A 70,443-nucleotide genomic window follows, 5' to 3' on the forward strand; every position below is an offset into this window, starting at 1 on the left:
GATCACAACACCTCTACTAAAATGCTCAAGGAAGTTATTTTCCCAAGGTTCAGAGTCCCTAGATATTTAATGAATGATAGTGGTTCACACTTTATTCATGGTTCTTTTTGTAAGATGCTTGCTAAGTATGATGTTAACCATAGAATTGCATCACCCTATCATCCTCATTCTAGTGGTCAAGTTGAGCTTAGCAATAGAGAAATAAAATTAATTTTGCAAAAGATTGTTAATAGGTCCAGGAAGAATTGGTCTAAGAAATTATATGATGCACTTTGGGCTAATAGAACAACATATAAAAATCATATGGGTATGTCTCCTTATAAAATGGTTTATGGAAAAGCTTGTCATTTGCCTCTTGAGTTAGAACATAAAGCATACTGGGCACTTAAAGAACTCAACTATGATTTCAAACTTGCTGGTGAAAAGAGGCTATTTGATATAAGCTCATTAGATGAATGGAGAACCCAAGCTTATGAAAATGCAAAGTTATTCAGATAAAAGGTTAAAAGGTGGCATGACAAAAGATTTCAAAAAAATGTGAGTTTAAAGTCGGAGAGTATGTTCTTTTGTACAACTCTCGTTTCATATTCTTTGCAGGCAAACTCCTCTCAAAATGGGAAGGCCCCTATGTCATCAAGGAGGTTTACCAGTCTGGAGCCATCAAAATAAATAATTTCGAAGGTTGTCAATGGGCAACGAATAAAACATTATATCTCATGTACGCCTATTAATGTTGAAAGCAATATTGTCCAAACTTTGACACCGGAAGAACACATAAAAGAGTCTTTCCAGAACACTCCAGAATCGTCAAAATAAGGAGGTACGTAGTACGGTAAGTAAACAGACTCCAAAAAATCTGCAATTTTTTTTCAGTTTTGGAATTTTTTTTGAATTTTGGGAATAAAGAAACTTCCAGGAAGCGTCCCCTGGTGGGCATAAGATACCAGGGCGCGCCAGGCATGCCTGGCGGGCCCAGGTGGGTTGTCCACCTGGGGCACCTTTCGGACTCCATTTTTCTTCTGTTTATTTGTCCTCCAAGATAAAAAAAAATCTATATATACTTCCCGAACATGTTAACCACCATATCACAGAGAAAATCCTCTGTTCTCTTTTCTTGATGTTTCCTGTCATATCCCATCTACCATGGCCTCTTCAGGTTCCTCCAAGGACAAGATTTCTTCTTCATCACCACCATCACCTACTTCACCACCAAAGGAGAATTGGGTATCGGGTATGGGCACTCCCCTTGGCTTCCGCCAAGCTTGGGGGAGGTGCCCCGATATCGTATCATCCCACTATCCTTTTGCTTTTACTTAGCTTGGTTCAATCTTTTGCTTAGATGAATAAAGTTTAGTTCGATCTTTTCTTCTTTGAGAGTTTGCTTAGTGATATGTCATTGTTATCGTGTGCAAGTTATATAATAAAGTTAGTTTGAGTTTTACTTTCTCTACTTCCATGTTGCAAATAAAGAAAAGAAAAAGAGAAATAAAGCAAAGAAAAGAAAGGAAATAAATCCATAAGATCATATACTAATCCTATGGTAGGTGAGAGCACCACATAAGGAAAAGTATAAGTAAGAAAATTTTATTAGAGATTGACAAACATAGCATTGGTCAGTGATGCAACTCATGAAAGAATTAATAAGGGAAGGGAAGATTCACATATAAATATATTATCCTAGAAATCTTTTGTGATTGTGAGCCCTCATCAAAATATTATATGCCAAAATTGTCGACATTGGACAAGGAAGACAACTTAATGGTTTATCTTTGTTTATATTCACATAGAAGTCATATTGTCATAGATCATTTAACATGCGGTGCTTGCCCCTATCTTTGCTAGCCAAAAGTTCTGCACTAAGTAGAGATACTACTTGTGCATCCAAAAACCATTAAACCCAAATCTTTTTCGAGTGTCCACCATACCTACCTAGGGATTGAACAAGATCCCTCAAGTAAGTTTTCATCGGTGAAAAAAGGCAATAAAAATTGCTTTTAAATATGTGAGATCATTTAGTGTAAGATAAAATTGAGCGTTGTACGAACTTGGATGACAAAGAATAAAAGCGACAGACTTCATAATAAAGGGTGTCATCTTAAGGGAAAATACAACATGACGTTCTCTTGCACTAAGGGATTGAGCATGCAAACAAATAAGCGCATGGCAACCTCTGCTTCCCTCTGTGAAGGGCTTATCTTTTACTTTTATGCAAAGAGTTAAAGTTTTCCTTCTATTCCTTTTATTTTTCTCTTTTGGCAAACATCATATGGTGAGGAAAGATCTAGGGACATATGTCCAGTTGAATATTGATAGCATGAGTTATTATTGTTGACATCACCCTTGAGGTGAGTATGTTGGGAGGCGAAACTATAAGCCCCTATCTTTCTACGTGTCTGGTTGAAACATTTTTCTCATGGGTATGAGGTGAGTGTTAGCAATCATAGAAGACTATATGATGGTTGAGTATGTGGACTTGCTTAAAAGGCTTTGACACGTGACCCTTCCTGAAAAGATCATGAATTGTAGTTGCAAAGTTGACTAAGAACATAGTTTGTTGTTCTCTAATAGAGTTTTTGCTTTATACTTTGATTGTGTGATGAACTATTACTTATTCATGAGAAGTGTATGATAAAATTTCTATAATAAAAGTTTTATGTTTAAAATTTTTTTGTTATAATAATCAACATGATGCTTATATGTCCGTATTTTGTTTTTATTGACACCTCTCTCTCAAAGCATGTGGACATGTTTTTCGATTTCGGTTTTCGCTTGAGGACGAGCGAGGTCTAATCTTGGGGGAGTTGATATGTCCCTTGCCCCACCCCCCCCACCCCGCGCCCTGCGCCTGCTGGTGGCGGCGGCCCCCGCCACCTTGCGGCTGTTGGGTGATACCTCCCTTTTGCATCATGTTTTCTTACTGTTATTTATAATGTTTTTATCCATAATAATGCTTTTTGGAGTAATTTAATGCCTTTTCTCTCATAATTTGCAAGGTACATACCAAGAGGGAGAATTCCGGCAGCTGGAAATCTGGACCTGAAAAAGCTACGTCAGGCCACCTATTCTGCACAACTCCAAATGAGCTGAAACTCCATGAGGATTTTTTGTGGAATATTTAAGAATGATTGGAGCCAATAAACACCATAAGGGGGCCACCAGGTGGGCACAACCCACCTGGGCGCCAGACCCCCCTAGCGCGCCCTGGTGGGTTGTGGCCTCCTCGGCCCACCTCCAGTGCCCATCTTCTGGTATATAAGTGATTTTGACCTAGAAAAAATAAAGAGAAGACTTTCGGGATGGAGCGCCGCCGTCTCGAGGCGGAACTTGGGCAGGAGCACTTTTGCCCTCTGGTGACGCAATTATGCTGAGGGAACTTCCCTCTCGGAGGGGGAAATCATCGTCATCATCATCACCAACAACTCTCCCATCTTGGGGAGGGCAATCTCCATCAACATCTTCACCAGCACCATCTCATCTCAAACCCTAGTTCATCTCTTGTATTCGATATCGTTACAGGAACTATAGATTGTTGCTAGGGGGTGACTAGTAGTGTTAATTACATCTTGTAGTTGATTACTATATGGTTTATTTGGTGGAAGATTATATGTTCAGATCCATTATGCATATTAATAACCCTCTGATCATGAGCATGTTTGTTGTTTGTGAGTAGTCACTTTCGTTCTTGAGGTCACGAGATAAATCATGTTGCAAGTAATCATGTGAATTTGATATGTGTTCGATATTTCGATGGTATGTATGTTGTGATTCCCTTAGTGATGTCATGTGAACATCGACTACATCACATTTCACCATATTTGGTCCTAAGGGAATGCTTTGTGGAGTAGTAAATAGATGGTGGGTTGCGAGAGTGACAGAAACTTAAACCCCAGTTTATGCACTATTTTGTAAGGGATTGATTGGATCCTGGAGTTTAATGCTATGGTAAGGATTTATCCTTAATACTTCTCTCGTAGTTGCGGATGCTTGCGGGAGGTTAATTATAAGTAGGAGGTTTGTTCAAGTAAGAACAACACCTAAGCACCGGTCCACCCACATATCAAATTATCAAAGTAGCGAACACAAATTAAACCAACATGATGAAAGTAACTAGATGAAATTCCCGTGTACCATCAAGAACACTCTGCTTATCATAAGAGACCATTTTGGCATGTCCTTTGCCTCAAAAAGATTGGGCTACCTTGCTGCGTACTTGTTACAATTATCGTTACTTGCTCGTTACAAACTATCTTTCTATCAAACTACTCGCTACTTACAATTTCAGCACTTGCAGACATTACCTTACTGAAAACTACTTGTCATTTGCTTCTGCTCCTCATTGGGTTCGACACTCTTACTTATCAAAAAGAGCTAAAATTGATCCCCTATATTAGTGGGTCATCACTGGGGAGGCATGGGGGGCGCGGGCGGCAGCGAGTAGTAGCCAGCTGGCGCGGGCGGCGCGGGCGGACGGGGCTTGGTCGGAGGAGCAGGGCCACCGCGGGTGGTGCCGGCAGCGAGGGCGGTGTGCTAAAACCGCTGCTTCAGCTTCGTCATCCGGTGCTCGTCAAGTTTGAGGTACGCGATGACGCGCTAGAAAGTGGGCTGCAGCAGTAGGGTGAGGTTGGACGCCGCGTTACCGAAGTCCTCGTTAAGGCCGGTGATGAGGGTGCTCAGCATGAGGTCATCAGAGACCTTAGCGCTGATGTCGCGAAGCTCGTCGGCGAGCATCTTGAGCCTCTTGCAGTACTCATCAATGGTGGAGTTGTCCTGGTGACAGCCGAAGAACTCCTGCTGCAAGAAAACAAGGCACTGAAGTTTGTTATCAGTGAAGAGCGCGTTGATCTTGGCCCACACGGCACAGGCGTCGTCGTCCTCGGCGACAACGGTGTGGAAGATGTCCTTCAAGACCGTCTGGTAGAACCATCGGATGACCGTGGCCTCAATGGCGGACCACTCTGGATCGTCCCGCATGTACTCGCTATCCACGGAACCATCGATGTGCTCGGTGAGGTAGTGCTCGTGGAAGATGAGGTTGAAGTAGGTCTTTCACGCGTAGTAGGATGTACTGGAGCTGTCGAGGAGGATAGGGACCCGGGCCTCTATGTTGAGGTCACGGATGGCAGCGGTGGAGGGCTCGGGGCCGGCGAACGGATTCGACGAGCGGGTCGTGGAGGAACCGGCGGAAGACATGGTGGCGCGGCTAGGGTTAGGGTTTCTTTGTGGAGAGAGGAGGAGGGGAACCGCGGTAGCAGGGGGTGTGGCGGCGGCTATAGCGGGAGGAGGGCGCGGCTGCGGGTCGGGGAGAAGCAGCGGCACGGCGCGGCAGGGAGCGGTGCGGGGTGGCGTGGGGCAGCGGTGGCGGCGTGAATGGAGAGGCGAGGCGGCTGCTGCGAGGAGCGCGTGAGGGGGCGGGCGGAAGCGTGTGCATGGGCGGCAGCGACGCGGGGTAGGAGAAGGAGGGGCGCGTCGGCGGCGGCCCGGTGTAGTGGTGGGGGTGTGGCGGCGGCGGCGGTGCGAGGAGGTGCGGCGGCGGCGATGGCGGCAAGCCCTAGGGGAGGACCGAACAAGATGATACCATGTAGACGGAGAGTTTGCAATACAATAGACGTTGTATTGATGGGGTGCTGATGCACGCATATATAAGTACAGGGTAGGCCTCAACCTCAATTATACATGACTAGAAGGTGGGCCATAACACATAATACATGCAACACAAAATATATACTCAACAGTTGCTCCTCCAAGTGGCTCATCCATGCTTCGTCTCCTATCGAGTTGGCCTGTTGCTGGTGGCGGCGGTTCTGGGCCTCCCCTAGCCTGTGGCAGATGGTGGCGGCTTGGGTGCCTGCAACATTCGCGATCATTCGGTCGCCTGGCGCCGCTGGAATCACCACCACCTACGACATACACTTTGATTTTCGGTTTGAGATTTTTTTCGCCCCAGGTCGAGATGACCGAATTTCGGCCATTTTCAAAAATTTCAGCCGAAATTTTCAAAAATCTCCTTCCTACGGTGGAGGTTTTTCCCAAGCGATGTGGTTTACTCGTCTTCAAATCCTGATCCGGCAGCATTCGGGATTGTTCGGTCAAAGGCCAAGGTAAAATCCCTCCTCAACTTTGCCGATACTAGTAGTGGCGACACCTGTGTGTGTCATCTCCTTGGAGGCACTACCATGGCCTTTTGTTCGTGTCTCTCTTCGAGCACTAGGGGAAACCCTAGGTCCGGTTCACCGGATCAGACGGCGGCGGCGTCCTAACATCGTACCCTTCATGAAGGTCTGGTCTTGGTTGCTCATGGTGTCTCTAGTGTTGGAATTGACGATGTTGGATGCCATGCTTGGTTTTTGGCTGGTTCTCAGGGAGTGGTCATTCAGGACACAATGTACTACCATCCCAATGTTTCCTCCATGGCTTCTTCCTCCCGCCCAGCCGGATCTTGCAACCCACTTGCCTACTCCCACTACTAGGAAAAGGGCTATAGCTGATATGGACATTAATGGCGCACCAGATACAGGTGCGCCATTAGTGTCCTCATTACTAATGGCGCACTAGACACACGGTGCGCCATTACTAGGAAATTTTATTTATTTATTTATTTTTCCAAAACTATTAATGGTGCACCAGGGCATAGTGCGCCATTACTAGTTTTAACTAGTAATGGCGCACCACACGCTCTGTGCGCCACTACTGACAATTTTTTTTACTTTTTTCGAAAGTAGTAATGGCGCACCTGGTTGAAGTGCGCCATTACTAGTTCAAACTAGTAATGGCGCACCACAACCACGGTGCCCCACTACTGACAATTATATTATTATTTTTTGCAAAACTAGTAATGGCGCACCCCTAACTGGTGCGCCATTAGTAACCAGGGTTACTAATGGCGCATGTTTAGGTGGTGCGCCATTAGTAACCTAAGACCAGCTAAATATTTTGGACAGCCACCTACCACACTCACTTTCCCCACTTCATTCTCTCCACCTCCTCCTCCAAGCTTGTCTCGGTTGCCTCCTCCTACTCACCTCATTTGCACCATAGATTCACCCAAATTAAGTGGTTAAATTACCTTTTTTAGATAGGTAAGTAAGGGGAAAGCTTTCTTTATGTTGTAGATCTACTTTTTTCTCCCTCCAACAACGTGCACATGCACTTATTATGGCCTAGCTAGATCTACGTATGTTTGTGGTGTTGCATATATGTCTGTGTTTGCAGGTACCGGTATTTGAAATGCGATAGTTGCCAATATTTTGCCGAAATGTTGATTCATTTCCGTTTCGGCGAGAATTTGGCACTATGCATTCTTTTTGGTCCTATTTTTAGGCAAAGTCATGCCAAATTTTTTCTTGGTTCTAAAATATCGTTTTGCTCTACCCCGCAGGCAACCATGGTCCGCACGATGACCGAAGGCATCGTGAATGGGTTTTTGAGCTCCACGAAGGCCGAGATGCTTCAAAAGAACGAGACGGAGATAAGATGTCTGTGTCGAAGATGCAAGCTGAAGAGCCTTATTGCGGACCTGGATTCCGGGCAGGTGCGGGACCACCTGCTCTTGCGTGGTTTCATGGATGGCTATCGGTGGCAAGGTAATGAAGATGATTATGAAGTCGTCCATGGGGCCGGGCAAGAAATGAGGAAGGGCAGCAAGACAACCACCACGGCGAGGGCGGGCGAGAAGACGAAGAATCTCCAGGACATGATCATGACGGTGATGCTGTACACAGTCATCATGTAGAAGATGCCGGACATGATGATGAGGAAGATCAAGATGAAGGGCATGATCATGAAGATGAAGACGTCGGAGCAGACGACGATGGACCATCGATGGGCTGGGTGCAGGACCCTCATATTCAAGAGCTGCTTCTCAAGAAGATGGATAACGCAAGAGCTGCCGCCCGAGAGAAAGCCAAGTTTGATCAACTGGAGATAGACGCGGTTACTCCATTGTATGAAGGATGCAGGCCCGAGGATACCCGCCTGAAAGTAACGCTCATGGCTCTGGAGATGAAGGTAAAACACAAAATGACCGACGCATGCTTCGACGAGAACATGTCATTCTGGCACGAACGTCTTCCCAAGGGGAACAAGTGCCCGACCAATTTCGAGGAGGCGAAGAAAATCGTGTGTCCTTTGGATTTACCGCACATGAAATACCATGTGTGCATGAACAATTGCATCATTTATCGGGACGAGCACGCGGAGTCTACCATATGTCCGATGTGAGGTGTCACTCGATACAAGAAGAGGAAGAAAGCTCCTCGAAAAGTGGTGTGGTACTTTCCGATCACTCCTCGTCTGCAGCGGTATTTCACGGACCCTAAGCTAGCAAAGCTCATGCGTTGGCACGCGGATAGGGAGGAGAAGAAGCGAGAAGATGACGGAAATGATCCGGAGATAAATAAAAAAGACAAGATGCTGAGTCACCCTAAGGATGCGAGCCAGTGGCAAGCGTTGAACATCGAACACCCAGAATTTGGGGACGATCCAAGGAACATCGTGCTGGGCGCGAGCACCGATGGAGTCAATCCGTTTGGTAGCTAGAGAAGCACACATAGCACCTGGCCTGTGTTTGTGTGGATGTACAACCTTTCCCCTGGTTGTGCATGAAGAGGAAGTACATTCACATGAGTATGCTAATTGAAGGGCCGAAACAACTAGGGAACGACATCAATCTGTATCTGGGGCTGCTGAAAGAGGAGCTAGACACGCTGTGGAAAACGCCAGCCAATACGTGGGAAGCCGCAGAGAAAGAATATTTCCCTATGAGAGCCGCACTGCTCACGATGGTGCACGAATATCTCGGTTACGGATATCTCGCGGGGCAGGTGGTCCACGGATTTTCTGGATGCGTCAGGTGCATGGATGACACAACGTATCGCCATCTAGATAGAGATCACGGGTCTTCGAAAATCGTGTTCATGGGACATCGAAGGTGGCTTCACGACGATGACCCATGGAGAAAACGCAAGGATCTGTTCGATGGTGAAACCGAACCCCGAAGACACCCACTTACAAGGAGCGGCGAGGAAATAGACGAGCTGTTGAAAAATTGGAAAGATTGCCACTGCCGGGAAAGAAGAGAAAGGCGCTAGAGCTGCTGCTGAAGGTATGGAAAACGAGGTCTATTTTCTGGGACTTGCCGTACTGGAAGATCCACCGTGTGCCTCACAGCCTTGATGACATGCATATCACGAAGAACGTGTGCGAGAGTCTGCTTGGTACCCTGCTCAACATGCCAGAGAGGACCAAAGATGGGCCGAAAGCAAGGGCGGACTTGAAATCAATGGGCATCAGGGAGGAGCTTCACGCTAATGATGATGATGATGATGATGATGATGATGATGATGATGATGATGATGATGATGATGATGAGGCGAAGCAGGACACGGAAAGCCGTCGCAAAGGCAAAAAGGCCAAGAAGACCGGAAATGACTACCCTCCCGCGTGCTTCACTCTAAGTCAGAAGGAGATCGAGCAGTTTTTTACCTGCCTCGTAGGAGTAAAACTTCCTTACGGTTATGCAGGGAAGATAAGCAGATACCTAGACTCAGCGAAGCAGAAGTTCAGCAGGATGAAGTCTCATGACTGTCACGTGCTGATGACGCAGATACTTCCAGTTGCAATCCGTGGGATCATGGACGCGCACGTCCATGAAACGCTATTTGGCCTATGCAACTTTTTCGATGTCATCTCTCGGAAGTCGGTTGGCGTGAGGCAACTCAGAAGGCTACAGGAAGAGATCGTGGTGATACTATGCGAGCTTGAGATGTACTTCCCGCCCGCATTCTTCGATGTTATGGTGCATCTGCTGGTCCATATCGTGGAGGATATCATCCAACTCGGGCCGACGTTCCTGCACAGCATGATGTCGTTCGAAAGGATGAATGGTGTCATCAAAGGATACGTTCACAACATGTCACGTCCAAAGGGAAGCATAGCCAGGGGCTTTTTGACCGAAGAGTGCATCTCCTACTGCACAAATTATCTAGGCATCGAGAACCCTGTTGGTCTTCCCGTCAACAGGCACCTCGGCAGGCTCGCTGGATGGGGTCACCGCGATGGTCGCCGCGAAATGCATGTCGACTTCGAGGGTCGACTCGCCGACTTTGAAAGAGAAAACCTAGTCGCGCTACAACACATAGACGTGGTCGATCCTTGGGTGGTAGAGCACAAACCCTTTATTGAGAAGACGTACAATGACCAAGGCCAACAGAGGACGGACGGAGATATAATCAAAGAGCACAACTCATGTTTCACGCGTTGGTTCAAGGAGAAGCTTCTGTCGTACCCTTTACATGAGGATTCTTCCGCGGAAGAAAAACTCATATTCGCCTTGTCACAGGGCACTGAGCACAACCTGATGACCTATGAGGCGTACGATATCAACGGCTACACATTCTACACCGAGGACAAGGACATGAAGACGATGGTTATCAGAACTCCAGGGTAACGATGGAGTCCTACACCAGTAACGACAAGGACAGATACTACGGAAGGATCGAGGAGATCTGGGAGCTGAGCTACACTGGAGAGAAGGTCCCGATGTTCCGTGTCAGATGGGCCAAGAGCGTCCTAAAAGAAGTCCGGTATCTCACCACCATGGTTATACCCGAAGCCAAATCCAAGACTGCGGGCGCAAACGTCACCGCGAAAAATGAGCCATGGTTACTGGCTTCTCATGTGGACCAATGCTTCTTCATTACCGACCTGTCAAAGCCCAGTCGTGTTGTTGTGAGGAGAGGCAAAAGGAAGATCATCGGAATGGATGGAGTCGCCAATGAGCAAGACTTCGACAAGTACGGCGACCCGAAGATGGAACATGACGACGACGATGAAGTGCCATACACCACAAGAAGCAGGATCACCCTACCTAAAGGACGTCTGTTCCACAGAAGAACTCCATTTGCGAAAAAGAAGGGCAAGAAGATTATGAAAAGATAGTTAGCTAAGATAGATTGTATTTAAATCGTAGTCTTCATTTCTCGATTGTATTTCGACATTTTGAAATGATATTTCTTCTGTTCTAGTCCTCATGAATATTTATTTATGTTCATTATGTTATTGAATTTCTAACTCATAAAAAGTATTGAATTTGTTAATATTTTTTGAACTCATGCATGAATATTTTTAAATTTCATGGGCACGTTTTGAATTCATGAATATTTTTTCAAATTTGATGATATTTTTTCATATTCATAAATGTTTTACCAATTCACAAATGAATGCAACTAAAAATCCAAAAAAACAAATTTGATGATATTTTCAAATAACAAATTTGATGATATTTTTTCATATTCATAAATATTTTCAAATAACAAATTTGATGATATTTTTTAAAAAATTATTACTATTTTTATAAAAAATTATTACTGTTTCATATTCATATTCATTTTCTAAAAACTTATTCGATGCAAAAAATAATAATAATAATAATAATAATAATAATTACTAATGGCGCACCGCTGGGTGGTGCGCCATTGATATACAAAAAAAAGTTACTTATGGCGCACCGCTGGGTGGTGCGCCATTGCTATCCAAAAAAATAGTTACTTATGGCGCACCGCTAGGTGGTGCGCCATTGCTATCCAAAAAAATAGTTACTTATGGCGCACCGCTAGGTGGTGCGCCATTGCTATCCAAAAAAAGTTACTTATGGTGCACCGCTAGGTGGTGCGCCATTGCTATCCCTCCCCCGACTAAAATCCCCAATCCCCATCACAGTAGCCCCTCCACCATCCTCTGCTGCCCCAACAACCACTCCACTACTCCCGGCCACCATCGTCGTCGCCCCACTCCAGAGCAGCGCCGTCGAGCACCCGTTTGACAGGGAGCACCACCGTCGTCATGGAGCCACTCCATCGGCAGCCACCATCCTCGCGCGCTTCCTCCTCGAGCAGGCTCCTCGCGATTTAGGGTTTGCTGGCGCCGCCGGCCACCGGCGCGGCCCCTCCTCAACCACCGCCACGGGAGCTCCCACCCATGCCCGCCTCCTCTTCCGTCTTCTCTGGCCGCCGCCCAGCTGCTCTCCACCGGCGCTGCCCCTCGTCAACCACCGCCAACGGCCAACGTAGGAGCCTCACCATCCTCGGGTCCACCTCGAGCAGCAGGAGCTCCACCTCTGCCCGCATCCGCCATCCCCGTCCACCTCGCACAGCAGGAGAACGCCTTGAGTCTCTGCTCTTCTCCTCCTCCCTGTAACCAGAGGTAAAGAAGCAAACTTACTTGCATATGCTGCTTCTATGTTTCTAATTCTTATGGATAAATCCCAGCATGAAAACATATGTGTAGATTCGTATGTTGTGTGTGTCCTCAACATGCATTATTTCCTAGTTATGTTGATACATAGCAGCTTGTGTGTGAAACATGTACTACTATTACTTCCTGGTTATGTTGATGTGAAGTGTGTGGCAGTTTACCTTTTATACATGCTTGATTGAAATTTGTGATGTGAAATGGATGAAAAAGAAAAAGGCAAATTGGGATATGCACACCACATAGCCATTTTATGCCAGTATATGCAAAGAAGAGGTTGAAAATCATAACAGGCCAGGGGGATGTTTGAACCGTAGAGGTTATGATAAAAATCTTGGAGAGAAGTTCTTGGCTAGGTTCTTTGGTTACTAGCAACTAGCATTGTTAGATGAGTTCTTATGCTATCTTGTGATAATTGTAGTAGATTATAGCTTGCTTCAGTTTGTCATCATAAGTTGGTTAATTAGATTTTAGATTTATAAGAAACAGGGTCACTAGGTGCACCCTATAGCTAGCAGCTCTTGATTGAGGAGATTATGTAGCCACCAACATCTGTGACTGAAGTTAGTCCATAGTTCACCTGGTCCTTAGTTGCCCATGAAAATGAAATTTTTTGCTTGCTATAACAAGGTGATTGGTGAATGTGGATGATTTTTTTATCCTATGAACTCATTGTACTGCTACAAGAATTTGGTATCATCATGGTGTAATTGACTGCTTGAGAAAACTGGGTAATTTGGCAGTAGAAACAACTATTTTTTACAGTCAAACAGTTCTTGATGCTTTGGTGCTCTTAGCTAGCTTAGTGGTGGGTCCCTTGGTGTCAGGCTGTGCTATCTATACATTCATGCCCTTTTTGTCACTGGTGATTGTTAGATTGGGTTCCTACTTTGGTGCAGATCATAACTAGAGATAATTTACCTCTTCTGCCCATTTAGGACGAGCTTTCTTGCCGGGTGAGGGTAGTTTGTCACTCAGGTGTAATTACAGAAGTAGTGGAGGGATGGATACTGTCCTTTTTTTGTTATGCCATTGTTTAGTTTGTGGTGGTAGCATAGCACAGCCTAGGACCATTGATTTTGTTTCATCATGTTCATCATACATACTCTACCTCTTAATTTTGTTTCATCATGTTCATCATACATATCCAACCTTTTAATTTTGCTGGGTGCATGTTTTTATGGTCCAGATAAGCTTCTTGTTTTGTTTGGCCGAAGAGCGCGTTACAAATTTGTTTGAGGCAAACAAAAATCTTAACATGATGCATACATCTGTAGACTGGTGATGTCGGATTTTGACTGCCAGACTCAGGGGCATATCAATCTGGAATGATCCTGCTGCTTTGTATATGGATGCATGACACTCCTAGTTCATGGGGTGGGTGGTCCATGGCTCATAGCTCAGAAGATGGATATATGGCTTTAATTTGTTATAAGTTTGTGTTGTTATAAGTTTGTTGCTGTCATGGGGTGGATGATCCTGCTGCTTTGTATATGGATATACTGCAATTTCATTTATGTTGTTATAAGTTTGTTGTTGTCAGCATGAGTTAACTTGCTGTCATTTATCGAAATTCAGAATGTGTTGGACTATATGTTCATTGGTACTACTTGTGATGCTGCTGCTGTACTACTTGGGAATTTTGTCAACTTGTGATGCTGCTGTTGTACCCCGAGAGGCCCTTGAGTTTGCCGGAATGTCGATTAACTTCCATTCCGGCAAATTCGGGTACTCCGTATGTCCTACTTTCAGCAAAGGTCATGCTGAAATTTTCCGTGAATTTTAGCATGACTTTGCTAAAAATAGGACATATGGGGTACTTGCGACTAATGCATGGGCCGGGGTATCTTAGTACTTAATTAAGTAGGATCAACTGCCCCTTTATTCTTGATGCATTAAACCATAGGTGGCAATAGAGCCAAGTGATTAGGCCCAACTTAGAATTCTCCTTCCCTTTTCTTGATAGGGTATATTATTAGAAGATACCCATATATATCAGTCAACCTAGGGTGCCTCGGCATCGATAAACCCTAAATGATGAAAACTTAACTTAGCATTTAGGGTGCCTCAGCGTCGACAAACCCTAAATGATAAAACCTTGGCTTTTAGGGTGCCTCGGTGTCGATAAAAACCTAAATGATGAAAGCTTAGGCTTTTAGGGTGCCTCGGCGTCGACAAACCCTAAATGATAAAAGCTTAGCTTTTAGGATGCCTCAGTGTCGACAAACCCTAAATGATGAGACCATGATCTTGTTCCTTGACAATAACCAACTTTTTGACCAAACTTTTTTCCTATTTAGAGCGAAACATGGCCCACAACGATGAGGCCGGCGGTTCGGGCAAGGCATTCTGGGAGCTGTCCTAGGAGATGGAGGAAGAACCTCACCGCTATGAGGACGCCGCGGAAGACACCAATCCCGACTACACAACCCCTAGTGGCGTCGGGGATGACACTGATGGTGCCGCCGAGGATGCCACCACTGATGATGGAGGCGCACGCACAGATGGCAGCCAACCGAAGAGGCAACGGAAGGACCGGTGCCCGAACGTGCTCGGCACCGTCAAGGAGGAATTTACTGAAGTGTCCTCCGAGGGGCATCCAACGGCGCCCAAAGAAATAGTCAAGGGGTACGCGGGACAGCTCGGGTGCATTCTCCGGAGCACCGTCTCGATCAACACCGAGAACCTAAGGCATCGTGACCGAGGGAATTTGCGCAACCTCCTCTTCACGAAGCTGCACGAACGATACAAGTTCCCCGATGACTTCGCAAACACAAGCCTCTCGGGGAATAAGTGAACAGTGCCGCCCTCATGAAGATGAGCAAGGCCCTGGCTACTTGGAGAGGCGCGGTGAAGAGCATGATTGAAAAAGGTGATATTTATGAGAAGATCAAGGAGAAAAATCCTTCGATCAGCGAAGATGACTACCGGGAGTTCAAGATCAAGTGCGAGAGCAACGCATCCGAGGAATCAAGTCAGTGGGGGAAAGATATGCGGGACTTCAACTTAGGGGTCCACAAACTCGGTCCCGGCGGTTACAAAGTGGAGAAACCTATATGGGACAAGGAGGACGCGGAGCGTGCCGAGCAAGGCCTACCGCCCCTCTTCGAGAAATACCGTGACAAGCAGACCAGGAACTATGTCAGGGCCCGGTACAAGATTGACCCGGTAACCAAGGAGCTCCACGGATCCGAACACCAAGGCGCTTGAGCGTGTTCTGGTAAGGAATACACCCCCGCGTAATTAGCTCCATATATGGTTGCATTCTAGTTAATGAAGCCAAACTTCTAAATGGTTCATGTTCCTTCCGCATGACACTGAAAGCAGTAGCGCGGGGTCGTCTCAGAGCTCCCCTTTCGACACCCCTTTAAATAGGGCGTTGAACATAATGAAAAACAAGGATAAGCTCAGTAAGCTGTCGTCAGCTGGTCGTGTGGCCGGCAAAGGATTGTCCATGAAATGGTCGGAATACTATACCGATGGGCGAAAGGAGAGAAAGACCAGCTCGGAAAGCCAGCAGCGCGAGGTTGAACAACTCAAGGCACAAGTGGCGCGGATTCCGGAGATGGTCGAAGAGCAAGTGCGAGACCAACTGGGAGCGACGATCACCGCCATTATACCTACCTTGGTTTCTGGCCTGCAGGCGTGGGTGGCGGGCGGCCAACAGGGGCCGCCCCCGATTCCCAGCTTCACGGGCAGCAACTTGCGCAACGCGTCGGTGGCGCCATTGGTGTCTTCAGCGGAGGCGGCATTGGTGTCTCCTGCGGCGGCGCCATTGATGTCTCTGGCGGAGGCGGCATTGGTGTCTCCCGCGGTGGCGCCGGCATTGCAGCTTAATGCACCCGGGTGTGGGAAGAATACACCGGCCGGCACCTCGGCAGCAAGCGGCCCCTCCGTCAATTGCACGCCCGCCGCTGGCGGTGCCTCGACATTAGCCTAGCTCGACGCCATCACGGTAACTAATTAAGCCTCTCGGCCGATGACTTCATCTCCTTGCCTTTGACTGGGCATCCCTGACGCCCTACATGTTTTCGAAGGGCGACGCTGACGTTCCATGCACTCTCCTGCACTTCGTGAACGACGAGTTAGTCGATGTCGCTAAGGGCAGAATCGTTCAACCGGGCAACCGCGTGTTCCACGGTAATCCGATGCCACCCACCGTTTATAGGGTTCAACTGGTTCGGGTGCTGCCGGGCTTCGACGACATGTTACCTCTGTATCGACCCCATGGGGCCGACGAAGATGATGTGATGACCCTCAGCGCCTGCATAAGCTGGCCCATGCTTTGGCCGAAGAGCCAGATTCGTTAGGGGGCGGGGGACACCACCCCATAGACAACACTGCCAGTCGTGCCGGCGCCAAGCCATGGCAAGACCCCCGCAACGCTACCGGACATGCATATGGCACAGGATCCGGACATGCATATGGCACAGGATCCGGACGACGACGACGGTACATTTACCAACGTCGATAAGTACTTCAACGAACATGGGTACGGTGACGAATTCTTGGGGCCTCCTTCTCAAGAACCCAACCCTGCAAAAGACGATCTAGCTGGTACCACGGAGAAACCCAATTGCAACAGGCGTCGTCTGGCGTTCAGTTCTCAGGAGACGCCTCCAATTGCTGCCTTCACCGAGCCTCAGATAGCCGAGGTGCGAAATATTATTAGCCCCAACACACTCAAGAAGGTGATCTCTGAGCAGAACTCGATCCCATTACAGCAGAAGAAGAAGGGACGGAAAAGAAAGACTAATAAGGGTGCGAGCCAACCGGCACCGAGTACGATCCGTGCTCAGGACGGTCCATCTTCACCTAAGGATATCTCGAGGAGGGTGCATGTGGCAGGTAGGCCGATGCTACCGACTAATCTGCTCAATGCTGCAACCGGTGCTATGCGGAGTCTGCATGGCAGTGTTCTTTCTTTGGAGAAGCGGCGTCTCTCCGAGAATGATGTGGCATACCCAGTTTTTGTGGCCAAGGTGCCAGAGGGCAAGGGCTTTGTGGATAACGCCATCGGGGGTACGATCGTCATGCGGTTTGATGACATCTTCGCTATGTTTAACCTTCATCCGCTGCACTGCACCTTTGTTCGGCTATCTTCGCTGAGTATGGAGATGTGGATCATTAGAGACAAGACCCCGGACATCGTGATAGTCGACCCCTTCTACATGCGTGCCAAGATCTTGGGCAACGCTGGGGACCGGCAAGTCGCGAGTTCATACCTCGAAGGCGTCATTCTGGCAAACCCAGATAAGGATAACTTCCTCGTGCCTTACTTTCCCCAGTAAGTCATCCCCTCACCGCCCCGTAACATATGATTTCTTAGATTTCGATCGTTCTTTTTTTTCTAACATTCCGTGTTTTGTGCAGTTACACACATTGCACACTCATCCTCTTAAGCCTGAAATATTCCATGGCCACGTATTTCGACTCGGACCGTCAGTCGAAGAAAGACTACACAATTATCAAGAAAGTTCTTGATGATGTTCTTCCCGGCTACGCCAGATCTGGAGGCACCTTCAGCAGGCTAGTTCGTAGGTACGGCAAGCACGTGTTCACCCACAATACGATGTTCCCCTGCGTCAAGCAGCCGCCTGGCGGTTAGAAGGATGCCTACTAGGCCCTCCATCACATGCGGGCGATCGTACGGGACCATAATCACCTGCCGCTACCAAATAATCTCAAAGATTGGGCCGCACGCTTGTCGGCAATCCACAACGCGGACATCAGACATGAATTCTTTCGCATACAATCAGAGTTTGCGGAAATCATCCATCAAGATGTCCTTCGTACCTCGGGGCAGTTCTACCTCAGATATCAACCGTCCAACAATGAGATAAAAACAACGCTATAAATGCAGGCTGACAACGCCTGCGATTTCATGACCATCACGACAGACGGCGGCTTCATCCACGCTCTGGTCCCTGAGTCGAGTCGAAAGTAGTGATGCTATGTAGTTCTGAAATATCGATTAGCTCATGTTGTAATTAAACTTTAATGAACTTGTATGTCTCTTTGGTTTGGACAGTCGCTCAACTTATATGTAATCGATGCTATTTATTAGTAGGACCATGAATCGTGCTATTAATGTCTTGCTTTTCTCTTCTGATCCTTTTGTTGCATACTTATATATTGCTTATGTATTGTCTGTGAATTGCTACTAATGTTTTGTTTGGCTAGTGCATAGAGATGCCGTCATATGTCGTGTACAAGGGTAAGGTTTCCGGAGTCTACGACGACTGGGAGGAGTGTCGGAGACAGGTTCACCGTTTCAGCGGTAACAATTACAAAGGGTACACCACTAGGGCGGAGGCGGAAGCTAGATACGCGCGCTATCTAGCGGGAGAGAGGAGGGGGCGAAGGAGGAACCAGATGAAGACCAGTTTCATCGCGATGATGCTCATCGTGATGACCGTAGCTCTCTTCTATGTGATGGTAGTTTAGATGATCGATATCGACTTGTAATGTGAAGACAAACTCGCTACTCGCGGTCTCGAGACTTGTAATGTTCTAACTTTGTTCTGTATTTTGAATTCGGAGACTAGCTAATATGATGAATTGTATTCGGAGACTAATCTTCTATTGTATTCAATGAATCTATTGTCTATATATTTTGCTGTCTATATTCTGTGCAGTAATATATTTTTGTAACCTGTGCAAATATCAGAAAAGAAAAAAATTCCTAATATTCATACTAGTGGCGCACCATACAACACACTAGTGATGCACTGCTGTAAAAAATACTAGTGGCGCATTATCTGTTAGTGCGTCATTAGTAACCCAGAGCACAAGGTAAATATGGCCCCCTAGGAGGCATACTAATGGCGCACCAGGGGACATACTAATGACGCACTGTCTGATGCGCCACTACTGTCTGGTATACTAATGGCGCACCAGGAGTGCGCCATTAGTATTAATTACTAATGGCGTGATGATAGTGACGCACTTGTAGTGCGGTATTAATGGCCAAAACAGGTGCGCCACTAACAGGCCTTTTCCTAGTAGTGTCCTCTAGGCGCTTAAGGCGAGGGGTACGTTTATTTGGTTTGTCATGGAGTTATGGCCGCACGACGAAGGTGCCTCGCATTGGTTATGACACGGTTTAGGTGCTTGGGCCTGGTCTCCTCGCTTTGAGGCTAGATGAGTTTATGGTGTGTTGTATCCCTTCTCGCTCACCCCCCCCCCCCCCCCCCCCCCCCCCCACACACACACACACCCAAAAAAATCTATATTATTGTTGTTCTCTCGTACCTATCAATGAAACATACACAAACTTTGCGTATTTGCGAAAAAAATCTATTCGCTCTTACTCATCCGACCAGCCTTAATTCCACGAATCCTCTAACCCTCGTTTATTAAAATGGCATGGACATATAATTCTTAATAGAAAAATGTAATGTACATATTGAAGGCGTGTCGTTAATATAATGTGTCTGTTTTTGGTATAGAGATAAATATTGGAGATACAGTATATTCTGTACATCCGTTGGCAAGATAATTAACGTTGGAACCAGAATTATGCAAAACGTGAAGAGAATAAGGCTCCCGGAGACGAGAGTGCTATAAGTACCTCGGCGCCCTACCCACACACCACAGAAATAGGTGAACTCAGAAGGGAAACCCGAGAGTTGACACTACCTGCTTCCTCCGGGGCTCTCTGTCTTCTTCCCACATGGCTGCCATGTGGTCAAAGGTCATCGCCATCCTTCTTCTGTTTCTCCGGCTCGCACGGTTGTCCTCCTCCAGTTCCATGGTGTTCGAGCTCCGGGGCAACGTCTATCCTATTCGGTACAGATTCCAACTCTTTTTTATGATGGAAGCTACTCTTGTATCTTTTCTCTACATAATAGAAGAAACTGTTGGTCCCTAATGTATTGACGTGCGGAAAATGCTGCGATTTTATCCTTGTAGATAACTTAGATGATTTTTCTTTCAGGTAGGGAGCTGCACTGAATTTCATTGCATGTTTCAAATTAATTTTCTAACTGGATTCGTATGCAAGGGTCTTGTCCTCTAACTCGATCCTGCTGTTCTATGTTCCTCTGATTATTTGTTCATTACACTGGAGTTCGGTAGTACTTCCTCCGTAAAGAAATATAAGAGCGTTTAGATCAGTAAACATGCAAACGCAGCGCAATCTGTGTGCATCAACTTGTATTAGTGCTGCATTTGACACGCCTTTTCTGCCTGTGTAACTACAGCCAGTTCTTCGTTACCATGAGCATCGGGGAGCCGGCGAAGCCCTACTTCCTCCATGTTGACACCGGTAGCGGCCTCACGTGGCTGGAGTGCGACGCCCCTCGCCAGAGCTTCCACAAGGTACACCCACGGCTACTTCATTTTTGCTTTAGAGTCTTAGCTATGAGGGCTTATCATCTGTTATGCATGCATGTGGCTCTTGCATATCTTTCGTGTGTCCCAACTCCCAAGTGGTAGTTTCATGCGGTTTTTACTATTAAGTCAATTACATCGGTGGTGCTAGAACTTGACGCAAGCGGTCACTTTGGTGCTAGAAGTTGTGGCATACATTAAAGTGGTGCAAAAACTTGGCTTTGACGTGCAAATACAGTGCTTATCTCATTTTTGCATACGAAACCAGCGCTGACTGCACGTGGGGCCTGCTGTCAGCCACTGAACCAGGAGAAAGGGGCGTGCGACTTTTTTTTGAGGGACAAAGGGGTGTGTGACTTGTTTTCTCTAGGAACACTCTCGAAATATAATTCTTTTTTTTCACAAAAAACCCTCTTGACGCGGGAGAGGTGCCATTTTCTTCACCTCTATGCCATACGATGCGGATTTGTGTGTTCGAGACCTAGAATCCGCATGTTTTATTATATTAAATACAATTCAAGATCCTGTGTACTCAATGGAAAACGAAGTTACATGTATTTAAATACAAACCATGTGGAATTTGGGCTGCAGATACTGCGAGCAATTTTACACCAGTTCCATTTTTTTCTATTCTATTTGTAGAAAGTATGTAAAATATAATCTCTTCCCTCAAAACAAAATGTAAATTATAATCTCAATACAAAAATAAAGTTTGAATACTTGTGTGCATAAATATACAAACTAATGAAATAACTAATTGTTCACGTATTATTTAGAAAATAGTCATATATTTAATATAATAATTTTGAGTTACAAAAAGATTGTATATTTTAAAATAATAACTAATATTATTAAAATTACAATTCAGAAAATTATTTTAGTTATACAAACATTTCAATCATTCTCATGTTTGTATAATTAAAGTTATTCATAATTTAAACTGTTGATATTAATATTAATTTTTAATAATTTAAATATAAGCCGCGAGTGTGTGATATTTTTTATTGGTTAATTCTGTGTAATACACGGATGTATTTTTTATTAGATAACCATTGTTTCTGCGTCTAATATTTATAACAAACAATTATTGAAAGTAATTTTTATTACTTAAGTTTTAGAAAAATAAATGAAAAACAAACCGGTGAAAATTGGGCCGCAGTATCAGCAACCCATTTAAGTTCCACATGCATACTGGTTAAACATATAACGTTCTTATCCAGGTTAAACAAGGTAGCGTGATGGGGATATGGACAACAAAACAAATTCCTCGCGGTATCTGCACATGTATTTAAACAAGGTAGCGTGATGGGAAGTTACATGTATTTAAACACAAAGCATGCCGGCTTGCATGCTTGGTGCTGATCGTTGGGTTCGACTCTGTGCAGCCAAACTTTTTAGTTTAATATTCACTCCCGCCCGACAGGCAGGACCCACTGGTCTTACATATAAAAAATCCCACATTAACAGGTTTTTTTTCTAAATATTTCGAGAGTGTTTCTGGAAAAAAAATAAGTCACACAACCCCTTCTACGGGTCCAGTGGCTGACAGCGGGCCCCACGTGCCTAGTCAACATTTATTCCGTATACAAGTGAGATAAGCACTGTATTTACACGTCGAAGCCAAGTTTTTATACCACTTTGATGTATGCCCCAACTTGTAACACTAAAGTGACCATTTACGCCAAGTTCTAGCACCATCACTGTAATTGACTCTTTACTATTGTATCAAATGCGTGGCGACGAATTGAGTCATGAAATCGACTCGATGGTGGGTAATTCTTGTTACAGGTGCCACATGAGGTGTACAGACCACGACCGAGCAACAGGGTGCCATGCGAGGACGAGCGTTGTGCCGTGATGCACAAGGACCTGGGCAGCGTACACGACTGCACCGAGCATCCAGACCAATGCGACTACGACATAAATTACAAGGACGGCTACTCATCCATGGGCGTGCTCTTAACCGACAAGTTCTCCCTCCCCATGCGCAACGACCGCCCCAACCTTGCCTTCGGGTACATACAAACTCGCCCAAACACATTGCATTGCATTGCATTGCATGGAACCGATGCAGTTCGTTGTTCATTTGCGTGTGCATGCATGCAGCTGCGGATATGACCAGCAAGGTGAAAAAGAAGAGCTGGAGGTGGACGGCATCCTCGGGATCGGTAGGGGAACGGGAGACCTCGTCTCGCAGCTCAAGCATCAAGGGTTGATCACCGAGAATGTGGTTGGCCATTGCCTCAGCAGCCATGGAGGGGGCTACCTCTTCTTTGGGGGCGACGTGCCCTCTACTGGTGTAACCTGGCTTCCCATGGCTCAAGAGTACACGTAAGATAGCATCATACATATCAATATATGTACAACGTGCATGTGAACTTAGAGTTGGGATGCCTCTTTCCTTCTCATTTGGTTGCACACATCACATGACATGATGGCAATCTTGCCCTTGTTTTTTTTTTGTCTTTCAGGATTTACTACTCACCTGGCAAAGTAACATGGAACCTCGACGTACTACTGAAATACGAGTTAAGCAAAACGCCGAGGGTTGCTGTCTTTGACAGTGGTAGCGCCTACTCATATGTGCACAAGGACACATACGAGCAGCTTATTCAGGCGGTAGGTTTCACATCACAGCGCATGTCGACTCCCATGCATACATCAGTTTGAACACAGTCACTGCCTAACTAGACATGTCACCAATTTTGGGTCTTGCAGGTGGATGTCACTCTCCAGGATTCAACACTTCAGAAGGTGTCTGACGATCCTGAACTGACTCAATGCTGGAGATACAACCAACCAATCCAATCTGTCGACGATGTCAAGCATGAATTCGAACCACTCGAATTGACCTTTACCCATGGCGCTAACCAGGTCACTCTGGACATCCCTCCCGAAAATTATATTGTTGTCACGGTAAACCTTGGCTTGGCTCGGTGACTCTAAGTGACTATGAGAAATGAATAGCAGAAGATCTTTAGCTAATATGTTTATTACTCTTTTTTATCAATCGCAGGAAAGAGGAAATGTGTGCTTGGGCATCCTCAATGGTTCAGAACACGGGATGGGGGAATTGAACATAATTGGAGGTTTGAAGTTCTATCAAGCATTTCTGCTTTCCCAAACTAGGATAGCGTTCATCGGTTTGTAATGGTTTTCCCATTGATATTCTGTTTTGCAGACATTACAATGCAGAATCATCTCGTGGTATATGACAATGAGAGAGCGCGAATCGGATGGGTTCGTGCATCGTGCGATATAATGCCGAGGTCTGCACCTATCATCGCTTCGCGTCTCTAAAGGGTGTGTTTGGTTTGCAGGATAAGTTTAAGTTGTAGTAGGTATCCTCAACCATCCGGCTAAGGATACTGACATTTTCTGTTTAGTTGGGAGAGATGTCAAGTGGTTAGAGATGGCCTTTATTTATTTTTTGGTTTGAGGGATGAGTGGCGAAAAAGGAGTCGTGGTGAACCTTTTTTATTGTGATGGTGAGATTACCCCATAACTTGCAAATTTTGCAACATAAAGCAATTGTGGCATGATCTTGTGATGGTACCAGTCGTCTACAAACAAAGATTTAACATATAGACCTTTATACAAAACTGAACATATAGACTACACATGCGTCCCATGTATTCAAATTCAGATTACAAACAACTTCCCTACATCTGGCTCGAGGCCTCGCCGCACTCTGACTTAGGCCTCATGTGCACACATATGATGCAAGGGAGCAGCTGGCAGCGGCAGCTGAAAAGGCCATATTCCTTCCTAAAAATCAGTCTTAACTCAAGGAATGAGTCCTGCTATATCCCCGAATAGTCGAAGGAGAATAGGGAGACTTACTTGGGCTTCCCCCCAAGATAACATCTTAGGTTATCAGTTAACACAACATAAGTCATCCTGCAAACTACACAGGAATAATTATGCGATCCAGCTACATCTAGGTAGTAATATCCAAACACATAGAAGGCAAACACTGCTACAAACTCAAGTCCAAGTGGAAGATTTCTCGGCGATCAAGAAGTAGTTGGTCCATCAGCAGCCCTGGTCTTGTTAACCTCGTCTCTCAAAACTGAAACCTGCCAAAAAAATACAAATATTATACTGTATAAGTTCAGTGTTCAAAAGGAATAGCATTGTGAAAAATGTGAAATTTCATTCCGCTGGTATCAAAACCAGGACAAATGAATGTAGCGTGTTAAGTCAAGTGAAATGGAACTTCAACCGGACTAATAAACAATCAACTTGAACTTGTATTGCACAGTTGGACTTGGACATGTATTAAACTGGTCTTTAATTATTAAAAAAAATGTCCCTGGTAAAGCAATCCTGCCTCTTATGCTGAACTGATTTTTTTTCTCTTATTACTAATATGGAGCTTCTAGAGATCCTCCAGTATGTTCTACACAACACAACATGCAGTACTATCGACTACCTACTACTAGCGTACAAAATAATGGAGGTAAATACACCCGCGGTCTTAGAACTTGCACTGGACGGTCACTTTGGTGCACAAACTTGCAAAATACGCATTTGTGGTCAATGAACTTGCAAAACAGTGCAAATACAGTCACTCTCTTCGTACGCAGCCGTATGTGGCGATGCCAGCGTGGCATGGGCCCGTTGTCAGTGACCATGGCCGTCCAGCGAGGCATGCACGCGGTCACTTTGCAGAAAACCCCGTGGGTTTATTATTTTTTGCGCTGAAGATAACTGAAGATAGCCACAGCTTAGTTACTGAACATAACTGAAGATAGCGGCTACTGAACTAAGCGGCTACACGATGACCCAGAGGCACGGGACGATGACCCGAACCCGCCGGACGCAGAACTGGATGCACGGCGCCTTGAGCCGGCACTGGAGCTGCCCGCGCCGGGCGCCGTCGCGGCTACGCCCTCCAATGGACATCCTCTATCGTACGGGCGGCGGAGGAGAGGAAAGAGACGATGCACACTATATGGTAGAAAAGGGAGAGATCGAGAGAATGTAACAGAATCCTCTCATTACCCAACTGGCTATATGGTGTCATCTATCACTAGCTGATCTCGGGTTCGAATCCCAGGTAGCCTACCTTTTTTGCTCTTTCTATTATTTTGCATCAGGCGACACGGATTAAATACATTTTGCAGCAACAGTTCTACAAATTAAGCACTGTCAAAACAATCTCAAGAATAAACCAATTGAAACCAGATTACAGAAATCATAGAAATTTACTTAATATTTAGAGGTCTGGGAGGCCTCTTGAACTACTAGCACTGTCATAGCATAAACCAAAGCGTAGCAAAATACAGTTTCATACAGTCTGAATATTGAGAAAACCAAAGCAAAATAAAGTTGGAAAAGGCCTTGCCTACTACATCTTTACCCCAACTGCAGGAGCAGTTCATTCATGAACTAAACCTAACCAAAAGTTCATTCATGAACTCTAACTTGTTCTGATGTAAACTAAAGAGAGAAAAAATCATGCAGATCAGTAGGTTGGCCATCTTGAGATAGAACAGAATGTGGTGCATTTTTGCTAAACAAAACCTCCTCTTCAGCCTGCATGAACTGTGCTCTATCAGCAGCTCCATCATCTCCAAACAGGAGATTGTAAAAGCCAGGAGCAGCAGCTCTTGCTCCTGTGACATCTGCAGGAGCAGCACCTCTTCCTCCAAATGTAGCAGCTGCAGTTCTTCCTCCTCTTGCACCATTTCTTCCTCCTCTACCAGCACTTCTTCCTCCTCTTGCACCATCTCTTCCTCCCCTCCCAGCAGTTCCTCCTCCTCTTGCAGCATTTGTTGCTCCTCTCCCTACACTGCCTCCCCCTCTTGCTTGTTTTTTCTTGGGTCTTGTTGCAGCTGCTGCTTGCTGACTTGACTCTGCTGCTTCCTCTCCATTTGCAGGTGCTGCTTGTCGACTCCTCACCCTCCCCCTAGCCATTGCTGTTGTCACTCTGCCTACTGGCATTGCTTCTCTAGCATTTGCAATAAATGTAGACTCAGGCAAGGGGCCAAATTCCCTAGGGGGTGGGTACGTGAACCTCTCCTGCAAAAATTAAGACAGAGCAAGTGTGAGCACACATACTAGTGATTTATGAGTGTGTACAAGTTAATTAGTGAAATCATCATTGCCTGTTCCTGCATCTTGTATACCATACAGTCAGGTGTTTGTGTTGGATCCAGCTGTGGGTATACCCTGTGTGGCATTATGTTCTGCACAAGACAAGCAATGTATGAACTTAGTGTATCCTAAATCTAAAAAAGTATATGGGAGTAAGCATAAGAGTACAAGTGTATTACAGCAAGTATTGATGGATCATCATACTCTTCTTCAGATTCCCTAGCAGCTTCTTCATTTGGAGTCTTATCAACATGATTATGGTGTCCCTTTTTGTTATGATCAGCTGCTCCACATATTGAACAATGCATGGTCACACCATGCTTGGTCACCTTCTTTACTCCATTTTTGTCACTCTTCTCTTCTGGATCTTTCTTCCTGTTTTTCTTTGGCCCGCCCATAAATTTTGTGTACAATGGTGGATACACATCAATCCCGTTCATTTTCCCCCATAGCTTTGTATCCCTCATCGGCATCATGTTATATCCATAACACTTTTTGTACTCCTCCACTGTATAGCAGGAGTGAACCATGCTCTCTGGTTCAATCCTCTCATGCCTGAAAGTTTCTATTGCATGATGACAAGGGATGCTAGACAGTACCCACCTTTTGCAGTCACAGCTTAGCATATTTAAGTCCACTATGTATGAGGTTTGTAGAGAGAGAACTTTGAACACACCTCTACCGTACTCTTGCACCCTGCAATTCTTTGCCCACTCAATGTATTTGTCGAGTTTCTTCTGAATCTTGGGGCATAGTCTTCCTGTCCACTTTTCTGACTCCCTTTGCTTACCAACTATCCTATTTGTGAGCTTCGTAAAAATATAATCCAGCATTGACTTAATCGGTAGCTCTCTTCCATCCAATATATAACTGCAGATATTTTCATATGTTCATGTTATGTTAGTACCCAATGGCATTGTTTGACATGATATGAAGGAAAGGTGGGAGGGCAATGCAAACCTGTTGAAGACTTCAGACATGTTGTTTAATAATATGTCACACTTGCAAAATGGGTCGAAGAAAGCTTTGATCCATGTTTTCGGAGCTAACTTCTCAACCCACTTGTAAGCATCAAGGCTGTGCTCTTTGATCTGATTCATGCTTCTCGTGTAGGCCATCTCATTTGGGGATCTAGCTATAGCCCACAAGTCATTTTTCAGCTGCTCACCCTTGTGGACTTTGTGAAAATTTTGGTAAATATGCCTAACACAATTTCTGTGTTCTGAATAAGGAAAAACTTTCTGAACTGCATTTATTAAACCCTACAAAATAGCAATATCATCAATAACAATAATTGCATAAACTAACAGCAAACACTAGCATAAAATGGAAGGAAGTGTGCCCACCTTCTGCTTGTCACTCATAAGTGTATATGGTGTATTGTTGCTTATGTTGAGATCATCCTTCAATGAAGTTAAGAACCACTCCCAGATGTGTGTTGACTCCACTTCACATAGGCCAAATGCAATAGGAAATATGCAATCATTTGGGTCAATTCCTACTACTGTCAGCAAATTCCCCTTATATCTTGTTTTAATGTGGCACCTATCAAGGAAAATGATTGGCCTACAAGCCTTAAGAAACCCCCTCTTACATGCATCATAAGACCAATATAATGTTGAGAAGTGGTCCTTTGTCATCTTGGCCTTGTTGTCAAACACCTCCTTTGTGCACAAGAAGAACTGACTTCCTGGATTGCTTCTTCTAAGCTCCTGCCCATAGTCCCATAGGGTTTTGTACTGATCATCATCTTCTCCCCTAATCTGCTTGACTGCTGCCCTTCTTGCCCTTCCCAACTTGGTCCTCTTTGCAACCAAGTTGAATTCTTGCTCAACTTTCTCTGAAAATTTCCTGAGAGGCATTTTCTCATTGTCTCTGAATTCATTCCTGAACTTGTGAGTAAGAAAAGGTGCAGTAAGAACTCTCAGGTCCCAAGCTTTGGTGCATGTATGCTTGTCAGTGTACTTTTTTATTTGAATGCTACTTGACCTGTTATCATGTCCTGCCTTCAAGTACCAAGTACAACCTGGCTTGCATACAGCCTCTAACAACTTTGAAGTATTCCTACGCTTGTTCACCTTCACTCTATTTCTGACACTATATGCAACGAGAGCATGCCTCAACTCTTTCATATCTCCAAAGACCATCCCAAGCTTGAAAACAGGCGCATTAAGATCAGTGCTTGGGTTGAAAGTGCTGAATTTGTGCTTCAGCTTCTCTTTCTCTTCTTTTGACAAGTTCAAATGACTATCCTCTAATGCATCTTCTGGAAGTTCTCCTTCAAAGTCCTGCACATTTTCTTTCTCTCTGTGATCATCAACATCTTTGTCCACATTGGCATCAAAAAGATCATCATCACCTGCTGCTATTTCATAATCACTCTCATAGAAATCCTCATCTGTCTCGGCCTCTACATCCTCTCCATTTCCCTCTGAACCACTACTTTCACCATTGTCACTAATGTCAAACTCTTCCTCCTCTTCTTCAACTGCAATACCAGAACTAGATCCTTCTCCAAATGGCATAAACCTCTTTACTGGGCTTGAAAGCTTCTCTGTTGTACTGGGTTGTTTCTCTGAATAGCTGATGTTTTCTTTACCATGCCTTAGTTTTGTTGGACTTATAACCTTTGGCAAATCAGGCACTCCATGTATCAGCACATCATCTGTGGTTACTGACTGAGGTGTGTCACCATGGTCTACAACCAGTACCAGGTTATTGTGCTCAATTGTTGCAACAATCATAAGAACAATGTCTGCATCGCATGTCATAAGCTTCAGGCCCTCACCAAATGATTTTCCTGGTTGACACCAATACACATCAGTCTTGGACACTTCATTGTCATATCCTAGTTGCACAAGAAAATCATTTATCCACAGCATTGACCAAGTGTCACTCTGACAATTGTCAAACCAGCCAACCATATAATCCATGTATGTCATGTTGCTTCAAGTTCCACAAAAAAAACCATTATGATGGATCTCAACAGTGAACAAGCCATCAAATTGTCCTGCATTGTCAAATAATTAAACTTCAATTACGTACTGGAATGATCAAATTCAGTACAGAACAGAGCACTCACATTCAATACAAAACAGAGCACTCACATTTAGTACAGAACAGCGAACTCACATTCAGTAAAAACAGAACTTTCACATTCAGTTATGAATAGTGCAGCCATATTCAATTAAATTGCAGCAAATATTCAGTATTTTCAGACATGCTAATTATACAGAAAGCACACGTCCAATTCCACATACGTTTAGTTAAAACACTGCATCAACGACGAAATCTGTCAACATAGCGTGCCTAACATGAATTCTGGATTACTTTCATCAACTTTTCTGAAGCAAAAAAGACGCCTCCTTGAAAACCCCCAATTAAACCCTAGGTCAGATTGGAGAAGCAGGAGTTCTGGCCGGTCGCAACTAATCCATAGGGAAAATATGCGCTTGAATCAAAGTCTGAACATCTCAATCAACTGGTACAACCCACCGATCCTACTACACAAATCCTACCCGCGGCGGGCTGACAAAATCGGTAAATAAAAGAGGAGGTAGATGCATGGGATCACTCACCGTATGTGGGTGCTGCTTCGCCCGGCCGTCGGCGGCGCGGTTCTTCCATCTCCTCCGACGACGGCCGCCGTGCCGCAGTTCCGCCTCCGCCAGCGCCCTGGAACGATCGATAGAGAAGGGAGACGAAGCGGTGGGGAGTTACAATGGGCTGCCAGCGATTTTGGGGTACCTATACGCTTATTTGCAAAGCGCTCTGTTCCCGCGTCTCTAGGGGCTTTCTGCGTAAAAATTAAGAAACCCACGAGGTTTTCTGCAAAGTGACCGCACACACGCCTCGCTGGAAGGCCATGGTCGCTGACAGCGGGCCCATGCCACGCTGGCGTCTCCACATACGGCTGCGTACGAAGGGAGTGACTGTATTTGCACCGTTTAGCAAGTTCCGTGACCACAAACGCGTATTTTGCAAGTTCGTGCACCAAAGTGACCATCCAATGCAAGTTCTAAGACCGTGGGTGTATTTACCTCAAAATAATGCTATGACTCAAAACACAGAAATAAATATGATGACACATCTACCAAATTTGCCTGTTGCATCCCACGAGAATAAATAAAGAATGCATGTCATAATGCAAATCAAACAGCTGTACATCATCTTACTGATCATATTTTTGTTGCATGACAATACCGGCCCACAAATAAGTTTATCACAAAGTGCTGGGGTTCTACCATGGAACAAAATTGGGATGTCTGTAACTAACACTTATCAAACTATCAAGACATGTTTTCATTGTTTGCTTTTGTATAACTTACACAGCATGAAGAGTGAAGTTATTTACAGTAAAATCATACTTGCTACAGCTTTTGGACATTAATTTTCTCCAGGGATTTGCTGCTGAAGCTCAAGGTCTTCAAAAGATTATGAACCTGCTCATCAATCATTTGACATTTAACTTCCACTATCTTCAGGTACTTCAGCACAAGGGATTGTTCCAAAAAGTCATTGCCTTCCAATTCCATATCTGATTTGGGTTTCTATAGGAAATAAAGTACATTTAAAGATCAATCATGGATCATAGTTCCGTAAAGGCAATACACATCATACTTACTTAGAAGATATATATACCTTACAGACTTGAAGAGTGAGTTTCTCTAGAACTGGTGCGTAATGGAGAAAGTGCAGTAGTGTTTGTAAGTCAGCAACTACACACCAGTCACTGAGTAACAAAGATTTTAGCTTACTGAATGCAGGGCAGTATTGAAGATCCCTTTTGAATGTAACCTGTGGAAAGCACAAAGAAGTAAGAACAATAATATGTAATGTTCATACAAGATGAAATGATAATGCAGTGGATATGAAATTTGAACATGTAAGCTCGAATGAACTGCAAGCATACCATTTTAGAGGAAGCTATCAATTCCAAACATGTAACGCTGGACAGACCCACAAGATGCACAGAGACATCGGGTGTATAATCATTGTCTGGATACATATAACACATCCCACATTCACAATCTCCAAAGCCACCTTTATCACAGAAATCACAGTATTGCTCATTCTGGTGGCCAAGATTCACAGTTGCTGTTTCTAGTAACGGCATGCTTTCAAGGACTGGAGTCACACCAATATAATCATTTAGCTGCAGTGAAATAAGACTTGGAGCAGATATGAGAGTTGGGTGAAGTCGCCAACAAAGCTCACAGCCCATGATGCTAAGTTTTTTCAAGGATTGGGACAAGATATGATCAGTATCGATGACACAATTAGTGATCTCTAGATCGTTCAACACCGAGCAGCTCGAAAAATCAAGCAAGCTATCTTCCAAGAAGACACCATTGAGCTCTAATCGCCACAGGTGCGGGGAGAAGAGAGGTCGATTGTCCAGTCTGAAGATTAATGGTCCCTGAGTGGCTGGTAGATTAGCGTAGAGATGGACTTGTAGCAGCCGGGTATGGCACTTCAAAACACGCCGAATCCAGAGGTTAACATGTGCGTCCTCAAGTTGCAATAACCCACGGAGATCGAACTCGCACTCGTCGATAGTGGAGCCGCGGTCTCGGGGCAGAGTCAGCTGGTCGACAAACTCGTTCAGCTTCTCGACACGCCGAAACGCGTCGACGTCGGTGATGCGCAGGCGAGGGATGAGCCTCCAGATGTGGCGCCAGCGCCGGGCGAGCACGCACGTCCGCACGGCTTCCCGCGCCTCAAGGAAGCCAAGCGCGTGCTGCAGCACGGAATCCGAGAGGGCGCTGAGGTGGTCTCCGGTGCTCGACGGCGACACTTTTGTGGTCTTGCGCCGGTGAGACATTTGGCCGAACAGGTGGCGGGCGTCGGTTCCGCGGAGGAACAATCTACGTCAGCGGCAACTGGAAAGAAGCGAGACGGTGTCACGCCCCGATCCAGAGGATTTGGGAGGAGGAGAAGGGGATCGGGATGAGGAAGAGAGAGGTAGGTGAGAGCGAGAGAGGTGGCATCGATGCCGTCTCCAACCAGTCGTTTCGGTTACAAGTAAGCCACCCCTGGCTTCACACGCACGCCAACACTTGTCTTAACACCCACGCATACACTTGGCCGCCAGGCCCCACGGTGACCTGGTCGTTGCAAGTGGCTAGCTGCACTTGCACTGGTTAGTCCGCTGCAGGTTGGTCTGCAGGCGTGACATTTGCCCCCTCTTGAGCAGCTTGAGCTTCCTCTGCCCAAAGGGGCGCGTCCGGATAACGTTGCCGTAGCACGTAGTAGTCCTCCCAGGTTGCAAACGACGGCGGCATGGTGCTCCACTGCACCTGTACTTGGACGACTGGGGTGTCTCCCTTCTTCATCATGCGGCGGTCCAGAATGGCAATCGGAGCACGGTCCGCGGCCGTGAGGTCCGGTATCTTGGGCAGCTCCGCGAAGACCAGAGTGTAGTCGGGGACGAATGGCTTGAGTTGCGAGACGTGAAAGACGGGGTGAATACGGCTGTCCGCCGGCAAGTTCAGGCGATATGCCAACGTGCCAACGCGCTCCGTCACCGTGAAGGGTCCGAAGAACTTGTACGCCAGCTTGCGATAAGGGCGGTTGGCGACGGATGACTGGGTGTACGGTTGAAGCTTGAGGAGAACTTGCTCGCCCACGTCGAAGGCGCGCTCGGCGCGGTGACGATCTGCTTGTTTCTTGAAACGCGCCTGGGCGCGCGCGAGCTGGGCGCGCAGCAGCTCCCTGTGCGTTGCCCAGTCGATCTCATCTGGCGGCGCATCCGCGGGCATGTTGGAGTTGACCGCTGGCATGCCGCCGAGGTTGGGCTCCCGGCCGTACAGCGCCTTGAACGGGGAGCAGTTGAGGGAGGCGTGGTGCGATGAGTTGTACCAGAACTCCGCTGCAGAGAGCCACCGGCGCCATTGCTTGGGTGTGTCGTGGACGGAGCACCGCAAATACATCTCCAAGCACTGGTTGACGTGCTCCGTCTGGCCGTCCGTCTGGGGGTGATACGCCGTGGAGTACAGGAGCTTGGTGCCCGCGGCGCTGAGGATCTCGCGCCACATCGCGCTGGTGAACACCTTGTCGCGGTCGGAGACGATGGATTGCGGCACGCCGTGGAGGCGAATGACGTTGTCCCAGAAAGATCTGGCGACTTGAGCGGTGTTGAAGGGGTGGCGGAGAGGGACGAAGTGGGCGTACTTGGTGAGCCGGTCGACGACAACCATGATCGCGTCGTAGCCATCGGACTTGGGCAGCCCCTCGACAAAGTCCATGGTGATCTCCTGCCAGGGCTCTTGTGGAATTGGGAGCGGTTGCAGCTTGCCGGCCGGATGCGTCTACTCGTGCTTCGCATGCTGGCAGATGCCACACTGCCTGACAAAATCTTCGACAGCACGTTTCAGGCCGGTCCAGGCGAACAGCTTGCGCACCCGGTGGTAGGTGGCGGTGGCGCCAGAGTGACCCCCGACGGCGCTGTGATGCAGTGCAGCAATGAGCTTCGTCTGAAGCGCGGTGTTGGCGCCGATCCACAGACGTCCCCGCTGCCTGATCACACCTTGCTACAGGGTGCGACCCTGGTCGTCGGTGTTGCAGAGCGCGAGCTTGGCGAGCAGTTCTTGCTCGTCGGCGTCTGTTTCATACGAATTTGCCACCTCCTGCAGCCATTGAGGTTGGCACACGGACAGAGCGTCCAACGACAGAAGATGCCCCACCCTGGAGAGCGCATCGGCCGCGCCATTATCCGTGTCCTTCTTGTAGCGAAACTGGAACTACAATCCCACCATCTTGGACATGGCTTTGCGCTGGAGATCAGTGACGAGCTGTTGGTCTCCAAGCGAACACAAGCTCTTGTGGTCGGTGAGGATCTCGAATGGGGCGCGCTGGAGGTACGGTCGCCACTTGTCGATGGCCATCATGACCGCCAGGAACTCCTTTTCGTAGGCTGACAACTTCTGGTTGCGCACGCCCAGGGCCTTGCTCAGGTACGCGACGGGGTGCCCATCTTGGACCAGCATGGCTCCCACACCGGTGTCGCACGCGTCCGTCTCGATGGCGAACGGGCGCTTGAAGTCAGGGAGAGCGAGCACGGGCGTTCTCACCATGGCCTGCTTGAGCATCTCGAACGCGGCCTGCGCCTTGTCGTCCCAGAGAAATCCCTTTTTGTGAGGAGGCGCGTGAGCGGCTTCGCGATGATGCCGTAATGGGGCACGAACTTGCAATAGTAGCCGGTCAGGCCGAGGAAGCCGCGCAGCTCGGTGGGCGTGGTGGGCACGGGCCAGGCGCTCATGGCACTGGTCTTGCTCGCGTCAGTGGCCACGCCGTCCTTGGAGATGACGTGCCCCAGGTACTTGATCTTCTATTGCGCGAACGAGCACTTGGAAGCCTTCGCGTACAGCTGGTGTTCGCGGAGCAGGTCGAGGACGATGCGCAGGTGTTCTTCGTGTTCCTGGAGATCGAAGCTAAAGACCAGTATGTCATCGAGGAATATGATTATAAACTTATGGACATGGCAGCCGAACACCGAGTTCATGAGGCACTGAAACATAGCCGGCGCATTGCAGAGGCCGAACGGCATCACTCTGAAGTGATAATGCCTGTGGTGTGTTTTGAATGTCGTTTTCTCTTCGTCCTCCTCGCGCATGCGAATCTGATGGTACCCAGCGCGGAGATCTATCTTGGAGAAGTAGGTTGCTCCTCCCAGTTCGTCGAGCAGTTCATCGACCACCGGAAGCGGAAACTTGTTCTTGACTGTCGCTGTGTTCAGGCGCTGGAAATCCACGCAAAAACGCCAGCTGCCGTCCTTTTTCTTGACCAACAGCACCGGCGCTGCGTACGGGCTCAGGCTATGTTTTATCACTCCGGACTGCAACATCTCTTGAACATGCTTCTCAATCTCGTCTTTCTGAGCTGGTGAATAGCGGTATGGCCTTGTGTTAATTGTAGTAGTGCCGGGCTCCAAGTTGATGGCATGATCGTATTGCCTCTTAGGCGGAAGGGTTTTGGGTTCAGAGAACACGTCCTTATATTCAGATAAGAGTTTCTGAATATTGGCCGGAACTGGTTCAGGTTCAGGTTTTTCCACTGTTTCCACCGTAACCAAAGCTGCAGTCCAGATATCATTGGCCACTTCCATTCGGTGCAGTTCATATGCATCGAGCTGGGATATTGGAGGCAAGTCTGAGGTACGCACTCCTTGTAAGTGTACGCTCTTGCCCTGGGTGTCGAAGTTGATGGTTTTGTGTTGCCAGTGACAGTTCATGGGACTGTGAGCCAATAACCAGTCTATGCCCAACACTCCATCATGAGCATCAAGTGGAAGGACGCGTAGATCCGTGTGAAATGTGTGTCCAGGCACTTCCCAAGCTAATCCTCGCACGATTTGAGTGCACTGGAGTCGTTGCCCGTTGGCCACGCGAACTGAAACTGGAGGCAGTTGTTCTGTCTGGACTGTCAGACGAGAGAGGAAAGCTTCGCTGATGAAACTGTGTGTGCTTCCAGAATCAACCAAGAGCAACATAATTTGATCACCCACTTGAGCTCGGAGACGAATTGTGGATGGTGTTTCCTCCCTAGAGAGCGCTTGCTGGGATAATGAGCAGCACTCGGGTTCTTGTAATGCCGGTGCATCAAGCAGTTGCAGGGCTGGACTGTGTCATCTGAAAGGATCTCGCCGAAGTCGCCGACCTCAATCATCAGGATCTGGCCGGTGCGTTTGCACTGATGCTCTCTGGAGTACTTGTCCCCGCAGTGAAAACAGAGGCCGTTCGCTCTTCTGAACTCGCTCAGTTGGCGCTCCCGTGCATAATCATCGCCCCCTTGCCGTGGTGCAGGTGCGGCGCGGGCTGGAGCGGCGGCGGCTGGTGGTGCAGCTGGTGGTGGTCGCCCCACTGGTGTGATGCGCGGACGCGCTGTGCGCTGCTTCTCCAACTCTTCTTCCTGAATGCGAGCCAACACTGCGGCCCGAGTGATGCTGGTAGGTGCTTGTAATCGCACACCGAGGCGCAGCTCGTCCTTGAGGCCGATTAGGAACTGTGAGATGAAGAATTTGGTGCTCAAGGTCGGATCCAGAGCGAGCAAATGGTACATGGCTGTCTCGAACTGATGGCGATAAACCTGAACACTTCCTGTCTGCCTTAACTGAATGAAGTTGTGCATCTGAACCTCGAACTCCTCTGGACCAAATTCCTCTTGCACTGCAGCTCTGAATTGTTGCCAATTGACCCTAGGGTGCGTCTGTCGATAGGCCTGGAGCCACATTGCGGCCAGGTCGTCCATGTACAGTGCCGCGGTGGTGACCCAGTTGTGTTGTGGCACCCGGTACAACTCGAAGTAGGTGGTGCAGCGGTCCAGCTAGATGCGCAGGGCGTCGCCGTCGAACCGTGGAAAATCGTGCTTGGGTGGCTTGATGTAGTGGTCGCCGTGGCGATCGAGCTCCGAGGACGTCGGTGACCGCGCGGTGAGCAGCGGCGGCCCGTGGTTGACAAGGCGGGCGAACGAAAGTTGTGCCGCACCGTCGGTGTAGAGGGGCAGCGGCGGAGGGCGACTCGGTGGTGGTGGTGGGGGGGTGGGCGGTGCGCGGAGGAGTCCGCGGTGGCCGTGACGCCAGACGGAGATGCGGCGCCCGAGAAGGTCTCCGCGGGATCGACTATCGACGCAGCCTTGCGGGCCTCGTCCACATCGGCTTGCGTGAGGTCGATCTGCTTGGACAGGAGCTTGAGCTCAGCGGAAACTTGGTCGTTGTAGGCGACCTGTGCCTGGTGGCGTTCGTCGGCGGTCTTCTGATTTGCGTCGAGGCGGCGGATGACGGACTCGAGCAAGTTCTGCAACTTGTCTGTGGTCTCTGACATGGCGTCAAGCACGCGGCGGGTCTGCACCGAGGGCTTGGATGGTGGTGCCGTGGTTTCGCAGGATCAGATCGAACCCCGGGCAGGATTTCGTGCGAGCTCGCCGGAGCGGCGCGCGGTGAATGTTACCGATCGATCGGAGGCCAACGGTGGTGGGGAAAAAAAATTGGCTCTGAATACCAGATTGTCACGCCCCGATCCAGAGGATTTGGGAGGAGGAGGAGAAGAGGATCGGGATGAGGAAGAGAGAGGTAGGTGAGAGCGAGAGAGGTGAGGCGAGGGGAAAGTGATTTCATTCACTGCATCGATGTCGTCTCCAACCAGTCGTTTGGTTACAAGTAAGCCACCGCTGGCTTGACACGCACGCCAACACTTGGCTTAACACCCACGCATACACTTGGCCGCCGGGCCCCACGGTGACCTGGTCGTTGCAAGTGGCTAGCTGCACTTGCACTGGTTAGTCCGCTGCAGGTTGGTCTGCAGGCGTGACAGACGGTTCGTTTAAGAGAAAGCGGGAAGATAAGGGGGAGCTTCTCACTCCAAGACGACTTCACCTTACTGGCCCGCCGCAGCTTTCCCGCACGCCGCCGGCAAAGAGTAGTCGGAAGAAGACGACAGCTTCCTCCGCGCACCCGTGTGCCTCTCTGGCTCTCTCCTTTGCCTTCTTTGGGTTCTTCTGCCACTGGACTATGGACCTCAAGATTCACAATTACATACGGCTCTGCTAAAAAATCAGTCGACTGATTTTTAGTGAAGTCGCAGTCATAAAAATTGGGTGGGCCTGCTTTTTTCGTCGGGGCAGGCTTCAAGTGGTGGGCTGGGCGGAGGTCCTTTTTCATTGTGTGTTGGGCTTTATTTTGCCGGTTGTTATACAAGGTTTAGATCCGTTTCTTTTTTTCTTTTTAATCTTTTTGACGGGTTGATTTTTTTCTACAGGATGGGAACGAACAGGTAGAGTGAAGTGACTTATGTGTGTCTTTTTGTTCTTCAGTTAGTAGCAGTTCATAGGCCTCGACTTTTTTTTATTTTTTTCTACAATTATTTTTATTATTTATTTATTTTTCATTTTATTTATTTCTCTGTTTAGGTTCATACATGACTGTTAAATCTCAGTCGACTCCCTGGCCATTAGATCATTGTTGTTTCAAGATCTATGTAGTTATGTCTGTCTTATATTCAAATCGATTGCTTAGGTGCGCGATGGGCCAATTTCCTTTTCTTTTGTTGTTTCTTTTGGCTCGTGTTGGCCAAATATGCGCTATGGGCTGGGCTTGAGAGGTTTCATTTTTGTCTAGTTTTGGGCTTAATTTTTCGATGGGGAAACAAAACGTCTAAAGAGAGGGTGGGGAAGGGAGCCCCTAGTCGGCGCCTTCAGGATGATTTTTGACAGGTTGATTTTTTTCTACAGGATGGGAACGAACAGGTAGAGTGAAGTGACTTATGTGTGTCTTTTTGTTCTTCAGTTAGTAGCAGTTCATAGGCCTCGACTTTTTTTATTTTTTTCTATAATTATTTTTATTATTTATTTATTTTTCATTTTATTTATTTCTCTGTTTAGGTTCATACATGACTGTTAAATCTCAGTCGACTCCCTGGCCATTAGATCATTGTTGTTTCAAGATCTATGTAGTTATGTCTGTCTTATATTCAAATCGATTGCTTAGGTGCGCGATGGGCCAATTTCCTTTTCTTTTGTTGTTTCTTTTGGCTCGTGTTGGCCAAATATGCGCTATGGGCTGGGCTTGAGAGGTTTCATTTTTGTCTAGTTTTGGGCTTAATTTTTCGATGGGGAAACAAAACGTCTAAAGAGAGGGTGGGGAAGGGAGCCCCTAGTCGGCGCCTTCAGCGCGGGTTAAACAACTTGGCGCCTGCACGTTCTTGATTGGGCCGGTTTGAAATCTGGCCCATTACCTGCTGAAAACAACAACGTGAGAGCTGGTATTCGAATTCCCCACCTCACGTCCACAGACTAACAAAGCAACCACTGGACCAAGCACGTCTTGGGTGTCCGCTAACAGAAAACAGTACTAGTTATTGCTTTTAATAAAACGTTAAATTAAATTTAAAAATCACTTGAAAAGTTCATAGGTTTTGAAAAAAGCTCATCAATTTTTAAGAAAAGTTCACAAAAAATTTGAAAAAACTCATCCATTTTAAGAAAAGTTCACAAAAAATTAAGACAATTCATCTATTTTGGAAAAAAAATCATCAAAATTTTAAAAAAAAGGTTGATCAATTTGAAAAATAGTACACTGAAGTAAAAAGGTTCATCAATTTTTTGAAAAAAAATCATTGAATTTGAAATAAGTTCATCGAATTTAAAAAAAGATCATTAAATTTGCAAAATAGTTCATCCATTTTTAAAAAAAATCCATCGATTTTGAAAAATTGTTCATGAATTTGAACAAAAGTTCATGGGTTTTGGGAAAAGGTTCATCGATTTTGAAGAAAAACCAAGGAAGAAATGAAAAACCGAATGAGAAAAACCATGATTGCAGAAGGAAATAAAAACAGCAAAATGAATATATTTCACAACCGGTTGGGATGGCTGAATGGCTAGTGCCATTCACTTCGAACACGAGGTCGGTTTGAAAGCCGATCGCAAAACATTTTTTTGCGAGTTTGCAGAAAATATAGGGGCCGGCCCAGCTTGGGGCGCTGCAGGCGCCTGTTTGCAAAATACTCCCTCCGTTTCTAAATATTTGTCTTTCTAGAGATTTCAGCAAGTGACTACATACGAAGCAAAATGAGTGAATCTATACTCTAAAATATGTTTATAATTCTATACACATCCATATGTGGTAGTCTATTTAAAACCTCTAAAAAAGAATATTTAGGAACGGAGGGAGTACAAAGTAACAGGCGCCTACAGCGCCAAATAGAATTTGCCTAATACTACAAGTGGGTTTGGATAGCAAGAAAACATAACACGTGACACAGGCCTTACTAGACAACCGAGAAAAACAAAATGAGAAACGAGCCGGACTAGCCATCGCTACAGAAGCTGAGCGCGGCGCTGCTTCACGAATGGTGAAGAGTTTTCTGATCGAACGGTCTAGGAATTGAATGAAACCAAAGTATTTCTCAGCTAGCTGAGATATAGCAAAACCAGTATCTGTTTGTACGTCTAGCATTTTTGCGACGACAGTCTCTTCCGGCCCAATTCAACAAAAAACCTGGCGAGGTCCACGTTGTCGCAAAGCCGGTGCAGCCTCACCATGGGGTCTTCTTCTTCATCGTCGTCGTGGTGGCAGAGCTCGTCGACGTCCATGCCTTGGGCCGCCGCGCCGCATGGCTCGTGGAACTGTATGCTCGGCGCGCAGTTGATCGCCGAGAGGTGCTCCAGGGCTTTCACCCTAATGGCGGCCGCGTCCTTATTCTCCCCGCTGCTGCGGCTGCCGGCCGCCTCCGTGCGATACTGGAGCTTGTAACCCTGGCTCCTGTAGTAGTGATCGTACGGATGGTGTGGTATCTCGTCGGCGATCTCGTCTTCCTTGCCCACGGCCACCGCCGTCTGTATGGAATGGATGCAACAGACGAATTAAGTTAGAGATTGCTCGTTTGCCATTAGATAGAGCTAGCTAGTGTTACTTTGATCAATCACGAGTGAGTTCATGCATGCATGTGCGTACGTACCTCGTAGCACCAGCAGGAGGCGACGTGGTTGATGGTGTAGCCGCCGCCGCCGAGGAGGAGCAGCGGCGCGTTGAATCCCCGCAGGTACCTGACGCACTCGGCGTGGCCGCCCACCGACAGCTCGAGGCCAGCGAGCCGGTCGCCGGAGAGCGAGTCGGCGCCGCACTGCAGCACCACGGCGTCCGGCTGGAACACCTGCATGGCCTTGCCGACGATCGGCTTGAACAGCTCATGGTACCCCTGGTCGTCCATGCCCGCCTTGAGCGGCACGTTGAGGGCGTGGTACCTGCCGGCCCCCTCGCCGACGTCGTCGATGCTCCCGGTGCCGGGGAAGAAATCGGTTTGGTACTGGTGGAAGGACAGCGTCATCACCTGGTTGGAGCCCGCGAAGGCCTTCTCCACGCCGTCCCCGTGGTGCGCGTCGATGTCCACGTACAGCACCCGCCGGAAGCGGCCGAGCAGCTGCTTGATGGCCAGCACGATGTCGTTGACGTAGCAGAAGCCGTTGGCGTGGCCCCGGCACGCGTGGTGCATGCCGCCGGACCAGTTGATGGCGACGTCGTGGTCGCCCCCGCAGAGCGCGCGCGCCGCGGCCAGCGACCCGCCGGCGTAGCTCAGGCAGTACCCCATGAGGCCGTCGATGACGGGGTTGTCGTTCGTGCAGGCGCCGTCGACCAGGCGGCGCACTGGGCCGATGCCATGCTCCTCGGCCGTCCGCCGGAGATCGCCGTCGCTGATGTACGCGGCGGGGGTGAGCCTGCCGAGGAGGTCGACGTATTTCTGGTCGTGGAACGCGAGGAGCTCCTCCGGCCTGGCGGGCCTGGTGCGGAGGCGAGTCATGTGGTTGAGGAGGCCGTAGGAGGCGACGAGGGAGTGGGCCATCGCGACGCGGCGGGGCACCATGAAGTGTCGCTCGCCGTAGTCGACGTTGCAGATGCCCGGGTCGTAGTAGTAGCACACGCGCCGCTTCCTGCCGTCGGGGCACGACGGCGACGGCAGCGAGTTGGCGCCCATATCCATGGCTGGTTCTTGATTCCAGAACGAGAGAGAGAGATCGTGATTTTTCAATCAATTGCGACGAAAGAAATGCGTGGAGAAAGAACGTAGCACGCGCGTTCGCATATATGTAGAGCGAGCTCCACATACACATAGTCTGAGGTGGAGTCGGTCGCGGTCTCGAAGACGAGTCGGAACCTGTTCACTTCCAAAGCAACGGAACAACCTTTTTTTTCACTGGCGTACACACTTCCGTGTTGTTCTCTGAATCAAGGAGACACATTAAAGTGACACCTCAATGTCCGAACTGCGATCCAGGAGAAGAGTGTGTGAAGCGCACGCCCGTCCGCTGTAAAAAAGTCAAAAGAGATATGGACGCTACTTGCCATGGATGACATTATCAGTAGATCATGCCGGGCCGTATCTCGGGATTAAATCCTCTTCAATCCCTGCCAAACCCCCTTCAAATCCCTCTCAACTGAACACAGCCTGAAAGAATTTTATGTATTCAGCCGTGCTCTAACGAGTAACGACAACAGATAAAAATGTCTCTACCTATTCTTACTCCCCACGTCTTATTTCTAAAGTCCGAAGTTTCGACTATGTCTGTGCGAGGTAAAGCTAAACGTCCATGCCGCCTTTGATGCAAACCTATCACATGCATCAGTCAAAGCTGTGATACATGACAACAATGGAGAGATGATCGTCGCAGGTCACAAGCAGATAGAACGGGGCCAGGCGTTATATATGCTGAAGCCATTGGTCTTCTGTTTATCCTTTCTTTAGCAGAGTCCCGCTGAAAACGATGAAAGAATGAGGTCGATCCCCAGAAACGGCATCTGCTATCTTCGACGATTGTTACCACTTAACTTTTTTTCGAGAAAACACAGGAGATCCATGCGTTTCATTCCATTGAAAAGAGAGAGTTTGTAATTACAATCCTCCTAGAAGGCGGTTTCACAAAGAAAGTAGATGCTAGTGCACATCTCATGAGGTGGGCAGCACGACTCTAAGGCCAGCAGTGGCCCAGAGCCTGGCTTCGGCCTTGATCCTACTCACTAAGGCGTGAACGGACGGTTGCACGCGGTCGAAGATGCAGTCGTTTCAGTGTTTCCAAATCATCCAGGATGTCAGAAGCGTCGCGGATGCAAGCCCCTTGCGCATCAGCTGGGAGGTGTCTTGCCTAGCGTTGAGCCACCAATCGAGTAGGGAGATGTCATTGGCCGGCGCTCGGCAGGTCATGCGCATCCAGGAAAGGATCTCGTGCCAGACCTGCCGCGAGAAGGGGCAGGCTAGCAGGAGGTGCTGCATCGTCTCCGGGGCCTGGTCGCACAAGGGGCACGCCGTGTGGTGCTGAAGCCCATGTCGATCAAGGCGGTCAGCCGTCCAGCAGCGGTCAAGGCTGGCAAGCCAGAGAAAGAACTTCACTTTCGGCGGCGCCCAACTCTTCCAAGTGAGCTTCCAATGGTTGCAGGCGATTGATCCGTGGACGGATGCGAGGTAGGCGGATTTAGCAGTGTAGGTGCCGGCCTCAGTCCACTTCCAAATCAGCTTGTCAGGCTCGGCGGAGAGGGCAATACCCTTGAGGAGTCGCCAAAGCAACAAGTACTGGCCGATCTCGTGAACGCCCAGGATGCCGTGGATGTCGCCTGCCCAGAGATGGGCCTGCAGGCCCTGCTCAGCGACCGTCCTATTCTTCCTTCGCCGTTTTAGGATGCACGCGTGCAGCAAGGGCGCAATCTCGCGAACGGAGCGTCCATTGATCCACCGGTCCTCCCAAAATTTGGTGTTGTGGCTGTTCCCAATGGACGTGTGGGTGCTGGCGAAAAAGAAGGCCTGCTCCTCAGCAGAGAACTGGAGGTCGAGACCAGTCCAAGCACGTGCCCGTCGGTTTTGCTGAACCAGAGCCAACGGGTCCTGAGCGCCATGCTTGTTACCACTTAACTTAGCATGTGATTTTGTGCAAGAAACATTCAAACATTGCCATAGGGAAGTGAATACTTTCGCTCATGAACTTGCTCGGATGGCTAGATTTTCTATTACCTGTGAATGGATAGAAGAGCCTCCTATAGTGGGTTGATTCCTCTACTGAGTTATCTGACGTAACCTTGATCGCAGCTTAAAAAAGATGGATTATGCTTTCAAAAAAAGGCCAAGAACTTTTACTTGCAAGTGCAAATCAAACAAGCATGAATTGACAAGCAGGCAAATCAGAAAGTTCTACAACTTTGGACGACTCAGTTTCTCTCACATACTCAACCAATTCTCAAAGTCGCCACAAGTTACATGAAGGCTACGAGTAACGGAGTAAGGATTGTTGTTATGCCAGGTTGAACTATATCAGTATATTTATATCTAAGTAGCCAGTATAATCAGTTTAAAGCTCCATTTCTATGAGCATGAACATGCAGTGAGGTTCCTGCAAACCAAGACAATATACTTCTTGATAATTGAGAGCTAGCTGGTTGACCCATCATCATAATCCCTAATCTGTCGCAAAACTGAACCCTGTAAAAAGATGACAAGAGCACGGTAAGTTCTGATAATATAACCAGAAAGTAAGCCTATACAAACTTGCTAACATGACCTTGCTTTGGGAAAACTGGAATTGTTCGGATTATTATAAAGGAGTTTAACCAAAATACTAATATCACATCCTACCAATTTTCCCTACATCACAGCCATCAAAAGAGCACCTCAAGCGGAATCTTAGTATACAAATCTTGTCTCTAGTGAAGATGTGTTGATTTCCTCCAGTAATAAGGACTGAGAAGAGAGAAGTGGCACATGATACGGTCGTCTGGGTGAACAAACCAATAATGACTTGAAGTAGAACTACAAATCTGGAACAACCCATTAGTTAGTAACTTCAAGCAGAAATAAAGCCGTGTACTAGAAGCACCAACACGAAGAACTGCAAAACTTTTATATTCTCGATGAAGATCAAATTGCACTAGGTTCTCTCCCGGTACCAGTCAGCAGAGTATTAGATATTTAAAACAAAATACTATTTTTGGAATTTCCTGATGACATTTGCAGTTGGCAACAACAACAAAGCCTTTTATTCTCATTCGCAAAAAAAGCCTTTTGTTCCCAAACAAGTTGGGATAGGCTAGAGTTGAAACCCATAAGATCTTGAAACCTAGTGATGGTTTTGGGCTTTTGGCACGTGCATAGCTAACTTCCATCTTCCATGCACCCCTGTCCATGCACCCCGGCCTACATCGCCACCTTCAATGGCTCCACGGGCTGCGACGCTTGGAAGCTCACATGGAAGAACTGGGCACCCCCGCGCGTCCGATTCTTCCACTGGCTCGCCCGCCGCGGCCCACCCCGCGCGATGCCCCCTTTGCGACCAGACCCCCGAGACCATGCACCACCTCATCCTAGCTTGCCCCTTTGCCCGGCAGATCTGGTACGAGGTGCTGCATTGGCTCCGGCTCCCCTGTGCCCCGCCTGACAGCGAGACCTCTCTCAACGACTGGTGGTACACGATGCGGCAGCACACCCCCAAACCCATGCGCAAGGGCCTCGCCTCCGCGACCCTCCTCGTCCCATGGATGATCTGGAAGCATCGTAACGACTGCGTCTTCGACAGAGGACGGTCCTCGGCGACCGACCTGCTCACGAAGATCAAGGACAAGGCCGCCCTCTGGGCCAGAGCCGGCGCCCTAGGGCTACGAGCCATCGTACCGCAAACTTGGGACGCTCACTGATGTGCCTTTGGGCACTGTAATTCCCTCCTTGGAGGATTGTAACTAAAACCCTCTTTCTTTCCAAAGCAATGAAATGCAAGCTCTCTTGCGTTTTCTCGAAAAAAAGTACCAAGTTGAGAAAAGGTGGAAGATCAAGTGGGCACCAAGATAAGGACCGGTGAATTTGATAGATGTGTAAGTACGTAGGAGAAGAAAACAGAAAATCCAAATGATTGACTATGGGAGCACCAGCTACATAGGCACCACCCTGCACCGGAAATCCGGAATGCATATTACATTTTAGAGATATTTGTAATAGCTTCTGAGCGCTATCAGTTCCTGATTGATGTAAGGATCAAGTACTTCAACTCAAACATCATATCAACATGAAAATATTGTTAAGCTTTATCTTCTAACATACTGTAAACTCAAAAAAAAAGAATAAAATCAATACCTTTATGCATCTACAATGTCACACTCGTTTTGCTAGGCAGCAAGGTAGAATCGCTTCTTTATTTTGAATTTTGATGTGTATTTCAAGGCAACAGCCAAATAGTAGATATAATTTGCAGATTCAAGAGAGCTGTTACACACACAATTTAACATCTATTATCCAAATTACGAACAGAACCTATGACATAAATAATTTCAGGTATGTTGCTGCCAAACATAAAATCACACTAGGTTTCATTTCTGAGAATAAATCAGATTAAATTCGTACTGTTTACCCCTACATAACCCAGTTCTTTCTCAACCAATCAGATATCCTAATTCTAGCTATAACAATATAAACATAAATTTTGCTTGTTTAAGAAAAACATAAATTTTGTAAGAGCACAACATATGAGCTGTTACGAAATGAATTAAATTTTCCATTTTAAGAAACAATGCTAAAAGAGTAGGACCATCCCAATAGTGATAAACTGCTGACGGCCTTCACATGTGTGAAATAATTTGATACATAATATGATCTTGTGCATAAATGATGATTCGTTTTGATACATCTCTAGTACTGTTTTGGATAATAGTTGCTACAAAATGAATGCATAATTACCATTTTCTTAACCAATGCTAAAATGTCAAAACATAACTCCTAGTTATTGACTTCTTCAGTCATTGCTTTGTGACTAATATAAACAGATACAATGTTATAAAAATAAGCATGCCAAAATATCCATATTTAACTTACATGGAATGGAATATTAGTGTTCGTTCTTCTGGATACTGAAGTTATCAAGAGTCAGCATCTTTGAACAAATGTGAACCACTTTCATCAACCTTTGTGCATCTGAATTCGACAGTTTTAAGGCGTAGAGATTGAAGGTGACTTTCTTCCATATTCATCATAGGCTTTTGATCCTACAGCCGACAAAACTATCTTTAGGTCAATCAACCGTGCATCATAAGTTTGGTAACACATCAACTATGAGATTAGAATGCACGCACCTCATGCAGGAGAATAATGAGCTTCTCTAAAACTGGTGTATGGTGAAGAAAGCAAAGTAGTGCACAAAAGTTACGACCAACAACCGACTCATTGAGTAGCAAGGTCTTTAACTTGTTGAATATAGGGCAGCATGCCAAGTCTAGCTTGAAAATATGCTGCAAAAATAAAGAACAAGTAACGGTTTCATTCATATCTAAGATACAGGTGGGGAGCCCTTCCCTCCCCATGAAAGTTAACCAACTTTCAGGAATATGTTTACTGAAATAGTAGTATAGTAACTTTAAGAACAGAACTGGAGGCACCAACAAAGTAATGGCACACATACAAATGCTGCGCAATAGTGAATGGCGAATAAGGCCAGGAATTAATAAGGAAGGAATGTAAACATACCACTCCATCTGCAGCTTCCAACTCCAAATGAGTAGCATTGGTCAAACCGCTAAGAAGCACACACTTTCCACTGCCGTCAGGATGATTAGAACTGCTATCTCCATGGTAGCCAAACCATCGATGATCTAGTGGGAGGGAGCTAAGTTTGACAAATGCTGTTTCTAGTAATGGCATGTTTTCCAGCAAAGGAGCCCGCCAGCACTGAACACTCAGGCGCAGCGAAACAAGACCCGGGGTAGAAATCCGTGTGCGGAAATCCGGTGCAATGCTACATTCAGCGACGCAGAGGTGCTTCAGCGAGTGCGATGACATCCTCTGAGCAGAAATTATGCATAAGCTCATCTTTAGATCCTCCAACACAGGACAGCTCGAGAAATCCAAGGCATCATCGTCCAGCTCTACACACTGAAGCTGCAGGGTCGTCAAGCACCGGGAGATCAGAGGCACGGCGACGAGCCGCAGCGGTTCGGTTGTTGGGCTGACAAGGACCCTGAGCACCTGAACGTCGCACACGACAGCGTGCCCAATCCACTCCTCGACTTACCGGACCGGCTCCTTGGCGTGGACAAAGGGAAAGGGTCGAGCATGTTGCGCCGGAAACGTGCAGAGCTCGACCTCGCGCAGGCTCCAGGCGGGGCGCAAGAGCAGCATGAAGTTGACGAACCTGTTGAACTTGGCGGCGCTGCTCCAGCTGCCGGCGTCGGTGATGCGCAGGTCGGTCACGGACTTCCAGAGCACGCGCCAGCGGCGCGAGAGCACGCACGAACGCACGGCCTCGTGGGCGGGGAGGAGCGACAGCACCTGCTCGAGGATCGCGTCCGGGAGTGCGCTGACGTGGTCCTCCGCGTCCGCTTCCTTTTGCTTCCTGTCGGTGCGCGTCTCAGGCATCCCGTCGAACAGGTGGTGGGCACCGGCGCCACGGCAGCGGAGAAAGAGGAGACGATTCGCCGAAGCGGCGATGAACACAGAGGGAAACGGCAAGCTGTCGAAGCTTGGGTTCACGTCGCCGGCCAGACTCTTCGCTCCCCGGCCGCCGCCGCTCACCTGCACCCTACTCAATCCCAAGTCGGAAGAGCGCACGGTCGACAAGTCGTTCCCTTGCTTTAGAAAGTTTAGGCAACGACAAGGAGTCCATCATCCGCCAAGGCGCACGCCCTCCTCATGTCGGGTATGTGCCGCCCCACGCCGGTCAGGACAGGCTCCTCGGCCCATCGTCCGCCACAGCACTATTCCCTGAGCTCGTCCGTCACACACGAGACGTCGGATGGTTGTGACGCCCTAACTTAATCGTGCACTAATCATACATGTAAATGTGCACAATCAAAATCAAAGACTCACGGAAAGATATCAAAACACAATTCTAAAACCAAAATAAAGTCATACAATCTTTATATTACAAGTCAGTAGTCTCGAGGGCTCGAATACATAAGCTCGAATACAAATGAGTCAGGGGAAGTAACAATATCTGGATACATACATAAGGTAAACAAGTCTGTCTTAAGAAGGCTAGCACCAACATCAACAACGATTGAAAAGGCAAGGCCTCTTGCCTAGGAGCCTCCTAACTACTCCTGGTCGTCGTCGGCCTCCACGTAGTAGTAGGCACCCTCGAGGTAGTAGTAGTGGCATCGGGCTTCTGGGATCCGTCATCTGATCGTAGCAATCGAGTATAGGGGAAAAGAAGTAGCAAAGCAACCATGAGTACTCATCCAAAGTACTTGCAAGACTTACATCAGATCTATGCTAAGTATGCATCGGTATCAAAGGAATGGGGCTATATCTTTGGATTGAACTGCAGAAATGCCAGAAGAGTAGGGAAAGCCTAGGTTATTGAAGACTAGCATCTTGAAGCATCTTGCAGCATCAGAAGATAGTAGAGTAACATAACATAAGTAATAAGTATGTTGTAGTATCGCCCAGAGATCCTTTCTCGACTCCCTGCGAGAAAGCAATCTTGAAACCATCATATTCATTTCACATCTCTGATATCCAGTTCTAGTTGTATAGATCGGGATACAACTCTGAGCGTCTGTTACCGTGGACACGACTATTCGAATAGATTAACTTCCTTCCAGGGGTGCACAAACTTACTCAACATGCTCGATTAACTCCGGCCGAACACACTTTCTTGGGTCATGCCCGGCCTCGGCTGATCGACATGTCGTAGTCCTACCTAGGCTCAATAAAGAGGCCAGCACGCCGGTCTACATCCTAAGCACGCAGGGGTCTTGGGTCTCCATCGCCATTTGCACTCTTGCACGTTGCGTACGCGGCCTGGAGCAGACCCAAGCCCTTATACAAGCGCAGGTGGTTACCGTCCAACCGGGCGTGCGCCGCTCAGTCGCTGACGCCCGAAGAGCTTTTGGAGAATCGTACGACGCCGAGTGCCCATACTTATTCCCGCGTGGTGGTCAGTGCGAAAAGGCCAGAGGCCTGCTCGGATCACATATCCAAACCGTAAGTGTCTTGGGAGCGCGCGGTAACGACCAATGACCCATGATATGTGGTCCCGTCGCCCCGTCTCACAGACTTACGGCTAGGGCTAATGCTCGGTCGTGCCATGTAGTTATCTCGTGGGTACGCTCCAGGTCAACCTGACTTCACATCACTCGTGGGTACCCCTCAGGGCCGACCTGATTTCATCATGGTTCTAGGGTAAAGTCAAAGTAACCGTGTGTCCATAACACCAAGGGGGAATCCGAGGAATCACCCTCGATGGATTCCACTTCATGTAACTGTCAAGGTGAACTTGGAGGAATCACCATCGGGGTTCACTCTTGATGCATTGCATGACAGAGTCGTTATCGGAGGTGGTGAAGGAGAAATCACCATCTGTAGATCATGACCGATTAACTACACTACAGAGATCTCATCGGAAGTGTTATACGAGGTATCACCCTCGGCACTCGATAGTAACCCTGCAGTGTCGTACAACTAAGGGGGTGTGATGTGATGTGTCGGGCTCAGGGTGTCGATCACGTTGATCGAGTCATCGGTCATAAAGCAAGGGCAATAGGGACAAGGTGAGGGGTCATTGGTGGATCACTAACCAACCTATACTAAGCATATAGGATAAGCAAGTAAGGTAACAATAGCAGGTTACAAAATCATGCTATGCATTAGAATAAGATCATACAATTACAGTTGCAAAATCTAATGCAAGCAAGAGAGAGAGAAGGAAATGAGCGGTATAGGAATAATCAAGGGGGTTTTGCTTGCGTGTAAGCTCTGCTGAGAGTGGCTGAACGTCAGGAGTGTAGTCGTACTCGGCAGCAGCGCCGGTCTCGACGTCTAACGGAGTGAAGAGGGGGAAGAAACAATAAATATAATGCAAACAATATGCATCATGATGCATGACATGACAATATGCAGTGCTAGGGGTGACCTAACACGGTACTACATGTTTTCCCAGCGTTTGGCATTTTTCGGACAGATGAATCAAAGGGGAAGGATCCATGTTCATCATGCTAGAGGCATGTGACAGACGAACGAATTGCATATTTGGATTCGTTATCTTTTTCCGAGAACCTTTCATATAAAAATTATTTTCATCTGACTTATAGATTATTTAATATGATTTTTTTCAAAGATTTAAGTATTTTCTAAAATTATTATTAATTCAAAAATCAATTTAATGTGTCAGCATAACGTCAGCAGTCAGCCCAGCTGGTCTAGGTCAAACCTGACCACTGGGTCCCACATGTCATTGATAGAAGGGTTAACAAGGGTTTAATTTTAACAAAAAAGTTAATTAACCGCTAGGGCCCACATGTTAATGACTAATTAAATTGACCTAATTAGTTTTAGAGGGGCCCACCAGTCAGTGATTGGAGCTCCAGTCAGCACCGTTGACTGGTCAAACCAGCCAATGGGGTCAGCTTGGCCCATGGGGTCCACCGGTCAGTGACACTCAGGTGTGAAAGTGCAACTATCCCTGGGTGGTTTTGGTAATGATTAACAACATATAGCTCATTGAGATAACACTATTTCAAGATAAATATTTCAGGAAAGCTCAATGATTGGCATGGCATGGATTAGAAAGTGTACCCCTGAAAATGCTAAGGACAAAGATTGGCTCCAAGATCAAAGCACAAGACTCTACATTTTATTTTTAGTGATCCAAGATCACATTGAGTCCATAGGAAAAGCCAATACTATCAAAAGGGGGTGAGGTGTTGCTTAATGAGTTTCTTGCTCAAAATGCTTAGTGATATGCTTCAAAAACCCTCAACTACTTTCTCATATCCACATATGTCCCAAACCAAAAGTCAAACTCGGCCCCACCGAAACTTTGTATCCGGCGCCACCGAGTTCTCTTGACATAGCCACTGCCACAAACCATAGTCACTTCGGTCACACCGATAGGGATCTCGTCTCACCGAGATGGGATTGCAAACTCTCTGTTTCCCTTCGTAACGTTTCGGTCTAACCGAGATGAGCGATCGGTCCCACCGAGTCTGCAATGCAAACTCTATGTTTCCTTTTCGTAACGCTTTGGTCCCACCGAGACGAGCGAATCGGTCCCACCGAGTTTGCCTGACCAACTCTCTGTTTGTCTATTACCAAAATCGGTCCCACCGAGTTTGTGTAATCGGTCCAACCGAGATTACGTTATGCCCTAACCCTAATGATATCGGTCCCACCGAGTTGACATATCGGTCCCACCGATATGCCTAACGGTCACATTATGAACCAAATCGGTCCGACCGAGTTTTCTAATTCGGTCCCATCAAGTTTGGTGATTTGTGTGTAACAGTTAGATTTTGTGTGGAGGCTATATATACCCCTCCACCCACTCTTCATTCGTGGAGAGAGCCATCAGAACATGCCAACACTTCCAACATATATTTTTTGAGAGAGAACCACCTACAGTTGTGTTGAGGTCAAGATATTCCATTCCAACCACATAAATCTTGATCTCTAACCTTTCCCAAGTTGATTTCCACTCAAATCATCTTTCTACCAAATCCAATCCTATGAGAGAGAGCTGAGTGTTGGGGAGACTATCATTTGAAGCACAAGAGCAAGGAGTTCATCATCAACACACCGTCTATTACCTTTTGGAGAGTGGTGTCTCCTAGATTGGCTAGGTGTTACTTGGGAGCCTCCGTCAAGATTGTGGAGTTGAACCAAGGAGTTTGTACGAGCAAGGAGATCACCTACTTCGTGAAGATCTACCCTAGTGAGGCAAGTCCTTTGTGGGCAATGGCCATGGTGGGATAGACAAGGTTGCTTCTTCGTGGACCCTTCGTGGGTGGAGCCCTCCGTGGACTTGCGCAACCGTTACCCTTCGTGGGTTGAAGTCTCCATCAACGTGGATGTACAATAGCACCACCTATCGGAACCACGGATAAAAAATCTCCGTGTCTACATTGCGTTTGCTCCCTTCAAACTCCTCCCTTTACCTTCATATGCAATTGTTTTACATTCTGCTGCTATACTCTTAGAATTGCATGTGTAGGTTGATTACTTGATTTGTGCTAAGTTGCTAAAATCTGCCAAGACTTAAAATTGGGAAAAGGCTAGATTTTTATTTGGTCAAGTAGTCTAAGCACCCCCTCTAGACATACTTTCGATCCTATAATTGGTATCAGAGCTTTGGTCTCCATTTGCTTTGATTTTCATAGCTTTTGGTGATCACAGCCTTGGTTTCACAACCTAGGAGAGTATGGCGTCTAGCGAGGGAAATTACCACCGTAGAGGTCCTTACTTTGATGGTACTAATTTTGCTAGTTGGAAGCATAATATGAAAATGCATATTCTTGGACATAACCCCGCCGCTTGGGCCATTGTGTGTATTGGCTTGCAAGGTGAATTCTTTGATGGGAGAGAACCGAACCGTGAAGCTACCGCAGAAGAGTTGAAGATGCTACAATACAACGCTCAAGCTTGTGATATTCTCTTCAACGGATTGTGCCCCGAAGAATTCAACAAAATCAGCCGTCTTGAGAATGCAAAATAAATTTGGGATACTTTGATTGATATGCACGAAGGTACCGACTCTGTCAAGGAATCCAAATTGGATGTGCTTCAAAGTCAACTTGACAAGTTCAAAATGAAGGATGGTGAAGGTGTCGCTGAAATGTACTCTAGGCTTGCTCTCATCACAAATGAGATTGCCGGCTTAGGAAGTGAAGAGATGACCGATAAATTCATCATCAAGAAGATCCTAAGAGCCTTGGATGGAAAATATGATACCGTGTGCACATTGATACAAATGATGCCCAATTACAAAGACCTCAAGCCAACAGAAGTCATTGGAAGAATTGTTTCTCATGAGATGTCACTCAAGGATAAGGAAGAGCTTCACAACAAGTCAAGCGGTGCTTACAAAGCCTCATGTGATGCTCCCACATCATCAAGTGAGAAACAAACCTTCAATGAATAATTGAGCCTAATGGTAAAGAACTTCAACAAGTTCTACAAGAGTAGAAGCAAGGAAAGAAGTTCCAAGTCAAGGTCCTACAATAACAAAAGATCTTCAGGTCATGAATGAAATTCCTACAATTGTGGAAGACCCGACACTACTCCAATGAGTGTACGGCTCCCTACAAAAGAAGAGAAGATTCTCCCAAAAGAAGAAGTAGAGGAGAAGAATCACCACCGAGAGAGAGAAGGAGTAGAGATGATCGTTATGAACGAAGACCCTCTCGGAGAAGCAAGGATTCAGAGAGGAAAGACAAATCATCAAAGAGCTACACAAAAAGAAGACATCAAGCTCATGTTGGTGAATGGGTATCCGGCTCCGACTCCGACCATCACTCCGAAAGAAGTTATCACTCCGACTCCGAATATACTCAAGATGAAGGTGTTGCCGGTCTAGCACTTGTGTCAACCAACTCCTATGACATATTTGACTCACCAAATGAAGGAATTGAAAGATGCTTCATGGCTAAAGGTCCAAAGGTAATACACCCGAGTATGTTGATTTCAATAGTGATGAAGATGATTTGCTAGGAGATGATGATTTACTTGTTGACAACTCTAGTTATAAGAACTATGATGAACTTGCTATTAATCGTGATAATCAAGATAAAACGAATGACAATGATAAGGAGAAGATTGAGCGTCTAACTAAAGAACTAAACACTCTTAAGTTAGCTCATGAAACTACCTTGGAAGATCATCGAGAACTTTTAAAGACTCATGAGAAGCTACGCTTTGAAAAGCTCAACCTTGAGCAAGAGCATGAGTTCTTAAAAGCAATAAATGACGATCTTCTCAAGAAAAGTTCTTCTTACATTGCTAAGCGTTTACTCTTGTCTACTTACATGACACAAGTTAAATCTAGCAATAAGAACAAGAAAGATTCTTCCTCTAGTAGTAACAACAATCATGCTAAATCCAATGTTGTTGCTTCTAGTAGTTCTCTTGATTCCATTAATGATTCTCTTAGCCAAGTTACACTTGAGCAAGAAAATATCTTATTGAAGGGAATTATAGAGAAAGGTGTTTACAAGAGTCTTGCCAGAAGTAGCAATTTGAGGAAATTGTACGCAAGCAAGGAAGACACCGGAAGAATCAAAGTGTTGGTTTTGAACGAAAGTTCAATGCCAATGGAGTTGAGTGGGAAGAAGATCAATACCCCAAGACAAAGTTTGTTCTTCAACAAGAGAAGTATGATCCTACTTCTTTCCAAGGAACACAAGCTGACCACAAGACCACAAGCTAAAAGGCAAGGACAAGCTTCAAGAGGAAATTGATGCATTTGAAGAAGCTCCTAAAGCCTTGGTCAAGTGGGTTCCCAAGACTACATCAATTTCCACTTCATCAAGTACGAGTACAACTCCAAGGATTCCCATCAAGATGGTGTGGATCCCTAAGAAGAAGAACTAGAGAGTTCTTGAGGGTGACTCCGCCAACATACTTCACTCTTATCATTTGGGCAAGGACGAGTGCAAACAACTTCCATATCTTGCACTAGTTCAAGGAGTCACGAACCCTCTTGTTGGTAAGACAAGGGACAAGGTAACCTAATGCGTTCATGGACATCATCTCATGTGAACATCACTCTATGTCTATGGATATCCTTGTTTGTTCCTTATGGGACTAACCCGTGTAGGTATTGAAAGTGCAACTCATTCCGAAGGATTGCTCCGAATGATCTACATCAATATTGAGCATCCACATCTTCGACACCTACATGAAGTCATCATCGACGAAACCCAAGGTTAGTTCATCCCTCTTAGGGGGGATATCAGATCTAGGGGGAGCTTTACTCTAATCAATTAAGCTAAAGCAACTCTAATGATGTAAACATAATAATGTTGTATGTAAAAGTGGCAACCCCACTTGTGCTTAAACGATGAGTATGACCTATGATCAAATGTTCTCATTTGACTCCTAAGTCAATATACTCATATATAGATAACCTAGTCATCGCCAAATTGCTTGATAGATGCTAGAGTGATTGTGCATGCTTTGTCACATATTTCATTTGTCATTTTATTGTGTGAGCATGTTGGATGCATATTTTGCTCATTCGAGGACACCCATTTGTTGTTTTGTTTGTTTGGTTTCTTTTGCCAAATGGATGGACAAGAATGCCTAAGAACTCCCTCTAGCTATCTATGCTTTTCTAGTCTCAAACTCTATTCATGCTACATCACAAAGTTTGACCAAGTCAGATTCGAACCACTCTGTGTGAGGAGCACTGATACGTCTCCAACGTATCTATAATTTTTGATTGCTCCATGCTATATTATCTACTGTTTTGGACTATAATGGGCTTTATTTTCCACTTTTACATTATTTTTGGGACTAACCTATTAACCGGAGGCCCAGCCCAGAATTGTTGTTTTTTGCCTATTTCAGAGTTTCGGAGAAACAGAATATCAAACGGAATGAAACCTTCGGGAACGTGATTTTCTCACCGAACGTGATCCAGGAGACTTGGACCCTACTCCAAGGAACAAAAGAGGCGGTCACGAGGGTGGGGGCGCGCCCCCTGCCTCGTGGGCCCCCTGTTGCTCCACCGACATACCTCTTCCTCCTATATATACCTACGTACCCCCAAACGATCAGATACGGAGCCAAAAACCTAATTCCACCGCCGCAACCTTCTGTACCCACGAGATCCCATCTTGGGGCCTGTTCCGGAGCTCCGCCGGAGAGGGCCATCATCACGGAGGGCTTCTACATCATCCTAGCCCCTCCGACGAAGTGTGAGTAGTTCACCTCAGACCTACGTGTCCATAGTTATTAGCTAGATGGCTTCTTCTCTCTTTTTTGGATCTCAATACAATGTTCTCCCCCTCTCTCGTGGAGATCTATTCGATGTAATCTTCTTTTTGCGGTGTGTTTGTTGAGACCGATGAATTGTGGGTTTATGATCAAGTCTATCTATGAATAATATTTGAATCTTCTCTGAATTCTTTTATGTATGATTGGTTATATTTGCAAGTCTCTTCGAATTATTAGTTTGGTTTGGCCTACTAGATTGGTTTTTCTTGCCATGGGAGAAGTGCTTAGCTTTGGGTTCAATCTTGCGGTGTCCTTTCCCAGTGATAGAAGGGGCAGCAAGGCAAGTATTGTATTGTTGCCATCGAGGATAAAAAGTTGTTTTTTTATCATATTGCATGAAACTATCCCTCTACATCATGTCATCTTGCTTAAAGCGTTAATCTGTTTTTAACTTAATACTCTAGATGCATGCAGGATAGCGGTCGATGAGTGGAGTAATAGTAGTAGATGCAGGCATGAGTCGGTCTACTTGTCTCGGACATGATGCCTATATACATGATCATACCTAGATATTCTCATAACTATGCTCAATTCTGTCAATTGCTCAACAGTAATTTGTTCACCCACCGTAGAATACTTATGCTCTTGAGTGAAGCCACTAGTGAAACCTATGGCCCCCGGGTCTATTTTCCTCATATTAATCTCCATCACTTTAATCTTGCTTGCTTTTTTACTTTGCCTTTTTACTTTTCAATTTGCATCTCTATACCAAAAATACCAAAAATATTATCTATCATCTCTATCAGATCTCACCCCCGTAAGTGACCGTGAAGGGATTGACAACCCCTAATCCCGTTGGTTGCGTGGAGCTATTGTTTTTGTGTAGGTACGAGGGACTCGAGAGTGGCCTCCTACTGGATTGATACCTTGGTTCTAAAAAACTGAGGGAAATACTTACACTACTTTGCTGCATCATCCTCTCCTCTTCTGGGAAATCCAACGCAGTGCTCAAGAGGTAGCAAGAAGAATTTCTGGCGCCCTTGCCGGGGAGTCTGCGCAAAAGTCAACATACCAAGTACCCATCACAATCCCTATCTCCCGCATTACATTAGTTGCCATTTGCCTCTCGTTTTCCTCTCCCCCACTTCACCCTTGCCGTTTTATTCGCCCTCTCTTTTCCATTCGCCTTTTTCTCGCTTGCCTTGTCGTCATGGCTAGTCCCTTATTCACTCCGTTGTCCCCCGAGTTTGAAGTCTTTCACTTCAAACAAAGACAAGGAGAAAACTTAAAAGATGCCTGGTTGAGAATAATGGAGTCCTATCGTAACTGCACCTTTGAAGTTAATCTGAGAATTTTGCTTCGTAATTTTTATGTTGGGTTAAGTATGTCTCATAGACAACTTTTGGACTATGTTGCTAAAGGCAACTTTATTGAAATTGATCCCCATATTGCGCTTGAAATTATAGAAGGTATAGTGGGAACACTACCTCAACAAAAGGGGGCTCATCCCAACAAGGAAGAGACACAAGTTTTTGAAAAAATTTGTGAAGTTACTAAAATCTTACAAAAGTCTCTTGAACCACTTAAGAACGTTAGTGGAAATATCCACCGCATGAATATGTTGATTACCGTTTGCAATAAGCGGTTGGATTCTTTTGATCTAAAAATTTCAGAATATGAAGGGGAACGTAAAGAACCTCCCGGATTCGAGCTAGACCCTGCTAAAAAGTTGAAAATTAAAGATGGCACTACCTAGATCTATTCTAGCTTTTATGCCTAGCTAGGGGCGTTAAACAATAGCGCTTGTTGGGAGGCAACCCAATTTTATTTTAGTTTTTTGTTTTTGCTTCTGTTTAGGAATAAATAATCCATCTACCTTCTGTTTAGATGTTGTTTTGTGTTTTAATTAGTGCTTGTGCCAAGTTAGACCTATAGGATCTTCTTGGATGATAGTTATTTGATCTTGGTGTAATTTCCAGAATCTTTCTGTTCACTAAAACAATTATTAAAAATCACCAGAACGTGATAAAATACTGATTCAAATTGCTTCTAATCAATAAACAAATTGTATAGGTCTTCCTATTTTGGTAGATTTTTTGGAATTCCAGAAGTTTGCGTTAGTTACAGATTACTACAGACTGTTCTATTTTTGGCAGATTCTGTTTTTCGTGTGTTGTTTGCTTATTTTGATGAATCTATGGCTAGTAAAATAGTTTATAATCCATAGAGAAGTTGGAATACAGTAGGTTTAACACCAATATAAATAAATAATGAGTTCATTACAGTACCTTGAAGTGGTCTTTTGTTTTCTTTCGCTAACGGAGCTCACGAGATTTCTATTGAGTTTTGTGTTGTGAAGTTTTCAAGTTTTGGGTAAATTCTTTTGATGGATTATGGAACAAGGAGTGGCAAGAGCCTAAGCTTGGGGATGCCCATGGCACCCCCAAGATAATCCAAGGACACCAAAAAGTCAAAGCTTGGGGATGCCTTCCGGGGCATCCCCTCTTTCGTCTACTTCCATCGGTAATTTTACTTGGAGCTATATTTTTATTCACCACATGATATGTGTTTTGCTTGGAGCGTCTTGTATTATTTGTGTCTTTGTTTGTTAGTGTGCCACAATCATCCTTGCTGTACACACCTTTTGAGAGAGCCATATATGAATTGAAATTTGGTGGAATACTCTTTGTGCTTCACTTATATCTTTTGAGCCTTATAATTTTGCTCTATGTGCTTCACTTAGATCTTTTAGAGCACGGTGGTGGATTTGTTTTAAAGAAACTATTGATCTCTCATGCTTCACTTAGATTATTTTGAGAATCTTAATTAGCATGGTAATTTGCTTAATAATAATATTAAACTTGGTATTCAAGATTTGTAAACTTTCTTTTGAGTGCGTTGAATACTAAGAAAGGTTGGATGCTTGATAATCGTTTTGAGATATGGAGGTGATAATATCAAAGTCGTGCTAGTTGAGTAATTGTGAATTTGAGAAGTGCTTGAGTTGAAGTTTGCAAGTCCCGTAGCATGCACGTATGGTAAACGTTATGTAACAAATTTGAAACATGAGGTGTTATTTGATTGTCCTCATTATGAGTGGCGGTCGGGGACGAGCGATGGTCTTTTCCTACCAATCTATCCCCCTAGGAGCATGCGCGTAATGCTTTGGTTTTTGATGGCTTGTAGATTTTTGCAATAAGTATATGAGTTTTTTATGACTAATGTTGAGTCCATGGATTATACGCACTCTCACCCTTTCATCATTGCTAGCCTCTTCGGTACCGTGCATTGCCCTTTCTCACATTGAGAGTTGGTGCAAACTTCGCCGGTGCATCCAAACCCCGTGATATGATACGCTCTTTCACACATAAACCTCCTTATATCTTCCTCAAAACAGCCACCATACCTACCTATTATGGCATTTCCATAGCCATTCCGAGATATATTGCCATGCAACTTTCCATCATTCCATCATGACACATCCATCATTGTCATATTGCTTAGCATGATCATGTAGTTGACATAGTATTCGTGGCAAAGCCACCATTCATAATTCTTTCATACATGTCACTCTTGATTCATTGAATATCCCGGTACACCGCCGGAGGCATTCATATAGAGTCATACCTTGTTCTAGTATCAAGTTGTAATCATTGAGTTGTAAATAAATAGAAGTGTGATGATCATCATTTTCTAGAGCATTGTCCCAAGTGAGGAATAAAAAAAAGAGAAAGGCCATAAAAAAGGAGAAGGCCCAAAAAAATGAGAGAAAAAGAGAGAAGAGACAATGTTACTATCCTTTGCCACACTTGTGCTTCAAAGTAGCACCATAATCATCATGATAGAGAGTCTCTTGTTTTGTCACTTTCATATACTAGTGGGAATTTTTCATTATAGAACTTGGCTTGTATATTCCAACGATGGGCTTCCTCAAATGCCCTAGGTCTTCGTGAGCAAGCAAGTTGGATGCACACCCACTTAGTTTCTTTCGTTGAGCTTTCATACATTTATAGCTCTAGTGCATCCGTTGCATGGCAATCCCTACTCCTTGCATTGACATCAATCGATGGGCATCTCCATAGCCCGTTGATTATCCTCGTTGATGTGAGACTTTCTCCTTTTTTTGTCTTCTCCACATAACCCCCATCATCATATTCTATTCCACCCATAGTGCTATATCCATGGCTCGCGCTCATGTATTGCGTGAAGATTTATGAGTTTGAGATTATTAAAGTATGAAACAATTTCTTGGCTTGTCGTCGGGGTTGTGCATGATGACATCATTCTTGTGTGACGAAAATGGAGCATGACTAAACTATATGATTTTGTAGGGATAAACTTTCTTTGGCCATGTTACTTTCAGAAGACATAATTGCTTTGTTAGTATGCTTGAAGTATTATTATTTTTTATGTCAATATGTACTTTTGTCTTGAATCTTTCGGATCTGAATATTCATACCACAATTAAGAAGATTTGCATTGAAATTATGCCAAGTAGCACTCCGCATAAAAAATTCCCTTTTTATCATTTACCTACTCGAGGACGAACATGAATTAAGCTTGGGGATGCCTGATACGTCTCCAACGTATCTATAATTTTTGATTGCTCCATGCTATATTATCTACTGTTTTGGACTATAATGGGCTTTATTTTCCACTTTTACATTATTTTTGGGACTAACCTATTAACCGGAGGCCCAACCCAGAATTGCTGTTTTTTGCCTATTTCAGAGTTTCGGAGAAACAGAATATCAAACGGAGTCCAAACGGAATGAAATCTTCGGGAACGTGATTTTCTCACTGAACGTGATCCAGGAGACTTGGACCCTACTCCAAGGAACAAAAGAGGCGGTCACGAGGGTGGGGGCGCGCCCACCCCCTAAGGCACGCCCCCTGCCTCGTGGGCCCCCTGTTGCTCCATCGATGTACTTCTTCCTCCTATATATACCTACGTACCCCCAAACGATCAGATACGGAGCCAAAAACCTAATTCCACTGCCGCAACCTTCTGTACCCACGAGATCCCATCTTGGGGTCTGTTACGGAGCTCCGGAGAGGGCCATCATCACGGAGGGCTTCTACATCATCCTAGCCCCTCCGATGAAGTGTGAGTAGTTCACCTCAGACTTACAGGTCCATAGTTATTAGCTAGATGGCTTCTTCTCTCTTTTTTGGATCTCAATACAATGTTCTCCCTCTCTCTCGTGGCGATCTATTCGATGTAATCTTCTTTTTGAGGTGTGTTTGTTGAGATCGATGAATTGTGGGTTTATGATCAAGTCTATCTATGAATAATATTTGAATCTTCTCTGAATTCTTTTATGTATGATTGGTTATCTTTGCAAGTCTCTTCGAATTTATCAGTTTGGTTTGGCCTACTAGATTGGTTTTTCTTGCCATGGGAGAAGTGCCTAGCTTTGGGTTCAATCTTGCGGTGTCCTTTCCCAGTGACAGAAGGGGCAGCAAGGCACGTATTGTATTGTTGCCATCGAGGATAACAAGTTGGTTTTTTTATCATATTTCATGAAACTATCCCTCTACATCATGTCATCTTGCTTAAGGCGTTACTCTGTTTTTAACTTAATACTCTAGATGCATGCTGTATAGCGGTTGATGAGTGGAGTAATAGTAGTAGATGCAGGCAGGAGTCGGTCTACTTGTATTGGACATGATGCCTATATACATGATCATACCTAGATATTCTCATAACTATGCTCAATTCTATCAATTGCTCAACAGTAATTTGTTCACCCACCGTAGAATACTTATGCTCTTGAGAGAAGCCACTAGTGAAACCTATGGCCCCCGGGTCTATTTTCGTCATATTAATCTCCATCACTTTAATCTTGCTTGCTTTTTACTTTGCCTTTTTACTTTTCACTTTGCATCTCTATACCAAAAATACCAAAAATATTATCTATCATCTCTATCAGATCTCACCCCCGTAAGTGACCGTGAAGGGATTGACAACCCCTAATCGTGTTGGTTGCGTGGAGCTATTGTTTTTGTGTAGGTACGAGGGACTCGAGCGTGGCCTCCTACTGGATTGATACCTTGGTTCTCAAAAACCGAGGGAAATACTTACGCTACTTTGCTGCATCATCCTCTCCTCTCCGGGGAAATCCAATGTAGTGCTCAAGAGGTAGCAAGCACTCGGAGTCCCCGATTCGTCATAGACTTAAACTTCGAAAACCTCTTTGTGCATTTCGGTCTGACCGAGAAATCAATTTCGGTCAAACCGAGTTCACTAAGTTGATCTAGGTTTTCATCTCGGTGCAACCGATTTGAACACTTCGGTCACACCGAGTTTCAGCAACCGCTTGCGATTCTGCAATCTCGGTGCCACCGAGTTGTTCCACTCGGTCACATCGACAGGGTCGGGATATAAATACCCACAGGTGAGACTTTGAAAATTTCTTTGAATTCTCTCAGCCCGCACGTGTCCTGCTCTGCCTCCTCGGGTCTCTGGATTGTCTCCTCGCTGCCAACGACCTCCCGCTGTCGGTATCAAAACCGGCAGATCTCGGGTAGGGGGTCCCGAACTGTGCGTCTAGGATTGATGGTAACAGGAGACGGGGGACACGATGTTTACCCAGGTTCGGGCCCTCTCTATGGAGGTAATACCCTACTTCCTGCTTGATTGATCTTGATGAATATGAGTGTTACAAGAGTTGATCTACCACGAGATCATAATGGCTAAACCCTAGAAGTCTAGCCTATATGAATATGGTAATGAGTATATCACTATCCGGACTATGCTCTCTGGTTTATATAAGCACCGGAGAGATCTAGGGTTACATGGGGCCGGTTACATAAGAGGGAATCTTCATAGTCGGTCGCCTAGCTTGCCTTCCACGCCAAAGAGAGTCCAATCCAGACATGGGTATAGTCTTCGGCCTTCATATCTTCACAGCCCATCAGTCCGGCCCAATGAATTAATAGGCCGGACGCCCGAGGACCCCTTAGTCTAGGACTCCCTCAGTAGCCCCTGAAGGAGTATTTGGCGAAGGAGATCGACCACCGTCTGCCGGCCGAGGGACAAATTGTCCCCACGCCAAAGCCCACTGAGAGGGTAGTATTCATCCCCCATTTCTTCTGCAGGCTAGGGTTTCCACTCCACCCTTTCGTCCGCGGGCTGATGTATTATTACGGGATAGATTTCCATGATCTGTCCCTGAATTCCTTCCTCAACATCTCGGCGTTTATCATCGTGTGTGAGGCCTTCCTCCGCATCCAACCCCACTTCGGGTTGTGGCTCAAAGTCTTCAACGTGAAGCCGAAGGTGGTGGATGGCCAGCACGCAGAGTGCGGAGGAGCCATGGTGAGCAAGTTGTCCAACGTCTCTTGGCCCAAGGGCACTTTTGTGGATACGGTAAAGGAGTGGCAGAAGCAGTGGTTCTACATCACAGAACCACACGGCACCACCTGGGCCGCAACTGCCGAATTCCGCTCCGGCGCTCCTATGCGACTCACCTCCTGGGCCGAGAAGAGTCCGGACTGGTGTTCTCCCGACGAGCTGATAGTGCTGCAAATGCGTGTTTAGAGCATGGTAACCAAGAGCGTCAAGCTCATTGATGTGATCCAGGTGATGTTAGTTCGCCGGATCCTTCCGTGCCAGCGCCGAAGCTGCCCGCTATGGGAGTTCAACCCAAAGAAGCACCGGACCCTGGTGAGGCTCTTCGAGACTACACATGAAGGTGCATGGAAGTTGCTCTTCAAGGGTAATGAGAAACCACCGGCCACGGATTCAGACCGTGGTCACGACTATAAAAACCCCCGCCAACGAGGTATGTTATTTTTGATGTGCCCCTAACTTAACTGTTTCGAGGATGATGTGTGAGCTTTTATTATTGCTCTTTCAGGACTGGATGGAGAAGGCAAAGCAGATCTAGTGTCCGGCTCCGCTGCCTGAAGAACCAGTTGTCCTGCGTCTAGCGAAGATGCTGGTGCCGGCGCCATATAAGGCGCCAGAGAAGAAGGCCAAGAAGAAGGCAAAGGGGGCCAAGAGTGGCCTCCGCCGTAAGGGCACTTCGGACGTGACGTCCGAAGACGAAGAAACTCATTCCTCTGTCCCTGAGGACAATGACGAGGAAGAGGAGGAGGAGGAAGAAAACAACCCTCCCCCTGAGGAGAGGAAGAAGAAGAAGAAGAGGGCGGCTTCGGCGCATCTAGAGGCAGAAACGCCCAAGAAGGGGAAGGGGGTCCCGGCGGTCAACACCGCGTGGGACGTTGATATTAGTCCGGAACAACGCCCCCGTGCTAAACCCCATGCCGCATCGTAAGTGACATGGCTCGCTTGTGCGCACATCCGGCCCTTTCTCTCCATTATCTTGACATAGTTAACTGTACTATTGCAGTCCAACTCGCGACCTAATCCAACGATCCTCGTCTGGAGGTTCGTTGGCTCCGTCAGAGATGGCAAGCATGTCGCCGCCGCCTGCTTATTCCCCTGGGGCCAGGGATGACACCGAAGTGTTGTCCCGGAGGGTCGATCCGAACCGGGGAGGAGCCCAGGACGCTGTCCGGGAGGCGCCACAAGGCGAAGCCTCCACTGTCGGATACATGGAGGAGGCGATCCCCATGGAGACTAACGAAGAGGGCCGCATCTAGTTTGGCCCTCAGCCAAATACGATTCCAGAGACCCTATGGCTCCGGAGTCGGGCGAGCAGCCCCCTTTGAAGGAGGGGGTGCGCCGCTTCCGCCGGTGGTCCCTGTCCATCCAGGGGCGCTGGATAACCTGATGGAGGCGCTACGAGGTGCCTCCATTATGGACGAGCACCGTGTCCTTGTGGGCGCAGTGATCGAGAAGGTTCAGTCTGCCAAGTGTGGACTGAACAAAGCCTGCATTAACTTGTTGACAGGTTTCGAGGTAAGTGACATAGAAAGAGAAAAACCCCATGTAGTCAGTAGCCCCTGAGACACTGTCCGGTGTTCGGCGAGAAGAACCGGACAGATGATCTATTGTAGGAGACTAACATAGCATGTATGCATAAGCAGGCGTCGCTGTTGGCCGCAACCTCGCATGCTGCCGAAGTCTCTGAATTGAAGCAGAGGCTGGAGCGGACCGAGAACGAGCTCGACGAGGTTACAATGCGGCTTCAGGAGAAGCAAGGTGAGTAACGTCTTGCTGTGTGTTCGGAAAGCATAGGCGCCGTGTATTGACTATAATGTCGTAATATGTGCAGGAGCCGCGACCGAGGTCGAGGCCTTGAGGAAGGCCTTGGGCGAGGCCGAGGAGAAAGCTGTCCAGCAGCAGGCCGCTCGTAAGAAGCTCAAGGCCCGGGTCAAAGAAGTCCAGCAGGAGCTCCAAGATGCAGTAAAAAATGTGAGACCTTGGAGAATGATGCGTCGGCTCAAGAGGCCGAACTCACCAAGGCTCGTCAAAGCACGGAGACCGCACGGAATGAGGCCCAGGCCGCCCTCCAGGAGATCCAGGAGGCCTAGAAGATCACGGCGGGTAAGGCATTTAAGATGCAAAGCAAGTATGCAGAGAAGAAATACCTTTTACTAACCCAGGTTCGGAGTTCCCCAGGGGCTTTTGCGGATCTACCATGCAGCGTATCAAATGCTGCAGAGTTCTACCGAGCCAAAGGAGGAGGTTCTACGGAGAAGATATTCTAGTCACAGTATGCGACGCTAGAGCATCCCGTGTCCTTCACCGATTAGTTGAAGCAGTTGGTGGAGCTGCAGAGGGTGGCCGGACTAGCCATGAAGGATTTGACAATCCGGCTATGGCCAGCCGAAGCTATGCCCGGCAGCTACTTCGGACTCGTGAGGCGGCTAGTGGAAGCCTATCCGCGGCTGGACGTCGTCAAGCGCTCTGCCTGTATTGAAGGTGCCCGTATGGCCTTCGCTCGTTGCAAGATGTGGTAGGCGAAGATGAACGCCATTGAAGTTGCCAGCAGGCCGCCGGAGGGCAAGGAGCACTGCACACCCGAGAGATATTTTGCGGATGTCACAGAAGGGTCTCGACTTGTGGTAGCTCAATGTTCGCAGGACATTGTATTTGAATAAATGTATTCATGTTGCCCTTGCACTGTATTATGGAAACAAAGCCTGTAATGTGATTTTGTTATGCTTTAACTGTTTCCTCCTGTGCGGCCGTATTGTTTGTAATCTGAGGGTTGGCCAGTCGTCGGCTTCTGCCCTCGCGTAGGTAGTACGGAGGTGTTCGGGATGGGATCTAAACAATCTTGATCCAATTATATGGTCCTTTGGAGGAGTTGTTTAGCGCAACGAACAAGGCAATCAGACTATATAGCTTAAACGCCCTCACTTAGCCATAGGAGTTTTATAATTAAGCAAGTGCACAGCCCCTGGTCCGAGCTAGGGTGTTGTCAGCATCTGATCGGGAAGTGCCGATCCTTCGCATGACGCGGAAAAAATCTCCAACGATTTTGTAACCCTCGAACAGCTGACGGGCTCTCGCCATATCATGACAGTCAGTTTTCGGCTTTCTCTACTGAGGTGCTCATCCGGTCAAGGCCAGGGCACAATCGCAATAGTTCTCCCTTTACTAACCTAGCCGATGGAGCGGAACATAGGGTAGCAAGCACAGGAGCCGGGCAACCCAACTATTGACCAAAGACATGATTCGAAGCCAATGCATATAATGTTAAATTCGGGGTGCCGAACTTATATATAAGAAGTGTTCGGACTTTGCTGCCGTATTGTGGGACGATAAGTAGCCCGTGGCGAATATGAGATGTACCAAAGAGTACCGATGCAGCTGATAAGCAGATCGAAATAAAATGAAGTAAGAGGCGAAAACCACAGAAACTGGGCCACAAACCATTTTCATTATAACTGGATGGATATGTTAAGGCGTATCTTGTACAAATAGTGCGATAGGCCTCCGGGTTATTTAACATGCCGGAATCAAGAGGGCGCAACGTGCGGGTCATGAGAAATAAATATAAATACCGTCAAGAAGACGTATAGAGGTTACTCTACGCACCTATGTTGTTTGCATCCTTTATATGCTGATCCTTCAAAGGGACTGGTCAGCAGGCCCGTGGGAAAAGGAACCTGAAACAAAAAGAAAAAGGTGAAAAGTATGTGTGTCCGGGATCGGTCTAGCCGAACTGTAGATCCCGGGTTAGCTTCTGCCTCCGTCGATGTCCATGGGATTTTGAGTGCGTAGTTATGTACGCGTGGTACCAATGCCACTACTTCATCGGGACTGGGACGGAGGCCGAATTGCTAATCGAGCTCTTGATGAGCCACATTGTCCTGCTGCAGTGTAGTCCGGAACCTCTTGATCATGTCTAGGGGCTCGACCACCGCACTACGGTGCTGCTTGAGAAGGCCGCTCTGTACCTCTGCTGCTAGGGCGGCGGTGTGCTCCTCAGTTCGGAGGGAGCGTTCCATATTGCCATTGTCTGTTATGACACCGCGTGGACCAGGCATCTTGAGCTTCAGATAAGCGTAGTGTGGCACTGCGTTGAATCTAGCAAACGCTGTTCGTCCGAGCAGTGCGTGGTAGCCGCTGCGAAAGGGGACGATGTCGAAGATTAACTCCTTGCTTCAGAAGTTGTCCGGAGAACTGAAGACCACTTCCAGCGTGATTGAGCCCGTACAGCGGGCCTCTATGCCTGGTATGACTCCTTTAAAGGTAGTCTTTGTTGGTTCAATTCGTGAGGGGTCAATGCCCATCTTCCGCACCGTGTCTTGATAGACAAGGTTGAGGCTGCTACCACCGTCCATCAGGACTCGTGTTAGGTGAAACCCGTCAATAATTGGGTCAAGGACTAGTGCGGCTGAACCACCGTGGCGGATACTAGTTGGGTGGTCTCGACAATCGAAGGTGATCGGGAACGACGACCACAGATTGAATTTTGGGGCGACTGGCTCTACCGCGTAGACATCCCTAAGTGCTCGCTTGTGCTCCCTTTTGGGGATGTGTGTAGCGTATATCATGCTCACCGTTCTGATTTGAGGGAGAAATTTCTTATGCCCCCAGTGTTCGGCTGCCGGGGCTCTTTGTCCTCGTCCTCACTTTGTGATCCCTTTTCTTTGTTTTTGGCATTTAACTTGCCAGCCTGCTTGAAAACCCAACAATCCCTGTTGGTATGATTGGCTTGCTTGTCTGGGGTGCCGTGTATCTGGCATGGATGGTCGAGTATGCGATCCAGGCTGGAAGGTCCTTCATTGTTTCTTTTGTAGGGCTTCTTCCGTTGGCCGGATTTGGAGCCAGTGAATCCGGCGTTGACTGTGGTGTCATCGGTGTTGTTGCCATTGCTTCGGCGTTTGTGTCTATTGCGCCGGAGCTTGCTGGTGCTATTCTTGGACTCAGAGGGGCCTGTCTCGCTGGTTGTGTTGTTACTACGAGCCAGCCAACTGTCCTCTCCCGCGCAAAAGCGGGTCATGAGTGCCATGAGGGCTGCCATGGACTTCGGCTTTTCTTGGCCGAGGTGTTCGTGCTAGCCATTCGTCACGGATGCTGTGTTTGAAGGCTGCTAAGGCCTTGGCATCCGGACAGTCAATGATCTGGTTCTTTTTGGTTAGGAACCTAGTCCAGAATTTTCTGGCTGATTCTCCAGGTTGTTGAACTATGTGGCTTAAGTCATTGGCGTCTGGTGGCCGGACATAGGTTCCTTGGAAGTTGCCCAGGAAAGCTTCTTCCAAGTCCTCCCAGCTGCCGATAGAATTTTCAGGCAGGCTGTTAAGCCAGTGCCGAGCTGACCCTTTGAGCTTTAGTAGGAGGTATTTAATGGAGTGGAGGTCATCTCCTCGAGCCATATGGATATGGAGAATGAAATCCTCGATCCATACTGCAGGATCGGTTGTGCCGTCGTATGATTCGATATTGACGGGCTTGAACCCCTTACCGTAGTGTCGTAATATGTGCAGGAGCCACGACCAAGGTCGAGGCCCTGAAAATGGCCCTAGGTGAAGCCGAGGGGAAGGCTGTCCAGCAGCAAGCCGCCCGTAAAAAGCTCAAGGCCCAGGTCAAGGAGGTCCAGCAGGAGCTCCAGGACGCAGTGAAGAAGTGCGAAGCCTTGGAGCGCGAGGCATCGGTTCGAGAGACCGAACTTGACAAGGTTCGCCAGGGTGCGGAGGCCGCATAGAATGAGGCCCGAGACGCTCTCCAGGAGATCCAGGAGGCCAAGAAGATCGCAGCGGGTAAGGCATTTAACATGCAAAGCAAGTATGCGGAGAGGAAGTACCTTTTACTAACCCGCGTTCGGAGTTGCCTAGGGGCGTTTGCGGATCTACCACACAGCGCGTCCGATGCTGCGGAGTTCTTTTGAGCTCGGGAAGGGAGTTCCACGGAGAATGTCGGAGTAATTGGACACGGGTACTCCGAAGACGGCAAGACAATATTTCAAGACATCGGGGCTAGCAAAGCCCCTTAGTCCGACTGCCCGGCTACTCCTGCCGGCTCCCCATCCGACTGCTCTGCCCGGCCGGCTGCCGGCTGCCGACTGCGCTGACCAGCCGGCTGCCAACTGCGCCAACCAGCCGGCTGCCGACTGCAGCCCGACCCGACACCAACGAGATGGCCATACCACGGACAAGACAACCGTACCGCGACACCATCATGTACAGTGTCACTTGTCCCCTGACACTATTTATGAAGTGACCCAGGGGACAA

General features: G+C 46.9%; 5 protein-coding genes and 1 pseudogene across 6 annotated transcripts; 1 reads left to right on the forward strand and 5 right to left on the reverse strand.

Annotated features, from left to right (window-relative positions):
- The first annotated feature begins 19,711 nt into the window (after positions 1–19,711).
- Positions 19,712–24,125, forward strand: LOC125550921 (aspartic proteinase Asp1-like). The gene is made up of 8 exons (XM_048714043.1): positions 19,712–20,037; positions 20,451–20,568; positions 22,369–22,595; positions 22,687–22,911; positions 23,052–23,199; positions 23,299–23,496; positions 23,597–23,669; positions 23,762–24,125. The coding sequence occupies exons 1-8, from the start codon at positions 19,922–19,924 to the stop codon at positions 23,878–23,880; spliced, it is 1,224 nt and encodes a 407-aa protein (XP_048570000.1). The 5' UTR covers positions 19,712–19,921; the 3' UTR covers positions 23,881–24,125.
- A 67-nt stretch (positions 24,126–24,192) lies between these two features.
- LOC125550920 (F-box/FBD/LRR-repeat protein At5g56420-like) lies at positions 24,193–32,723 on the reverse strand. 2 transcript variants are annotated; one of them, XM_048714040.1, is made up of 4 exons: positions 31,595–32,722; positions 31,324–31,479; positions 31,050–31,232; positions 24,193–24,659 (listed from the first exon to the last, which is right to left on the reverse strand). In XM_048714040.1, the coding sequence occupies exons 1-3, from the start codon at positions 32,504–32,506 to the stop codon at positions 31,053–31,055; spliced, it is 1,248 nt and encodes a 415-aa protein (XP_048569997.1). In that variant the 5' UTR covers positions 32,507–32,722; the 3' UTR covers positions 24,193–24,659; positions 31,050–31,052. The 2 variants fall into 2 exon arrangements, with proteins under 2 accessions (XP_048569997.1, XP_048569998.1); XM_048714041.1 differs by lacking the exon at positions 24,193–24,659 and having other exon boundaries at positions 30,843–31,232; positions 31,595–32,723.
- On the reverse strand, positions 26,643–29,762 carry LOC125550919. Its single transcript, XM_048714039.1, has 4 exons — positions 28,029–29,762; positions 27,643–27,944; positions 26,862–27,552; positions 26,643–26,774 (listed from the first exon to the last, which is right to left on the reverse strand). The coding sequence occupies exons 1-4, from the start codon at positions 29,622–29,624 to the stop codon at positions 26,646–26,648; spliced, it is 2,718 nt and encodes a 905-aa protein (XP_048569996.1). The 5' UTR covers positions 29,625–29,762; the 3' UTR covers positions 26,643–26,645.
- A 1,269-nt stretch (positions 32,724–33,992) lies between the features above and the next one.
- On the reverse strand, positions 33,993–37,556 carry LOC125554643 (annotated as a pseudogene).
- A 3,070-nt stretch (positions 37,557–40,626) lies between these two features.
- LOC125554645 (histone deacetylase 19-like) lies at positions 40,627–42,155 on the reverse strand. Its single transcript, XM_048718137.1, has 2 exons — positions 41,136–42,155; positions 40,627–41,013 (listed from the first exon to the last, which is right to left on the reverse strand). The coding sequence occupies exons 1-2, from the start codon at positions 42,153–42,155 to the stop codon at positions 40,627–40,629; spliced, it is 1,407 nt and encodes a 468-aa protein (XP_048574094.1).
- Positions 42,156–44,291: 2,136 nt separating this feature from the next.
- Positions 44,292–48,200, reverse strand: LOC125550922. The gene is made up of 3 exons (XM_048714044.1): positions 47,664–48,200; positions 47,273–47,428; positions 44,292–47,185 (listed from the first exon to the last, which is right to left on the reverse strand). Exons 1-3 carry the CDS (start codon positions 48,003–48,005, stop codon positions 47,060–47,062), a joined length of 624 nt encoding a protein of 207 aa, XP_048570001.1. The 5' UTR covers positions 48,006–48,200; the 3' UTR covers positions 44,292–47,059.
- Positions 48,201–70,443: the final 22,243 nt, after the last annotated feature.

This window comes from Triticum urartu, chromosome 4 (assembly GCF_003073215.2).
Source record: "Triticum urartu cultivar G1812 chromosome 4, Tu2.1, whole genome shotgun sequence".
Lineage (NCBI taxonomy): Eukaryota > Viridiplantae > Streptophyta > Magnoliopsida > Poales > Poaceae > Triticum > Triticum urartu.

Coding starts and splice junctions, on each gene's coding strand:
- LOC125550920 (XM_048714040.1), bottom strand. CDS start 32,506: ATGTCTCACCGGCGCAAGACCACAAAAGTGTCGCCGTCGAGCACCGGA. Junction 31,480..31,594: donor TGATAGCTTCCTCTAAAATG/GTATGCTTGCAG, acceptor TGCTTTCCACAG/GTTACATTCAAAAGGGATCT. Junction 31,233..31,323: donor TCACTCTTCAAGTCTGTAAG/GTATATATATCT, acceptor TATTTCCTATAG/AAACCCAAATCAGATATGGA.
- LOC125550919 (XM_048714039.1), bottom strand. CDS start 29,624: ATGACATACATGGATTATATGGTTGGCTGGTTTGACAATTGTCAGAGT. Junction 27,945..28,028: donor TTATGAGTGACAAGCAGAAG/GTGGGCACACTT, acceptor GCTATTTTGTAG/GGTTTAATAAATGCAGTTCA. Junction 26,775..26,861: donor ATGATCCATCAATACTTGCT/GTAATACACTTG, acceptor TGTCTTGTGCAG/AACATAATGCCACACAGGGT.
- LOC125554645 (XM_048718137.1), bottom strand. CDS start 42,155: ATGGATATGGGCGCCAACTCGCTGCCGTCGCCGTCGTGCCCCGACGGC. Junction 41,014..41,135: donor CCTCCTGCTGGTGCTACGAG/GTACGTACGCAC, acceptor CATTCCATACAG/ACGGCGGTGGCCGTGGGCAA.
- LOC125550921 (XM_048714043.1), top strand. CDS start 19,922: ATGGCTGCCATGTGGTCAAAGGTCATCGCCATCCTTCTTCTGTTTCTC. Junction 20,569..22,368: donor CTCGCCAGAGCTTCCACAAG/GTACACCCACGG, acceptor TTCTTGTTACAG/GTGCCACATGAGGTGTACAG. Junction 23,200..23,298: donor ACGAGCAGCTTATTCAGGCG/GTAGGTTTCACA, acceptor TGGGTCTTGCAG/GTGGATGTCACTCTCCAGGA.
- LOC125550922 (XM_048714044.1), bottom strand. CDS start 48,005: ATGAGCTTATGCATAATTTCTGCTCAGAGGATGTCATCGCACTCGCTG. Junction 47,429..47,663: donor TGGAAGCTGCAGATGGAGTG/GTATGTTTACAT, acceptor TTATTTTTGCAG/CATATTTTCAAGCTAGACTT. Junction 47,186..47,272: donor TCATTATTCTCCTGCATGAG/GTGCGTGCATTC, acceptor TGTCGGCTGTAG/GATCAAAAGCCTATGATGAA.